This window comes from Macrotis lagotis, chromosome 8, assembly GCF_037893015.1.
Source record: "Macrotis lagotis isolate mMagLag1 chromosome 8, bilby.v1.9.chrom.fasta, whole genome shotgun sequence".
Lineage (NCBI taxonomy): Eukaryota > Metazoa > Chordata > Mammalia > Peramelemorphia > Peramelidae > Macrotis > Macrotis lagotis.
Window position 1 is genome coordinate 102,182,018 of NC_133665.1, and position 52,644 is coordinate 102,234,661.

Sequence of the window (52,644 nt, forward strand, 5' to 3'; positions counted from 1 at the left end):
CATCCTTCCTTTGTTTCTATCCTCTCCCCTCCCTTCTCCCATTCTTATCTCCCCTCCCTTCTTCCCAAACGTACGGCCCATCCTCTTCTCCTTTCTTCCCATGTTCCTCATCTTCCCCACTCTCTCCTTTTTTCCCTCCTCCCCCATCCCAGGCCTCCAGGAGACAATCCCTAGGATTGAAACAGCCCCAGGAGCTGCTGCCTTCCAGGGAACAATGGGACCTTTGAAGGGGGGCTGCCCCCTCCACCATTGTGCTTGGTGGTGAGAGGTGGCCCCGGGTCAGACCAGGCCCCTGCCTGTGTCTCTAGTACCAGCACCAGTACCAGCCCAGAAGGAGAAAAAACTGACAGGAGAGCCAGGCAAGCCAGGCACGCCGCTGAGTGGAAGGGCAGTCCTTCGTGACTCCGTGTTTTCTTTTCTAGAAAAGGTAGGACGTTGCAGGGGAGGGAATCTCTCCTAGCTCTGGGGAGATAGACTTTTTTAGCATTTTACTCCTCTCCAAATTATTTTCTATTTTACTTATCTACGTACCTGTTGTATCACCAAGAAAATGTAAGCTCCTTGAGGAAAGAAACTAGTTTTGTTGTCATTGTCATTCTGTATCTGAAGTGTCTTGACCTTTGTGGGTGATACAAATCTTTTTGTGGAGTTAAGGTCTTTTCCTGTTCTAACATTTGATGCTCCCTATTTTGGAGTTCTAAGTTTCCTCCCAGGTTTGCATTCTGTGTTCTTGTTCTGTTCTGGCCACTTCTAATATTCTCTGATTCTAAATGTGATTCCAAGTTCTTAGCATTTCTAACTCTTTCCTGGGGTTTGAAGAAAAGTCTACAGGGAGAGAGCAGCAGTGGACTAGCCCCCTCTGTGAGTCTTCTTGTTTGTATATAGAGAGGCTTCCATCCAGTTAGAGATAGCCCCAAAGTTTCTCCAAATCCCTCAAGCCTTTTCTCTTTCTCTTTTCTCTCTATCTCCCTCAAGGTAACTTGGACGGTGCCTCACTATTCCCAGCAGCTGGGGTCTCTCACATCTCTGCAGGCCTCCAGGACTTAGTATCATGTTAGCTCTAGGCAGAACCCATGATCAGTGTCACCCCAACCTGCTCAGCCAAACCCCAGCTGTTGTGTGTTGAATAAGGTCAGGATGATTCCACGCATCCAAGAACTGAGCGGGGGAAATCCCCTTCCTGATGACAGTTCAGAAGGGTTTGTGGAAAAGAGTGGGGTGAAGGAACTGGGAAGGGGCAGAGGGAAAGAGGATGAAAAAATGTTGTTGTGGGGTCTTGGGTCCCTCTGGTCTAATAATCTAGTCAGTCCCCACTCTTCTTCTGTCTATAGTCCACAATGGAAAGGACTGCTACCTCCTTATTCCCAGGTCCATTTTCTTGCCACTGGCAGGTCCCTCACTCACCCTGGGGAGTCCTTATTTCAAGACCTCTGAGAAGGGATGTCCGGTCCTTAAGTCTCTCCTGCTCCCATTTCAGTTTCATTAACTTTCTTGGTCACTTCAAAGAGTTCTCATTTCTCTAGCTCTTGGCAGTTTGCAGAACATTTTCCTCCCAGTAAGCCCTGTGAGGTAGGTATTATGATCACCATTTGCCAGTTGAGGGAATGAATGGAAGCTAAGATGAGGAAAGTGACTCTGAAGGCAGTAGTGGAGCTAGGAAGCCAGATCTGATACCTCCTCCTCTGACTGAGATGGGCAAGGGGAGAGTTAGCAGGTACCCTTGGAGTCCTTGGGAAATCAAAGGGTGTTTTGGAAGACTGGGTCAGCAGGGAGGAGAGTTTACAATGGAGGGGGTGGGGGCAGAGAGGAAATGGAGAGGGCGTCATCTGGGATGTTTCAGAGCCACAAAAGGAAAGTTGTGGGGACAAAAAGGACACCTTCTCCCCAGAGGGAAGCTGACAAACCCCTCCTAACTATCTTAGACGAGACTTGGGGATGATTCACACATCTCATCCTTGACCTTCCCAAAGTCACAGGGGGTGGGAGTGGAGCCTTCCGGCCCAGCCTGGGCCGCGGCACCAGTTCCATAGGAAGAGGCTATGGTCAGACCAGCAGCACAGAGGTCCAGCAGCCAACCCAGGCCCAGACCAGGCCACGGGGGAAACAGAACCACCTCATGGATTCTAAGTAGGTTCTTTTCATCTTTCTGAGGATCCCCCTTGGATGGGGGGGGCGCCAGCCAGTGAGGGTGGCTGCAGGAGGTGGGAGCTACTATAGGGAGGGGACTGAACTGAGAGAAAGTAGGATCTGGGAGCAAGGAGGGTCGCTTTGGGGGTGGGACTTCTGTCAGAGCAGGAAAGTATTTTATCCCGTGGAATGTTGGAGCCTGAAGGGGTCCTGGGACTTAGAACTCTGAATTATCAGCTCTGGAAGGAACCTTTGAACACAGGTCAAAGAATGTCAGAGTTGAAAAGGATGTTAGAATTGAAATCAATTCAACAAAGATGTATTGTGCACCTACTGTACATGCCTCTTCCCCTCATCTTAGCTTCCATTCCCTCAACTGGCAAATAGAGATCATAATACCTACCTCACAGGGCTTGCTGGGAGGAAAATATTCTGAAAACTGTCAAGAGCTAGAGAAATGAGAACTCTCTGAAGTGACTGAGAAAGTTAATGAAACTGAAATGGAATGTCGGAACTGGAAGGAACCTTAACACATCAGAGCTGAAAGGGCCTTTGGATATTATCTTGTACAGCACTCTACCCCCACTTAGTCTAAAATACCACATCAGACCAATATGAAAATATGTGTAACACAATTATGATACCTATATCAGATTACTTGCTATCTTAGGGTGAGGAGAGGGAAGAATGGTAGGCAGAGAACCTTACAAAAATGAATATTGAAAACTATCTTTAAATATATATTCAATAAATAAATATAATAAATATATATTTAAATATATCCTTTAAATATAATTGAAAAATAAATAAAAATTAAAACAAAAAACCAAATTTCCATATCAGAACACAGTATAACTGGGGGAAGCATAATACAAATACATATGGGATACACAGCATGCATGGGAATGTATAGCAGCAGCCTCTATAAGCAAGCTATTCATTTACCCATTCATTCATTCATTTCATTCAACAAGCATATTTTTTTTACATGTAATTTATTTTTTTTTAAGAAAAACTTTAGGGCCGGCTAGGTGGCACAGTGGATAAAGCACCAGCCCTGGAGTCAGGAGAGTACCTGGGTTCAAATCTGGTCTCAGACACTTAATAATTACCTAGCTGTGTGGCCTTGGGCAAGCCACTTAACCCCATTTGCCTTGCAAAAACCTAAAAAAAAAACTTTACAATTTTTCCCCCATTCTTGCTAAAAATATGGAACACTTCATGAATTTGCATGTCAACTTTGTGCAGGGGCCATGCTAATCTCTGTATCATTCCAATTTACTATATGTATCATTCCAATATACTATATGTGTTGCCAAAGCGAGCATGCGATTTTTTTAATGACTGATAGGCCCTATATCAGGTAACTGGCAAAGATAGAGACAAAGTGGTCTCACCACTCTAAACGGGTAAAGAGATAGACTGGGGGAGAATAATATACAGCTAAACAACTAAATTATAAAAAAAGCTACAAAATCACTTCAGGGCAGAAGAGAAATAGAAATCTGGGATGAGTATGATTAGAAAAGGCCTCATGAAGGAAGGAAATAAGCCTCTATTAAGCACTTTCTATGTTTACAAATATTACCTCATTTGATACAACAAACTTGTGTTCAGTTCTGCACTTCAAATTAAGGAACCAGAAGCAAACAGAGGTGAAATGACTTTTCCTGGGTTACACTGCTAGCAAATGTCTAAATCTAGCTGTTGAACTCAGGAATTGACCCTAAGAGCCTGATAGGAAGTTGGTTATACTGACCTGGAATTCAGAAAAGAGTTGAAGGCTGCATATGTAGGCTTAGAAGTCATCTGTGAAAGGAAGATGATTCAACCCCATGGAAGCCGATGAGATCAAGAAAGAACAAATATAGAGAGAAAAGAAGAGAGCTCAGGACAGTCTTTGGGGAAGCCCATGTTAGTGGGCATGACATGGATGATAAATCAGGAAAGAAGCCTGGGAAGTCAGCCAACAAAGCGAGCAGGTAGAAAGAGAACCGATAGAGAAAGGTGGATAAAAAACTCAGGAGGGAAAGGATCTCCATAAAGAAGGGAACAGTAAATGCACAGGATGAGAGTTGAGAAAAGAATGTTTTGATCTAATAGTTCAAAATCATTGGTGACTTTAAGAGATGGCTCTCAGTCAAGTGAATCCTTAGAAACTAGATTTAAAGGGGTAGAGAGGTGAGAGAAGAAAGAAAGCGTAAGCAAGGATATATAGATAACTTTTAATGGTAATTTATATTTCAAAATGAAAAAGAAATTGGAAGGATAGCTTGAGAGAATTACAAAGTTAAGTGAAAGTATCTTAAAAGATAAAAGAGAGCCAGGCATGTTTGTAGGCAATAGGATAGAAGGCAATAGATATAGAGAGATCGAATATTAGAGGAAAAGGGACTGATCAAAGGGGTGAAGTACCTGAGAAGGCAAAAAGGGGGTTGGATTCAGGGAAGGAGAAAGTTTGACCTTAGCAATATGAAAAGCCACCCCTTCCTGCAGGACTGACAATACTGAGGGAATAGAATTGAGATTTGGGAATGAGAAAAGGCCATTGGGGAAGGAAGTGATCCCATGGCCTCTGCTAAGGGAAAAGGTGATGTAGATAAAACAGGTGGACAGGGAGAAGAAATGGTCTACAACAGATGTTGGAAGGAATGTGATAGAGAGTTAACTAGGAAGGAGTGAAAGGATGGCCATAGACCAGTGAAGGCCCAGTTGAAGTTAGGTAACATAAAAAAATAGTGAACCTAGGTCTTATACTCTATGACTTCCTCCAAAAGCATTCAGAAGCTATCATGATTTGTTTTGTTTTGTTTTGGGGATATGTTTTTTAACACGTGACTGATATGGAAATGTGTTTTGCATGACTACACATGTATAATTTATATCAAATTGCTTAACTTCTTAATGAGGGGGGTAAGAAGGAGGAAGGAAAGAATTTTGCAACTAAAATTTTTAAAACAGAAGTTAAAAATTCTTTTTAATATGTAATTGGGAAAGATGATTTTTTTTTTTAAAAAAAAGTAGTTCTCAAGTAGGAATGGAAAAGGAAGATTGGGATTTGGATGGGTTTTTTTGTCCTTCATTTTCTTTTCTTTCTTTCTCTCTCTTTTTTTTTTTGCAAGGCAATGGGGTTAAGTGATTTGTCCAAGATCACACAGATAATTAGTAAATGTCTGAGGTTGTATTTGAACTGAGGTCCTCCTGACCCCAGAACTGGTGCTCTATTCACTGTACCACCTAGCTGCCCCGTCCTTCATTTTTGAAGAAGACCATGACATCAGGGAGGTGATGCCATGACAAGCACATGAACTGAATTTTAGTGAGGGGAGCTGTACTAAGTCACCAGTCTCACTTTCTCCTCCAAAGCCATCTGGGTCTAGTAGCCAGATACGAATCAGGAGGACTGGAGATAGTACTGGATACCAGGCAATCAGGGTTAAGTGACCTGCACCAGGTCATGCAGCTAGTTAAGAGTCAAGTGTCTGAGGCCAGATTCGAACTCCCATCCTCCTGACTCCAGGACCAGTGCTCTATATACTGTGCCACCAGGATTTTAGGATAGAAAACAGCATAAAGCTGAGAGTCAAGATTGAGAATGGAAAGTGAGGACAGATGATGTGATGGACTATATAAGCAGAGAAGGGCAGAAAAACTGGAGGTTGTCATGAACATGAAAATTAAGTTTAGGAGGGAGGGTGAAAGATGACTGTCGGAGTGATATTAGATTTCTGTATTGTGGATGTATACACAGAGCATATTATCAGAGGATTTAAGAACAGTGTAGGACCTTAGAAATCATCCAATCTCATGAGTAAACTGTGGTCTAAAGACATGGATATGCTCTAGATAACGACTATAAAGAATCTGTTAAGATTTGAACCCAGGTCTCCTGCCTCCAAATTCAGTGTTGGGACTTAATAACAAGACACAAACAATTGAAAACTAGGGCAGAGGGAAAATGCTATTCTCCAGACTTCCTGAGAGAGGAAAAAGGGATCCTTGGTCTGGACCTTTAGTTCTAATGTTTGGAAACAATTTGGGGAGCCAGATGGAAGGATTTAACTCTCCCTCCCACTCTATGTCCTTGTCTTCCCTCTTCTCACAGGCATCAGCTGCTCCCCTGGCTCTGACATCAGGTCTCTAAACATCAAATTAGAGACACAGACAGACAGACAGACAGAGGGAGAAGAGAGAGAGGAGAGAAAGGAGAGACAGAGACTGAGAAAGGAGAGAGGAGGAGAGATACAGAGAGAGAGAGAGAGAGAGAGAGAGAGAGAGAGAAATAGACAGACAGAGACAGAGAGAGACAGAGACAGAGAGACAGAGAGAGACAGAGACAGAGAGAGAGACAGAGAAATAGACAGAGACAGAGAGAGACAGAGAGACAGGGAGACAGACAAGGGGAGAGAGATAGAGAGAGAGATTTCTCTACTGATCACCACCTCACAGGGTTGTTAAGAAGATCAAAAGAGATAATTTTTGTAAAGCCAAATCTTATAGTGCTATATATAATCCTAACTGGTAGTAGTAAGCACTAAATAAATGCTTGTTGATTGATCAATTGTAAGTAAAATGCTTTATAAAGTTTCAGCTATATATGGTAAGGGAGAAGGGAAGGAGCGTTTATTAAGAGCCTATTATGTCCCAGACACCATGTTAAACATTTTCTATATGTCTTGTTTAATCTTCAAAAGAACTCTGGGAGGCAGATGCTGTTCTTATGTACTCATTTTTACAATTGAAGAATGAGGCAGGCAGAAGTTAAATGATTTGCCCAAGGCTAGTGTCTGTGACTGGATATGAACTCAGGTCCTCCTGAATCCAAATATTCTATCCACAGCACCAACCAGCTGCCTGAGCTGGGTACAAATCTGAGAGAAACAATGTGAGCATTCTTATTACCATTTTATGGACCATAGAGTCAAGAAAACTTGAGTTCACATCCGATCTCAGACATTTATGATCTTGAGCAAGGCACTTAACCCCACTGCCTTGCAAAAAACAAAAAAACAAAAAAAACCTAAAAGAAAAAAAGAACCAACAGAAGGCATGAATTGAATTACCAGGTTTGCCTTGGGAAGTCCACAGTCTATTAGGGAGCCAAGAAACAAGCAAAAAGAACCATACTATACAACATTATGTGGTAACTGTAAACCAGGAGCCACGTGAGGTCAGACACAATCAGGAATAGAACATTCAGATGTCAGCCACTTCCTTTCAAGCTTTTCCAGAGATTCAGGGGCCCTGGGTAGAGGAAAGAGGACTAAATGAGATTGGTGGGCTCCTGGGTAGAAGTGTCCCCAGAATGCAAGGTAGCCTGCCTATTCCCTTTCTGAATAGGAACATTAAGCCTTATTCCCAGGATCCTCTAATTCTCAATCTCCAGCATTCTGGTGGGTGATCAGTCTTCCTCAAATTGAGTTAAAGGCCTCACAGAACATAACTATTGGAAGGGAAACTAGAAACCTGTTAGTCCTGTTACAGAGACATCATGAAATAATGGAATCAAGAGAGATGGAAGTTTAAAACCTTGATTCTTATAAGTTGTGCAACCAAGAACAAATTCCTTAACTTCTCTGAACCTCAGATCCTCATCTGTAAAATGTCAACAATATCACCCATCATGTCTACCTCAAAGTCTTCTCTTCTCAAGGCTAGCCATCCTTATTTGATCTAACTCACCCGTATCTGGTACACTCTCTGGCCAATCCATCACCCTGGACCACTTTTTTTTTAATTATAAAGATTTTATTTATTTTGAGTTTTACAATTTTTCCCCTAATCTTACTTTCCTCCCCCCTGCCACCACAGAAGACAATTTGTCAGCCTTTACATTGTTTCCATAGTATACATTAATCCAAATTGAATGTGATGAAAGAGAAATCATTTCCTTAAGGAAAAAACATAAAGTATAAGAGATAGAAAGATCAGGCAATAAGATATCTTTTTTTCCAAATTAAAGGTAATATGGATTACTGTTCTTGGGATGGACCTACCAGTCACCTTCCTCATTCTCCCTTGATAAAGAGACATCACAATAGCTTCTGAGGTCCCCATGAAGGCACAACTGACTCAAACTGACCTTGAAATCTAAAATCCCCCAATTTTTTTTCCACAGGAACCACTGGCTAGCCACCCATGTTGAAAATATGAAATTCATTTTTTAAAAACTTGATTTCTCTAGCATTTTATGTTAGAGTTGAGTCATTGTTCTCATCTGCTGAGATCTTTTGAGATCTTGACTCTGCCATCCAGAGTGTTAGCTATCTCTCCCAGATTGATGTCATTGGCAATGAATGGTAACAATGCTATCTATAACTTCAGCCACATCACTGATAAAAATGTTAACCAGTCTAAGATCAAGGAAGGATCCCAAAGTCACTCTACTTGACTCCTTCCAAGTCAATATTTTAAAATTAATTTGTTGTTTTCAAATCAGCTGCATTTCCCAATATACTTCTCCCCAACAGACTTAAACTTAAACTTAAAAAAAATAATGGGACTGGTAGGGAAGCAAGTCAAAATTAATCAACACATTAATCACACAATACAGAAGGATGCCCCATTCATTCATTGTACCCTACTGTGGTAGAAAAGGAAGGGTGGTACCCTATCATCTCTTTGTTTTCCTGTTTTTTAATATTAATATATTTTATTTTTTCAATTACATATAAGATAATTTTCAATATTCATTTTTGTGGTTATTATTTTTTTTATTTTTTTAGGTTTTTTTGCAAGGCAATGGGGTTAAGTGGCTTGCCCAAGGCCACACAGCTAGGTAATTATTAAGTGTCTGAGGACAGATTTTAACTCAAATCCTCCTGACTCCAGGGCTGGTGCTCTATCCACTGCACCACCTAGCCACCACTCAATATTCATGTTTGTGAAATTTCTCCCTCCTTCTCTTCCCTCCCTCCTGTCCAAAACAGTAAGCAATCTGATATAGATTTACATATTTAATATGTTAAACATAATTCCAAATTTTGTTGTTGCTTGTCCTTCAAATTTGTTGGGTTTAAGAGTGATGGAAGGGAAATGATGATAGGTTGGGGCCAGGTTGTGAAAAGCTTTAAAAGTCAAGCAGGAAGTTCTATTTTATCCTTGAAGCCATAGGGAACCATTGGAATTTGCGGAGTGGTAAATAGCACCATCGATTTACATTAAAACGATCACTTTGGCAGCCGTATAGAGACTGGAGTGGGAAAAGACTTGAAACATGCAAAACAAGGAAGAGACAACTGCAATAGTCCAGACAGGGATGTTAAGGGTCTATGTGAGTGGGGAAAAGGTTGGATTCAAGAGATGTAGTGGAGAAAAACCTCATCAAATGCTTTACTGAAATTTAGGCAAACTGTTTACAGCATAGACAGCTAGGTGGTGCAATACATATGGCACCAGGCTTGGAGTCAGAAAGGTTCATCTTCATGAGTTCAAATCCCTGGGCAAGTCATTTAACCCTACCTCAGTTTCCTCAGCTGTAAAATGAGTTAAAGGAGGAAATGGCAAACCATTCCAGTATTTCTGCTTAAAAAACCCCCAAAACTCAAATGTAGTCACAGAGTCAAACTGAAACAAATAAGCATTAACAAAATACACAACAGACCCTAGAGTTACCAATATAGTGATCCTATGAAGAAAGAAAATGAAACTAATCCATCATACTGGGTCTTGATGAATCCCTAGGACTTAGGGATCACTACTTCCTGTTCTAGGAAGAATCAAAGTTAAACTCATTGGCCTAAATTTTAAAAACTACTTTCTTTTTCCTTTTTTAGAGCATTTAAAAAATTTTTTTGAATTTTACAATTTTCCTCCCAATCTTGCTTCCCTCCCCCCACCCCCCCACAGAAGGCAGTCTGATAGTCTTTGCATTGTTTCTATGCTATACATTGATCAAAATTGAATGTGTTGAGAGAGAAATCAAATCCTTAAGGAAAAAATAAAATATGAAATAGTAAAATTACATAATAGGATACCTTTTTTAAAAAAATTAAAGGTAATAGTATTTGGTTTTTGTTTAAACTCCACAATCCTTTCCTTGGATACAGATGGTATTCTCCATCACAGATACCCTAAAATTGTCCCTGATTGTTGTACTGATGAAGTGGGCAAGTCCATTAAGACTAATCATCAACCCCATGTTGTTGTTAGGATGTACAGTGTTCTTCTGGTTCTGCTCATCTTACTCAGCATCAGTTCATGAAAATCCTTGCAGGCTTCTCTGAATTCCCATCCCTCCTGGTTTCTAATAGAACAATAGTGTTCCATGACATACATATATCACAATTTGTTCAGCCATTCTCCAATTGATGAACATTCACTCAGTTTCCAATTCTTTGCCACCACAAACAGAGCTGCTATAAAAATTTTTGTATTAGTGATGTTTTTACACCTTTTCATGATCTTTTCAGGGTATAGACCCAGTAGTGGTATTGTTAGATCAAAGGGTATGCACATTTTTATTGCCCTTTGGGCATAATTCCAAATTGCTCTCCAGAAAGGTTGGATGAGTTCGCAGCTCCATCAATAATGCATTAGTGTCCCAGATTTCCCACATCCCTTCCAACATTGATCATTGTCCTTTCTGATCATATTGACCAATCTGAGAGGTGTGAAATGGTACCTCAGAGATACTTTAATTTGCATTTCTCTAATCAGTAAAGATTTAGAGCAATATTTCATATGACCATGGATCACTTTGATTTCCTCATCTGTAAATTGTCTCTGCATATCCTTTGTCCATTTGTCAATTGGGGAATGGCTTTTTTTTTTTTTATAAATTTGACTCAGTTCTCTAATATATTTTAGAAATGGTCCTTTGGCAGAAATATTAGTTGTAAAAATTGTTTCCCAATTTACTACATTTCTTTTGATCTTAGTTATAGTGGTTTTGTTTGTGCAAAAGTTTTTTAATTTAATGTAATCAAAATCATCTAGTTTGTTTTTAGTGATGTTCTCCATCTCTTCCTTGGTCATAAACTGCTCCCCTTTCCATAGATCTGACAGGTAAACTAGTCTCCTAATTTGCTTATAATATTGTAAGACTACTTTCTTTAAAAAAAAAGAAAAGGTTGGTAAAATTTCCTCCTCCCCAGTTCTGCAACACATCTTCCATTCCACATGTTCTTCAAAGATCCCACATCTGTGGTCATCATAATGACCAGGTCATTCAATACTTTGGGAAATAGTTGAATAACCACAATAAACATTTATCAAGTCCACCTTGTGCACTGGAGACTCAGAGACACAACAAAGTAGTCTTCTTGGGGGGGGGGGTGCAACATGAACAAAATTAGGCATGGAACAATGAAAATTGAGGAAAGGAAAACACTAACAATAGGACAGATCAAAGATGTCTTCAAAAAGGAACCGAGGGGTGGCTAGGTGGCTCAGTGGATAAAGCATCGGCCCTGGAGTCAGGAGTATCTGGGTTCAAATCCGGTCTCAGACACAATAATTACCTAGCTGTGTGACCTTGGGCAAGCCACTTAACCCTATTTGCCTTGCAAAAAAAACAAAAAGAAGGAACTGAGACAGCCTTGTAGGAAGATAAAGATTCTGAGAGTGAGAGAATAATCAATCAATCCAAAAAATTTAATTCCTACTCAGTCCCAAGCCCTTGTGTTAAGGGTTGGGGTTATAAATAGAAAAAATGAAATCTTTGCTAGAGAGGAACTTCCTCTATATCTTATAGGTGGAAACAATATGCATCTATTGATTTATATTTATGTATTCACAAATACATATATATGAAATATAAATGGAATATAGGAAACCTAATTGAAATATTAAATAGCACACACAAACATAGAAGAAATGTAGGTATTGACCTGTATCTTCGGAAGATTCTTTTGATAACTTATAAGCATAATGAATTGGAAAAGAGAAACAAACAGGAAGACAATAGTGTAGATAAAAGATGATAAGAGCCTACAAAGGCCTGGAGATTGTATGAATGGAGAAAAAGGTTCAAATGGGATGAATTTGTGAGGGTAGAAATGATTCTTGGCAAATAGTTGGCTATGAGAGGGGAGTGGAAAAGAGAGGATCAAACATGACTAATATGAGGTAAGGACTAAACTGGGTAACTGGGAGAATGGTGGTAGCCTTAACAAATACAGAGAAGTCAAGGAAGGGGTATGGCTAGAGAAGATAATGAGTTCCATTTTGGATGTGTTGAGTTGGAGATGCATAAGGGGGCATCCAGCTCCCTCTGAGTCCAATTCAGAATCCTATTCAATTTCAACATAACTAATTTCACTTCAGTTTGATTCATTCAAGTCTATTGACAGGATACTGGGACTTCATATTGAAAAGATATTAGAGATCACAGATTGACTCATTTCACATATGAGAAACTAAGGCCTTGGGAAGGACAATAACTAGCAAATTAGTAATAGAGAACTGGAATTATAAAATGCTAGGGGCTGAAAAGTCACTAGAAAATCTAAACCAATCTGAATGGTTTACAAAGGGAATCCAACTAGGGAAAATGTCTTGTAACTGGTGTCAGAGGAGAGACTAGGATTCAAAGTCAGGTCTTTTGACTACTGGTTCAGTACTCTTTCTACCACCTTGAGTTTCCAAACCAGCAACCCAACTATAGTCTGACAATATTACTGAATCAGAACTGGTAAAATGGTACATTTGGAGTTGGAACCACCAGCTCCCTCATGTATAGGTGAGAAACTCAAGGCAGAGACACTAAAGGGATGCCCACCATCACCAAGCCAGAAAGCTTCTGAGATATAACTTGAACATGGAACTTTTGGATTCCAGACCTAGAACTCTCTCCTCTACAAAGTGGAAGGGATACAAAGGAATAAATAAACAAATCCTAGGCCCTGCCTTTGAGACCTCACATTTTCTTTGGGAGGTTTGACACATGAAAGTGAAGAGTGAGAAGAACTTACAACCAGAAAAATCAAGAAAGGCTTCTGGACAGATGGCACATTTCAATTTCAATCCAATGAGCATTTATTACATGCTTCCTGCTTGCTGGAACCAAGATGAAAAACTAAATGAAAAACAAACAACCTGGAAAGGGAGGCAAGAGTCAGATCATTAAGGGCTTTAAATGTTAACGGGAAGATTGTATTTTCATCTGGAAGCAAAAGGAGACCACTGAATGTTCCAAATTATTGATCCCATTTTAAAGATGAAGAAACTGATGGTCAGAGAGATTAAAAGACATTTTCTAGACCACGCATCTTATACAGGCATCAAAATTAAGACAGGGTCCTTTCCTAACCTCTTCTTACTGTACCTCACTAAATTTTTTTTTTTGGTTTTTGCAAGGCAATGACTTACAAGTTAAGTGACTTGCCCAAGATCACACAGCTAGGTAATTAAGTGTCTGAGGTCAAATATGAACTCAGGTCACCCTGACTCCAGGGCAGTTGCTATTAAGGGCATCTTAGAAAAAAGGCGCAGATCAATCCATCAGCCAGTTGCAAGTGTGTGTGTGTGTGTGTGTGTGTGTTGACTCCAGCAAGTAATTGGGGGGATTGCAGAAGAGTGAAGACCCCAGGGGGAAGAGAAAATGGGGTTAGAATTTCAGAAGCTTAAAGGAGAGAGAGCCATCAATGTGGACCAGAATTGACTATGACTCAAATGATGAGTAGAATTCAGAAAAGCAGAGGACAAGAGCAAGGAAGGATCTGACAGTGCGAACTGGTGTGGTCTGAATTTTGAATGATGAGTACACTTTAGAAAGACAGAGAAGGCTGAAGAAGGAGCCATTAATGGGAATTGATTTGAGCTGAGCCTTGAATAAGTAGAATTTGGAAGGACAGAGAAGAGTGAAGAGGGACTTGCAATCAATCAAAGCCTAAAGATTTTGAGACTTTGCCACTTCTGGCTCTTTGACCTTGAGTATCTCAATTCTGCTTTTAGAGCAGAATTGGAGCCTCAATTTCCTCATATCTAAAATGAGTTTAACATTTGTCACTTGTACTCCCCACTCTGTGAGGATCAAATGAGGTAATTCATTTAGAACACTGAAAACATAAAGAAAAGCTGCCCCCAAGACATCATTAAACTTTGATCCAACAAAGCATGATTCATAATTGTACATTCAGATAGCCACTTACTTTGCCATTCTGCTGTGGATTGGGGACAGCTTGGTAAACATTTAAAAACCAGTTCTCTCTTTAAAAAAAAGAACATATGACTCATTTTTAATTTTAATCTATGTAATTAACATTGTTTTCTTTAGTCTGGACGTTCAACCAAATACTAAATCAAGGTCTGATTTGTAGCATTTGCAGATGTCAGGGGTGTAAATGCTCACATTGAAAATTTAACAATCAGTTGATGTGACTTAAGACTAATTGACTCCAGTATTCTCTGGCCATGGTGTAGCTAGGATCAAAATTCCACTGGTTTTCTGGGGAAAACCTGTTTTCTATAGTTCTGTGAAGCTACAAGTCTATACATCTAAAATGTCATCATGATGTAATGAGATAGGGAACTATAGGAAGATAAGGGTCTACACTCTCTTTATCTTCTTCAAGGGACATCCTAAAGTTCTGGGCTTAGAAAGCAATGTGGTAAAGGAAAACCCAGGAGTCCAAACAGGAAGAAAGGAAATATAAGAACACATTTCAATCAGTTGAGGGAAGGAAGCTGTGACCTTGATCACAGACTTGACCCTAACCCCAAGCAAAGATTAAATTTAACTCTTTCCCCAAGAGCCAAAGACATGTTCCCTAAGGTAGAGAAACCTAAGGGTGGGGCATCTATACCCTGAAGAACCCCCTGGGGAGGGTCAGGAAAAGAGAAAGAATCAGGATGGGAGTTGCTAAGAGCCTTGAAGCTCTGACTCTGTAAGAGGCTTCCTGGAGAGATAAAGCCTCTCAGGTCAAGGTTATCTAGCCAGATTTTACCTCTCCCCATCTTGATGGGTTGAAGGAAGGAGAAAAGTACATCTTTCCATTTTTCTAATGAAAGAGGATTCCTGATTTTTTTCCTTCCTTTCCTCCTACCTTTTCTCCTTTTCTTTTATTTCTTCTTTCCCTCTTTCCTTCCTTTTTTCCTTCTTTCTCTCCTTCCCTTTCGCCTTCTTTCCCTTCTTTTCTTCTTACATTTTTTTTTAGTTTTTACAAGGCAGTGGGGTTAAGTGACTTACCCAAGGTCACACATCTAGGTAATTATGAAGTGTCTGAGGCAGGATTTAAACCCAGGTACTCCTGACTCCAGGGCTGGTGCTCTATCCACTGCACCACCTAGCTATACCTTTTCCTTACCTATTTGTTAAGCATTTATTGTGTTCAGACCCTGTGATCTTTGGGAAGATGCAAGGCTTAGGGAAAATGCAGCTTTTGCTTTGTGGGAACTTATAGTTTGTGTGTGTGTGTGTGTGTGTGTGTGTGTGTGTGTGTGTGTGTGTGATAGCTAAACAGATGATTATTATGCTCAATATTACATGATGGAGTGGGGGTGCCAGGAAACCCAGAGAGATTGAGCTCCCTATCCAAAGGCCCCTCATGAAGTTCAGTACAAGGAACCAGGTGCCCCATCTGTCAGCCTCTTCCATAAAGGCTCCTTTCTTCTCATTGAATCAATCAAGGTCCATTGGTCTCAGGACCAGGCAAGATCTCTGAGCTGACATAGCAAATTATTCTTCTAGTGGCCAAGAGAGGGAGTTCCTCCCCCTATGGAAGAACTAGTAGGATTGTCCATCCCCTCTCACTGACTCCCAGAGTCAAAAGGAAGCATAGCTCCAAAGCTGAATAATCAAATATCATTGGAGATAGGTGTGTAGATAAATGATGGAGCTAGGAGAACCAAGAAAGATATTAGGACATGAAAAGGCAGAGAAGTATAAGGGGTCTCCTTTTGGCATAGTAGATAGAGGCTTGGACCTAGAGGAAGAAGACCTGAGTTCAAATTCTACCTCAGAGATCTTCAGCTATGTGACTGTGGGCAAGTTACTTGTCTTCAACCTATTTTAATTTCTTCATCTGTAAGATGTGGTTAATAATAGCAGGGTTGTTATGAGGATCAAATGAGATAACATGTAAAATGTTTTTGTAAATATTAAAATACTATAGAAATGCTAGCTATCATTTTAAAATATCTATAGAGGGAGGGTTAGGTAGCAGTCATTCACATTCAGGTCAGATTTTATCATCCCAGTCAATTATTGACTTACTATTTTTGGTCTTTTTATGTCCAGGGTTGTAGCAAATTAAGTCTTTAATACATATTGGTCGAATTTAATTGTCAGACCTTTCTCCATCTTTAACTGAGATAAGCCTAATAAGGATGAGAGTTTCCAATGGGGGAGTGCAGCAAGTCAGATTGAGAGCTCTTGGTGCTTTGATGGATGATCCAGAAGATGCAATAGCCAACTCTCTCCCTGCCCCCCATCCTCATATATTCTCCATACTTCCGGATCCTTCAGATGTAGTGCCTCACGGACAGAGGGAGTTGAGTTGACCATAAACTTCCTTCTCCTTACCTAGCAGAACTTGTACTACTTGTACAGACAACTTCAGATTTCTCTGAGGTCAGCGTACCTAACGCATGAGCTTCTGAACAAAGGTCGGAGAGCTGAATGGCTAGAGAGATTGAATGACTTGCCCCGTTATACAACAATAATAATGATAAGAAGTCCTTTGTCTTCAAGGAGACCATGACTTCAAGAAAGTGACATCATGACAGTCACATAGCTAGTATGGATCAGATCTCCCTAATTTCAGGCCAGTCTCTCTCTCCCTGTGTCAACAGCTGCCTCTCAACATACTAGGAAGCTCTGTTGTTAGCTTCCTGAGTGATCTTGGGCAAATCACTCCCTCTGAGACTTACTTTCTTTTTTTGTAAAATGGAAATCTCCATTTTTTTAGAGTAAAAAAGATACAACTTGCCACCTTTAGGGATTTACTGGCTCAATTGCAGAGATTGCAGGCTCTTGGAGGGACCCGAAAGCTCAGAGAAGGGATGGGGGGGGGAATCAGGGAGGGGATGGAGGTAGGGGATGAGGGCTCAGTAAGGGGATGGGCAGCCAATCCCCAAAGAGCTTCAATGCCAACACAGGCTGGTTGAACCTTCTCTGTGATTCAAATCCCTGCTTCACCCATCCTCCCCCATACATATCCTGTCCCTTCTTTTCATCAGAGTCTGTCTAGCAGGAGGAAGCTAACTCTCCTGGAATAGGGCGTGTGTCTATGTCTATGTCTGTGTATAGAAACTATTGGAAGGAAATGGTGCTATAAGGCTTGGCAGGGCCAGGAGGGGGTTAGGTAGGTGGGGGGAGGCAAGGAGGAAATACCTGGGCAGGGTCCCCAGCTCTGCTATTGTCCCCAACAGGAAGAGGGGAGCTCATAAAATGGGGGGTCACTGGACTCCCATTCCCCTGCCTGCAGCTGGGGTTTTCTGCCTCCCCCCCCAAAAAAAGCATTGGCTCACTCTCCCCTCTCCCTCCAAACTACAGCCCACACCCAGTTAGAAAGATGTTTGTTTTTTAGAATAAGAGACAAAGAGAGCCATAAAGGAAAGAATGTAGTGACAGGAAGGTGGAGTGGAGTTTGGGAGAAGGCATCATGATCCTCTAGGACCCAACTCAGAAAACGGTAGATATTCTGTGGGCACAGTGAATGAATAGCATATAATGATGTATGGAAGGGGTGAGATAGAGGATTTCTCTCTTCCCCAATTCAAGTACTAATTCTTCCTGACTCAACTTCTAACTTTCTTAAGAATAACTTCCATTTTCTATAGCTCTTTGAAGTTTATAAATAGTGGGTTGTGAATTTCAAATAAATAACCAATGTAAAACACTTTACAAATTTTAAAGCACTCTAAAACGACTATTACTATTAATTATCATTAACCTCCACTCATCAGGGCTCTAGTCTTGTGATAGATAATTAATTTAGACCTGCTTAACCCAAGTCTTGTTTATAGAGCAACTCTGGAGTGTGTTAGTAAATATTTAAGAAATGAACCAGTCTTTGGAGGGGAAGAGAAATTTCAATTTAATTGCCTTATTAATACTTTAAGTCTAGACAATCAACAAAACAATAAATTGATCCGGATTTGTAGCAACTACAATTGTCTGAAGTGTAAGTGCTTAAATGGAAAAATTAACAAGATATCTCTCAAGCTGGTTAGAGCTGGCCCCATCACATCCTGGTTAAGTATTTACTTCTCATAAGCACTTATACAAAGGAGATAGTACAGTTATCATCACTTCCATTTTATAGCCAGAGAAACTAAGTCCTGGAGAGGAAAAAGTTGACTAACATATTGCCCTGACTGGTAAGCATCAGAATCAATCTTCTTTCACTACTCTAGGTAGTCATAGTCCAGTTTTGTCTCTGAATGAGAGAGAACATGGACTGCCAGTCTACTGATCTTTCAATCAGAAAGGTCTGATTTCAGATCTTACCTTACTAACTGTGTGATCCTGATCAAGTCATTTGACTTCTCTAAGGCTGTTTTCTGCCTTGGGAAAAGAGGGGAGCCTCAAAACTTCCTTATAACTCTAAATCTGTGATTCTGAGACCCCCTGTAGGCAAGTGAGTTTTCAACTCTGGTTAGCCTGTTCTTGAGGTCCTTTTCACACTTTGCTATTATTGGAGGAATCTGGAGACCTGATGAGATCAGGGGAAAGAAGACAACTCCAGAACATTGTTAGACACTGAGCTAGTTAAGTTCCTTCCTCTCTTTTGGCCTCAGTTTCCCCATCTGTAAAATGGAGGGGATAAGAGCAGATGATTCCTAAATTTCATCCAGTGGAATAGACAATTCTCTATCACTTTGATGATAGAATGGAGAATGGATTGAAGTGGGGAGAGACTTGAAAAGGTCAACCCACCAGTAGGCCACTACAATAGTCTACATAACAGATGACAGTCTGCAAGAGAGTGATAATAGTATCAGAGGAGAGAAGGGGGCATATTCGAGTGATGTTGCACAGGTGAAATCAGAAGGTCTTATCAGCAGGATATGACGAGTGAGGAATAAAGGGAAATCCAGAATTATTCCTGTGTTTAATCCTGGAATAATCCAGGATTATTCCCCCCTCCCCAGCCTGGGGGGAATGGAAGAACAGTGGTATTCTTTACAGTAATAGGAAAGGTAGGAAAGGGAGAGGGTTTAGGGGAAAAGTTTAGTTTTGGACATACCGAGTTTCAGTTCAAGATGTCTGAAAGGCAATTGGAAATACAAGATTTGAGGTTATCAAGGAAGTTAGGAAAGGTTAAATAGATTTGAGAATCATTAGCATAGAGACCATCCTGTTTATCTTCCTTTGAAAGAAGTCTTGTTTGTCAATGCCCTTCCTAAAAGTAGACCACTCAGAACTCAGCAGCTTCTGATAAAGGACAGTGGGTCTGTCCCCATGCCCAATATGGATCTTATCTTTCCAATAGTATAGTCTAATAAAGCATTGATTATTTTTTGTCTGCCTTGTTGGCTCCCATGGAACTTACAGTCCACTCACCATGACCAAATCTTTTATATACAAACGCTTGCCTCATCACAGCTTCTTATTCCATTCTTAACCCTGATGCAGACCCTTTCTTTATCTCTACTACATTAAATTTGATAGGGTTTAACTTTCTCTTTGATCCCTTTTGCATTTAAAGATCTTTAGATGCGCAATTGGTAGTAATCAATTGAAGCATTATCATTATGAATGTTATAAGGTCCTGTCATATTAAACCAAACCCTTGGGAATGGTTTAAGCATAAACTGTAGGCAAAAAAGATTCGAAGTGGGGAAAATATGAAAAAGGGAGAAACTTTCAGAAGTCCTCAACTCCTCATTCACTCAACAATCACAGGTTTAGAGTTATAAGGGAGCTTTGAGACCCCCTCTTTTCCCAAGGCAGAAAACAGTCTTAGGGAAGTCAAATGACTTGATCAGGATCACAGAGCTAGTAAGGTAAGATCTGAAATCAGACCTTTCTGATTGAAAGGTCAGTAGACTGGCAGTCCATGTTCTCTCTCACTCAGAGACAAAACTGTACCATGACTGCCTAGTGTAGTGAAAGAAGATTGATTCTGATGCTTGCCAGTCAGTCAACTTTTTCCTCTCTAGGACTTAGTTTCCCCTGGCTATAAAATGGAAGTGATGATAACTGTACTATCTCCTTCGTATAGTGTTTATGAGAAGCAAGATATTGCAAAGGTTGTTGAAGGTCTATAGTTGGCATCTCATAACCCTCTTGAGGAGGCAGGATGGTGAAGTGAGGAGAATATTTGACTTGGAGTCTGAGGACCTAGGTTCCTAATGATGACTGCTAATTACTGGATGATCATGGGCAGATCACTTCCCTTCTCTTGAGTTTAAGCTTCCTCAGTAAAATGAGAGGTTTGAACTAAATGATCTCCAAGGCCTCTTCAAATTGTAAATTTATGGACCCATCCTCCTATAGGTCCTATATTCTCTGTTCATTTTTTGTTGGTCTATGACCATTCCCCCAAACTCAGATTTCATTATTAAGAAATATTAATAAATAAAAAACTATTAAAAATGCCTAGAACCAATTAAGAGGCATAGTCAGTCAACACTGTAGATCAGATGAGGAAACCAAGAGATAAGATAACTTTCTATAGAAGAAAGTGGCAAAATGTGGCTTCCAATCCAATTCTCCTAATATCAGGTCAGTTAATCAGTCAATAAATATGAAGACCTACTATGTACTAAGCACTGTGCTAAGTGCTGGAAATACAAAAAGAAGCAGAAAACAATCCTTGCTCTCAATGAATTCAAAGTCTGATGATAAATCTGGGGAGCTTTTCACTATGATATGCTGAGATAGCTGGAGAGGTTGTGCCAGGGCAAGAGGGTGGTGAACACTTTTGTGCAGAGATGGTAAGGACTTTACCTTTGCCCAATTATAGAGGACAAAGGATGAGGAAGAAAAGCTGGTTATGGTCATCTTTATCTCCTTTCTCTCATGCATTTATTCATCATTATTCATTGGGTAGGCACTTCCTGTGTGCAGATTGTTGAGGGAGATAAAAAGCTCTAGTCAAAACTCAGTCCCTGTTCTCATGGAGTTCATGGTCCATGTGAATAGTGAAAGGTCAGTAAGTCAGGGGAGGGATTAAAACTACAGGAAAGTCTAATTATAGGACATTGTAATTTATAATATTACATGATAAGAGAGGAAAGGCAAGTGCTTCTGAAGACAAAGAGGTAAGGTCCTTGAAGACAAGGGGGATAAAGCAGACTTGGGTGGGGGCAACTCTTGAGCTGGGATTTAAAGGAAGGGTTGGCATTCAACAGATAAAGGGAAGGGAGGGAATTCTAGACATAGGGAAGACTATGAGTAAAGGCATGGCGATAAGAAAATACAAAGTATATTGGAGAGGTAGAGGTGTTCAGTATGGCTGGAACATAGAGGTTCAGAGGGGAATAGGAAAAAAAAAAAATATGGTCCCAGATAAGTAACTAGATTAGGAGCCTCTGAAAGGAATTTGGAGGACAAGTGAGATGACCAGATATTTGTATACATAATATTATTATTATTATTATTATTATTATTGTGGCAGTTGTTGATGATGATGATTTGTCCATGAAGGGCAAATTGGAGAGAGTGGAGCATATGGAAGTGGCAAGAATAGATAGGAAGTATTGCAATAGTTCCTTTCCCTAACCTCTTCAGAGTCAGTTACTGAAATTCTTGCTTGGAATTATGTCTTCCTCTTCAAAGCCCCAATTCCTTTTAAGAACCACATCATTTCTCTAATTCACTGCAAAAAGGACTAATTCTAGTCCCTAGCATTTTAAACCCTCCTGCAAATGATGCCCAAATAATCATCATATTGTTCCCACTATGAGTATATCATTACTCTGCTCAGAAACTTTCAATGGCTCCCCATTGCTCACAGACTAAAATTTGCAATCCTCAGTCTGACTTTCAGAGTCCTTCACAGTCCAGTCTGAATAATCTTTCTAGCTCTACCTCTTCCTCATTATGTACTCTTCCCTAGCCAGGATGGTTCTGTCTCCAGGTTCTTAATCCTCTCCATCCTTGAGAGCCCGAGTCCCATCTCCTCCAGGAAGTCCCCACCCTGTTCACTCTAGCCCCCAACAATCCTTCCTCCTCAGAGGGTACTTACTCACTGTGCCACCCACACTTTGGCACCAGGCTTACACACTACTGGTATTGTTCTCCTGTTGTTTTTTCTTTTCTTGTGTATGAGTCTTGTTTCTCCTAGAAGAGAAAACATGGGAGGACAAGATCAGTCTCTTCAAGGGCTGTCACATGAAAGAGGGATAAGCTTTGTTTTGTTTAGCATTATAAAGGCAGAACTTAGATGGCAGATTCAAGCTTGTCAAAAAGAAGCATTTCCTAAGAATTCAGATTGTCCAAAGGAGGAAGGGGAGACTTGAATGTACAATAAACACATCTTCCCTGGTATGGGAGGGGTCTTCACACAGAGTTGTGTCATATTTGTATTATTCTAAATTTTTCTCTATAATTCCTTAGTTACATAATTCTATCCATATATTTCAGTACACTGTTTCAGTTATTGTCCCCTTCTTCCACATCACTTCATATAAATTTTTCCATGTTTCTGGGAAGCCTTCTCATCTTTAATTTCTTATGATGCCAATAATGTTTCTTTATACACACACACACACACACACACACACACACACACACAGAGCACCTTTTGTTCAGCCCTTGTCCTCCTGGCTATCCAATGAAGAAGACACTCCATCCCTAGATTACAGGTATTTTTCTCTGGCTGTCCCAATAGGCTTGAAATATTCTCCCTCCTTATCTCCCCCTAATGACCTACCTGGCTTCCTTTTAAGTCCCAGCTAAAATCCTTCCTTCTAGAGGAAGCCTTCCCCAACTCTTAATCTCAGGGATTTCCCTCTATTAAGTATTTCTATTCATCCTCTATCTAGTTTGCTTTGTATCTATTTGCTTGTATGTTATCTCCTCTGTTAGACTGTTAAACTCCTTGAAGGTAGGGACTATCATTTGCCTTTTTGTATTCTCAGTTCCTTGCATATATTAGGCACTTAATAAATGTTTATTAAGGAACAGCTAGGTGATACAATGGATAGGGCACTGGCCCTGGAGTCAGGAAGACCTCAGTTCAAATCCATCCTCAGACACTTGATTCTTACTAGCTGTGTGACCTGTGCATGTTTAACCCCATTGCCTAGCAAAAACCACAATAAAATAAAATAAATGTTTATTGATTGATTCTACAGTCAATGGACACAGAAGTAAAAGCAACATATCTTTATCAAAGATTTCCAACAAACATCTCAGCTTAGAATAGGAAACAAAAGCCCTTCTTTCTTCATTCCCTCCTCACTTCTCCTATCAGGATGTAAGCTCCTAAAGAGCTGAGACTTTTAAAATTTTTGCTTTATCTGCAGTGCCTGTAGTTCATGATTCACAGTAGGTGCTTAATAGATGCTTAGTGAATTGAATATTATAAATGTACAATAATGATGATGATGATAAATTAATAACTCACTTTTACATATCATTTGGAGATTTATAAAGTGCTTTACAGAACATATATTATCTTGATAGAGATTTATAACAAAACTGTGAGGCATTGTTATACCCGTTTTGCAGGTGAAGAAACTGAGGCTCAGAGGCATGAATCAGCTTGTTCCGGATTCAATAGCTAGTAACATATCACATATGAGAGTTGAACCAAGTCTCTCTCTGACTGTAAGGCCAGTGTGTTATTTGTTATGCCACATCATCAGTGTTAAAAAGGATCTGAAAACAGAGAATGTCCTTGAAACAAAGAACATCGAGTCAGGAAGGAGCCAAAGTAGGATCTAGTCTAATTCCTTTATTTTACAGAGTAAGAAACTGAGGTTCAGAGAAAATGAGAGGTTTAAACAGCAAATTAAATAGCAAGTGCTTGAACCTAAGTCTCCTTATTCCAAATTCAGCAGACACACTGTTTCTCCTCTCTACCTGGGCAATAGAAGGCTGGGTCCTTGAGCAAAGGGTTTCACACTTCAGGAAGGAAGCAGGAGAGATTTGAGGGCTAGAAGGAGCCTTCTCAGATTAAGGATCTCAGATCTGTAAAATCTGTAAGATCAAGGAGGGCAGTCCTATTCTGGAGCCTTCTATCTGGAGTTTGCCCTCTGGTCTCCTTGTCCATCAAATACCCATGTCCTTACACTTCAACCCCAGTCATCAATGTGATCCCAACATATAAAGCTTACAGTCTTAAGTTAGATGTTGAGTAGCAAGGATGGAGTGGAGCAATCTGGGGTCCTTGACTCTGCTTGGGCTACCTCTGAAGTATGATGTTCTCTTCCAGTTGTCACAATTCAGGAAAGGCAATTAGAAATGGGGCACATCCAGAATGGGAAGGGGACTAACTCACTCTACCAGGCCCAAATTCAGGAGCTGAACTGGTTAGCCTGGAGAAGAACCCAAAGAGAGGCAGTTACAGTCTTCCTAACTCAAAATCCAATGTTCCAGCTACTGCTACATGCTGAATTTCAGATATGGCTGGAAGAGATGCCCTCTGGAACACAGTGATTCCATGACCAACAACTTCCTGGGGATATAGTATCCTTCTCTCTTCCCTTGCAGTATACTGTCTACTGCAGGGTGAGCTCCCAGAACAAGATCAGTATAGGTCACATACTTGCAGAGTCCTGAAGTTGGAGGGGAAAATCTGATCCATCCCATAAGTAAATGAGAATTTCTTCAACAATATACCAAACAAGTGGTCTTGATGCTGTTCAATTGTGTAGTCATGTCCAACCTTTCATGACCCCATCTGAGATTTTCTTGGCAAAGATGTGGTTTGCCATTTCCTTCTCCTGTGGGTCAGGCAATCATAGGTGAGGTGACTCAATCAGGATCTCACATCTAGGAAGAGTCTGAGACTGAATTTGATTTCAGATTTTCCTGACTCCCAGGCCCAATGCTCTATTGTTGAGGCAGCTATATTCTGGGGCCAAATCAGAGGAATCTCCCCCTTCTTCCATGTAGTAAGCCAACAAATACTTGAAGGTAATGATCATATTCCCTTCCCCATGCTCTCATTCCTATTCTTCTCTTCACCAGGTTAAATATCCCTAGCCCTAGTTACTTCAATTGATATTCATATAGCACAACCTTGACCTCTTTCATCCAAGATTCTCTCTAATGAGATAATGTATGGGAAAAGATTTGTAAGCTATAAAATATAAACTATGAATGAATGAATAAAAAAAGCATTATTGAGCAAAAGTCTCAAGGACTGGAGGTACAACAGAAAAATAAGACATTCCCTGCCCTTCAGGAGCTTACTTCCTCAGGGATGACTCAATAATAGGTAATTTCAGCTGCAAGTCTGACAGAAAGGACATGATGGTTCTTGAAGTACAAAGAATGTGAACATCTAAAATTACTGTAGAGTGGGGAGCTATTATTATTGCTAGCTCTGTTATGTCCATGTTGTTCCCATGTCTAGAAGGACCAGGACGATTTTTTATTGAGCCTTTTCATCCCTACTTTTCTATCGCTCATGGCTTGTATTTCATAAATTTGCATGTCATCCTTGCACAGGGGCATGCTAATCTTCTCTGTATCATTCCAATTTTAGGATATGTGCTGCTGAATCAAGCACCATGGCTTGTATTTTGTCAATACAGTTGAATTGAATTAAATTAGATTGATAGGGGTCTGAGTATCTGCAGAGACTCAACTGTAGACTGAGTCTGGAACTCAAGTTATTGTTACTTTGGTCATCCCTTTAATGTGTTCCTTGACCTTATTAAGCTTTGTCTCTTGTAAAGAATTTGATTCCCACATGAAATAATGAGTTTTCAGGTCTAAATAGATAATATATATCCTGGATGGAAGAATTCTTCACTTGAGGTTCATGAACTTTATTTTTAAATGTATTTTAAGAATTGTATTTCAACAGATTGAATTCTTTTATAATCCTTTGTATTTTATTTTATGCCTTCAGGAACAATATTCTAAATAGACTTTACTATAGTTAGAGGGCATGAAATTACCAAAAAAAGGTTAAGAGCTCCTGTTCTGGAGGGACCTTACTATTTGTCTTCTGTGCAACTCAGTTTATCTGTTTGTAAAATGTGGAGACTCTTAACATTCATATTATCTGCTCCACAGGGGATCTTATGCAGAAAACACTTAACAAACCTCTGAGCTCTAGAAATTTAAGTTGTTATTATGATTATTCTCATTAACTTAAATTGAACACTTCCTATTACAAACCTCATCTCTAATCCCCTCTTCCCCTATTTACCCTCCCCGCCATCCCCAGTGGTCATTCTGTAATGGGAATGAGGAGGATAAGGAGGGGGTATTCATCAAAGATCTGGCTCTTACCCAGTGTTACATGGGAATAGGAGAGAGGGTTGGCAGGGGAGGGAAAAAGGGAGGGAGAGGCTAGATTTGGGTCCTATTCATTCATAAAATCTCTCCCAGCATTGTGTGTTCAGTGAGGGTGGGGGCCCCTACCCTGGGCCAGGGATGTTGGGGCAGGTCCCTTTCCGCTCCAGCCCAGCTAGAGGTGTTTACACAGCTTGGTTCTAGGGTCTTTAGGGGTGTGGAATAGAACTAGCTGCCTACAGGGAAGACCCAGGGATATGAATGGTCCAAGGGCCAAGCAGCAGCTGAAAGGGTGGAGGAAAGGGCCAGATTTCCCATCCCATTAAGGTCAGTGAGTTTGATAAACAGGGTTGACCTGACACTGTAGCCCAGGTGCTGAGTATAATGTGAGGGGAACCAGAAAGGCAAATATACACCCCTTCATGCACATACCCACACCCACACATACTCTTCAATGACTTGTCACAGTGCCTGAAATTATACCATTAGTGCTCTCTTCTTTTGGGTGAAGGCCAGTGTTTTTCCCAGTATCCTCTTTAAAAGTGTGCTTCATCCCTACTTTCTGATACCTGCTCCATGAATGAGCAAGGGTGGAGGTCATATTGAAAGAGATGGATTCAGTCCTAATCAAGATATTAATTTTTTTATTTTTTTAGGTTTTTTTTTTTGCAAGGCAATTAATTATTAAGTGTCTGAGACCAGATTTGAACCCAGGTACTCCTGACTCTAAGGCCGGTGCTCTATCCACTACGCCACCTAGCCGCCCCAAGATATTAATTAATCAAATGACACTATTGTGATATATGAAGGAAAATATCCATTTTGGAATCAGAAGATCCTACACCAAGTCTAGCCTTTTCTACTTAACGGCCAGTTATATCATTTTTCTGAGACTGTTTCCCCATCTATACAATGAAGATGAAGATGATTTGGGAGAGTCTCCCAAACTGATCCTTGAAGAACAGAAAGATTATCAATAAGCAAAGATGGGGGGGGGCTAGAGAAAAGAATGAGTAGTATGCCAATGAATTTCATTGTGCCATTGCTGAGACAGGACAAAGTAGAATGAGGAAGAGTCCAGTTTGGCTGGTATATAAGTGCCTAAAGGGGAAGAGTATGTGTTAAGATTAGAAGACTCCTAGGGAGCCAGCTAAGACAAAGTCCCTGAGTACCTGGATAAGGAATTTGAACTTAATTTATGCAATAGATAGCAGCTGCCTGAAAGTTTTTGATTAGGCAAATGTCATGATCCCAGAGATCCATTAAGATGACTTAGGTAGGAGTGGCTAGGTGGCGCAGTGGATAGAGCACTGGCCTTGGAGTCAGGAGTACCTGAGTTCAAATCCGACCTCAGACACTTAATAATTACCTAGCTGTGTGGCCTTGGGCAAGCCACTTAACTCCATTGCCTTGGAAAGAAAAAACTAAAAAAAAAAGATGATTTAGGTGTGAACCTATTGGATTGGAAAAACATAGTCCAGCTAAAAGGTGAGGAGATGATGTTTGTCCTTCTTTCCTGAAGACCATGACATCAGGGAGGTGATGCCATGATGAACAAGTCAGTTGATTGGATTTGAGTGAGGGGATGTTGTGCTAAGTCACCAGACTCACTTTCTCCTCCAGAGCCATCTGAGACCAGTGGTCAGATATGAATCAGGATGACTGGAGATGGCTCTGGATGTGAGGGAATTAGAGTTAATTGACTTGCCCAGGGTTATACAGCTAGTTAGTGTCAGTTGTCTGAGATTAGATTTGAACTCTGGTCCTCCTGACTCTAAGGCCAGGGCTCTAACCACCAGGCTGTCCCTTGTAGGTTATTAAGTATGCAATAGTATCATGTCTAAAAAATATTTTATTACTGTCATCTGAGCTTTCAGCTAGTGGTAATTTTTTATTGGTAGAAAGTCTTGCCTCAATATTATGACTGATGGCTGTTCAGGATGGTGGTTGCTGAAAGTTGGGTTGACTGTGACAATTTCTTAAAATGAAACATCAATGAAGTTTATCACATTGATTGACCCTTCCCTTCATTTGAACACTTAGAAGTCATTGTAGCGTTGTTAATTGGCCTAATTCCAATATTGTTTTGTCACATAGAATAGTGAAACCCTAGGAAAGAGGTAGGGAACAATAGCCTACAGAGCAATCTTGAACACATTCATTTATCAATTAAGTATAAAGGCATGGTTTTTGGCCCCCCCAAAAAATAACAATAATTATATCAAGGATCACTAATCACAGATCATCCATAACATATTAATGTATAATATTAATATTAATGAATGTATAATATTAATGAAAAAGTTTGAAATTTTTCCAGAATTACCAAATGTAACATAGAGACACTATATGAGCATATGCTGTTGGAAAAATGAAGCTGACAGACCTGCTTGATTAAGGATTGCCACAACCTACACGTGGAAAAAAAAAGGCAATAAAGCAAAACCTGATAAAATGAGATGCTTATTGACTTGACTCAAGCTGTAGATTCCCAAGAATGGGAACTGCTGCTCTCTCCCCCCCACCTGTACCTTGGAAGAGAAGGTAGCAAAGAGGGTGTAGGGAAGAAGACTCAATTCAGGAGAATGAGAAACTAGCTAGTGTTAGTGATCCTGAAAAGCAATTTGATATAAGGGGAAAGTTGTTCTAGGAATCAGAAGGCCTGGGTTTTAGTCTCAATTAATATGTGCTATGTGACTTTTTGCTTATTACTTCTGAGCCTTAGTTTCTATAGAAATTAAAATTATTGACTTTCTCCTTTCTTCCTCAATCCCCGATAGCATTGGTGGATCCTGGGTAGGAGAAGGGAGGCAAATACTGCCCTTTGGATCTTTTGCTTATGTTTTGGGAGTGTACAGTCAGAGCCTGGGCCCCATGGTCTTTTCTTCTGCAGTTGGCTCTAGTATACTTGAAGAATGAGGTGAATTAATGCTTTGTTTCCCACTTTTGGAGGCAGACATACTTCTGAGCCTGGAATTTAGAGTTGAGAAACCTGAGATAAAGGAAAGAAAGATCAAAGAAGGATGGCCCAGAAGACTTGTTGATTTAAAAGTGTTAAAAAATAAAAAAGCCTTGGGTTCCATGTCTGATTCTGAGTCTTAGGGAAATCACTTTGCCAGCTCTGTATCTTTGCTTCCTCTTTAGAATCTTTGTTTGGGGTTCTGCCCATCTCTGACATTCCCTATTCTTCTGACTTCTCATTTATCCATCCTGAGATACTGGAGTAATTTTGGTCAGTGCAGTGTGATGAACTTGTAGTCATGGCACCTCACTTTGAATCCTGGCTTTGTGGCCTTGGGGAAGTTCCTTAACTTACTGATCTGCAGAAGGAAGAGGCTGGATCCTTCCAGCTTTTGGGAAGGCAGTCCTTTCCAGTTCTAGATCACTAAGGCTTGATCCCTTTTAGTTCTCAGAACTTGATTGTTTGGGGTTGGGGAGAAAACTATTCTTTTTACAGCCTGTGATCAGCTGGCTTTTATAGACTGGACATTGGGGCCAGAAGAAACTGATCTTTAAATGTAACTGGATAGATGGAGGTTAGAAGAGAGAAAGAACTTTCTGATTGAGAAGGGTGTTGATAAGCAGAAAGAATTAGCTCTCTAGAAAGAGCTAAGTGTTCTAATGCATGGAGGTGGAGAGTCATGCTCTGAGGCAGATGACTGGAGAAATAATATTTCTGGATCTCCACAAGCCCTGCTATATGGCCTTTGACATCCATTAGGATTTGATGGGGCTTCAAGGGAAACAGGTGCTGTCTCCCTCTCTATCTGACACCAAGGAACAACATAGTACAGTGAGTGAAAAAAGCATTTGATTTGGATTTGGAAATCCTGGATTCTATTCCTGGCTCTATTACTTATTATCTATTTCTCTTAAGGCTATTCTCTCAGCCTCAGTTTCTCCATTCACAAAAATGAGGAATTTCCAGACAGATGTCCTTTCCACCTCCCCAGGATTCGGGAGGAGTGATGTCAGGGTCCCATTTCCCCAGGAACTACATTTATCCCTCCCTCTTCCCCAGGACCTCAAGCAGGGGAGCCGAGGGAGGTGGGGCAGGGATATGGGCCCATAAATAGGGTCAGGAAACGTGTCCATCCCTTACCCATCTCAGCCATCCATCTGAGGGAAAACAAGAACAGAGTCTCAGCACCATCTCTCCAACCAGTCCTGGATTCTTCTCTTCTATCTAATTTCTCCTCTCCTTGACTTAGCCATCCTGGATCAGGTATCTGGAAAGGGAGGTGATGGAGGGAGCTTTCAGGACCCTCTGGAACCATTGAATCTTTGGGTCTGTATCTGGGTGTGATTTTTCCTTTAGAAACCTCTAAGTTTCCAAGAGTAATGATAGGCATGTTATAGGAAACACTGTGTGTACCTATGAATGTCTTTCTGTGACTTGTATTGTAATCCATATGTGTCAGACAGGGTGTGGAAAGAACAGGGTACTTTGGAGTCATATGTGTGTTTGAATGCATCAAGTATGTGCTTGAGATTTTTGTGTGTGTGTGTGTGTGTGTGTGTGTGTGTGTGTGTGAAAAGGTGCTTTGGGTGACTGTGTATATTCCCCTCAGCATTCTTCTGACGAGGGTCTAGGAGGGGGTGGTCCCCAGTCCAGTCCTAATTTCTTCTATAACAGATCTCCACCTCCATTTCATTTCTGGGTTCCTAATCCTTTCTGAGGGAAGGGCTCTCTGGCTCTACGCTCAGGGAGTCCCCAATCTGGAGGGAGTGCTGAATATACAATCCCTTCCCTCAGGGAAGTCCCTATTCTGAGGAGGAAGACACAGTCTCTGCCCTCTAGGAGCCTCTACTTAGACAAGGAAGCTACATCCCTTAGACCCCCATCCTTAAGAAAGCAATGTTTATTATTGTCTCCCTCACTTCCCCTGAATTCTATATTGTTCTACTCCCAGATATCTCCAAACTTCAATCACTTGGACCTTCACCCAGCACAAAAAATAGGGAAAACTTTTTTGTTATCCAATGGGGAGGAAAAGCTCAGGAAATCTGGACACAGCCAAGACTCAGGACTGATCCACCCACCACAACACACTCAAATATACAAACATATACACACACATCATAATTTATTACTGTCAGAAAGGAAAGCATGGGTTTTAGAAATGCTACAGAGCTGATTAGGGTGTGAAGGAAGGAAAGGCAAGGAGTTGAAACTTTGAGCCTGAATCACTGGGATGAGTAGAAATAATAATAGTCAACAGCATTTTAAAGTTTACAAAGCATTTTATGTAGATTATCACACTTGATCACCTATAAAGTAGGTGTCCTTATGATCCCCATTTACAGATGAGGAAACTGAAACTAAATGACACGTCCCAGGTCACACAACTAGTTTCTGAGACAGGATTTGAACTCAGATCCTTTTGAATTCAAGTCCCAAATTTTATCCCCATCTACCCCTATACCCCACCTTCCATCACTATCCAGATGCCCTGCTTTGAGCAGAGGAGAAGTTCAGTTTTAGTCAATGTTGAGTTTAACATGCCCCTTAGGTGGAGGTGTCCTGTAGGCATCCATAGATATGGGCCTAAATTATAGGAAAGAGGTAGGATATTTGCCATGGCACTGAATCAATGTGGTATTGATTTTGATTGATATGGTATTGGTATTTTTCAAGGTATTTTGATCAACATAGAATTGCTATATGTGGTATTGGTATTCATTAATGTGATATTGATCAATGCAGTATTGTAATATTGAGAGAGAACTGGGCTGAGAGTCAAAGAACCTGGGTTTAAATGCTAGTTTTGCTGCCTGTGTGGCCTTGGGCAAATCACATAACTTTTTGGACATTTGACTCATGATCTGTAAAAATGGTTTCTAAATTTCCTTACGAACAAAATACCATGAACATACTTTCCAGAAACCTAACAAGCAATTTTTGCACCCAGGGCCAAGGGGAGAGAGCAGGTCAAGATGAGGAATGAGAGAGAGAGAGCTTACCTGAGGAATGGCTTCTTAGATTGAAAGAGGTGAGGAGGGAGGACATTCCAGAAATGGAGGCCAATTGTACAAAGGTATGGACATCAGAGATGAAAAGTTGCTATGTGAGGAACAACAAAAAGGCCACAGCAATGTATGATCCTGGAAAGATTGGGTGGAGTCAAGTGGTAAAGAGCTTTGAATGACAGAGTTGTTTGTAATTGATTCTAGAAAGATTTAGGAAGCCACTGGAGTTTGTTGAGCCAGGGAGTTATAGATTTGCTCAGATTATGTGCTTTAGGAATGTTATTTTTTAAAGAATATTTTTATTTTTTCCAATTACATGCAAAGACAGTTTTAACATTCATTTTTTTAATAAAATTTTGAGTTCCAAATTTTCTCCTACCCCCCTCTCCCTAAAACATCAAGCAATTTGATAAGGTTACATGTACAATCATATTAAAACATATCTCCATATTTGTCATGTTATAAAAGAAGGAACAGTTTGCAAAAGAAAAAAAAGCAAATGTTTTGATCTGCAATCAGACTCTGGATGTAGATAGTATTTTCCATCATGAGTCTTTTGGAGCAATATATTGCTTAGAAGAGCTAAAGAATGTCATTTAGTTATCTGTGGGATGGATGGATTAGGGAGGGGAGGTTTAAGGCAGAGTAACCAAATAAGAGACTATTGCAATAATCAAGAGATGAAGAAGACCTAAAAAATGTGAGTGGATACAATTGGGGGGAAATAAACTGCTAAATAAAAAAAAGTGTAAATGGAGAAAAAGGCACAAATATTAGAATCATTGCAGAGGTAGAAGTAAGCTGTGTGACCTTGGGCAAGTCACTTAACCCTGATTTCCTCACATCCAAGGTCATCTCCAATCATCCTGATTCATATTTGACCACTAAACCCAGATGGCTTTGGAGGAGAAATTGAGGCTGGTGACTTAGCACAGCCCCGCCCCTCACTCAAACCAATTCATGTGCTTGTCATGATATCACCTCCCTGATGTCATGGTCTTCTTTGATATTAAAGGACAAGCATCATCAGAACCAACAATTGGATCTATGGGTACTAAAAGGCTGATGCAGAATCAGACTGTGGGGAAAACAGGTGAGTTTTTGCTTTCCTACAGCATATAAGTGATTTTTCAATAGGCCATTAGTCAAATGGAACTGGAGCTCAAGGAGAATGAAGAGGGCTGTAGGGAGAGAAATCTGGAAGTTATTTGCCTAGAGATGATCATTAATCTGGTGATGAGGTCACCAGATGAGAGGGTGAGGAGAGAGAAGAGGGACCAGGTCAAAGCCTTGAGGCATAGTCATAGCTAGGAGGCAACAAATGGATAATGATCTAGCAAAAAATAAAAAAAAAGACTGAAGAGGAACATTCACACAGGAATGAGGAAAACCCAGAGAAGTCAGGATTATTGGGAAAGAACACTTCGGGACTGTTTGCTCCATAGTGTCTGGGTGGGATGAGGTTTGATTTTCCTACAGTTCCACTCTTCCAGAGCTACCTGGCTTGGAGATAATTGGACCTTTTCCAGGATTCAGAAGAATAAATTTTAGAGGAACTTCAAGGACCATCAAGTCCAGTTGTCTCCTTTTACAGTTGGTGAAACTGAGGCCCAGAGAGAAAGTGTGCCCAACTTAACTGCTGTGAGTTTGTAGCAGAGTCTGTATTAGAAATCAGGTCCTACTGATCCCTCCAAGATATGATTCTTTCCTCTCTCTGACCACATCCCTGAGGTTTACCCCCGCAGCGGTCACGGTGACCAGCCCTGGAGCTAACGGAATGGTGTAGAGCCTTGGCTAGCTGTGCCTGGGGCTGGGCAGGGCTGGGCTGGCTGGGTGGGGCGGGGCCGAGCTAGGAGCCTTCCGAGCCCAGGCAGAGCAGGGCTCGGGAGCGGGATCCGGGAGGACCATGGCTCTGTGAGTAAGCTCTCCCTCCCTTCCCTGCCCCTCTCTTCTGGGATGCTCAGCGCCCTCCCCCATCCCCTTCCGCCAGCTAGCATGAGAAACATGTGTGTGTGTGTGTGTGTGTGTGTGTGTGTGTGTGTGTGTGTGTGTGATTGTGTGGGTAGAACTGAGTTGGTCTGTTTGAGTCTCTGTGAGTTAGATCCATGTAAGCTTGGATCTCATGTGTCACTTGGCACCGTTGTCTCCGTATATGTAGATTCCGGTTAAGTCTCTGATCTTTGATTTTTCTGATGAAGAAGGCAAAGACGTTGGTTGGCTGGAGGGACCCGGGTGAGAAGGGCAGCCCCGCACTTCTGTCTGCTCACCCACACACATGCATGCACATTGAGGGCAAAGGGCTCTGCTGTTCCTGGCCTCTTCACCAGGAACCCTTTTCTCTAAAGGGGGAGCCGGGGATCAGGGCCAGGGAGGAGGTAGGAAACCTTCCAAGAACAGTGAGTGGGTGTACTGTTGGGAGACACCTTCGTGGAGCTGGACCAACTCTAAGGTTGGGGGAAGGGCAGGAAAGCCAACACAGGGTTTAGAATTAGAAAGGATTTTCTTACAGATCGTCTCACCCAATTCTCTTTATTTTTTAAAATGTTTCAATTATTTTTAAAACCATACTCCCTCATTCCCACCTTCAACCTCCACTAAAGAACAGCAAAAATTCAGTACATCAGCTGTGTCTGAAAATAATGGTGCTATTTGTATGGAAAAGTGGGAAGTGAACTTCACCCTGGGATCATAAAGATTTAGAAGCCCTCTGGTCCAATCTTCACATTTAAAACAAGGAAACTGAGGTTGAGGTTGAGAGAAATGGAAATGACTTACAGAAAGTAAGAGGTAATATGTGACAAAAACAAGATTTTGACTCATATCTTCTTGGCTCCAAGCCTGAAACTCTAGCTAGTGTATCCCCTAACTGCCTCAGTCCTCTGAATACCATCAATCCTCTGAATCCACAACAGGTCACTGAATGGATCAGAGATCTAAAGTCTTTCAGAATTGTTTTCCTTTACATTATTATGGTCATTGCAAAAAATCTTTCTCTTGATTCTACTTGCTCCTCTCTGCATCAGTTGAAATTATTCTTCCTATTTGTCATTTGTTAAGATGTGTTAATACTTCATACCACAACCAGTTTAGCCACTCCCCAGTCAGTGAATACTCAGGTGACTCAGTAGATAGAGTACTGGGCCTGAAGTTGGGAGGACCCAAGTACAAAAACAGCCTTAGGTCCCCTTACTATTTCTGTGACCTTGGGTAAGTCAGTTAGCTTCTGTCTCAGTTTCTTCAACTGGGGATAATAGTAGTAGTATTGGTGCAAGGATCAAATAAGATGATATTTATAATGCCCTTAGCATAGAGGCATGAGTATTAATTAATGCTTATTTCTTTCCTACATATATATATGTATGCTATAATGTTTTGTTATATATGACATTTTCCTTCCCCCCCCCCTTTTTTAAGGTTTTTGCAAGGCAAATGGGGTTAAGTGGCTTGGCCAAGGCCACATAGCTAGACAATTATTAAGTGTCTGAGACCGGATTTGAACCCAGGTACTCCTGACTCAGGGGCTGGTGCTTTATCCACTACACCACCTAGCTGCCCTTTTCCCTTTGTTTGTGCCCTTAGAGTTTGCACCTAGTAGTGGTATGCCTGAGTCAGAGTATATACATTGAATTATATGTAAAAATAATTAATATATTTATTGTATAACATTATATATGTCATATATAATATATTTTAATGCTTAATTAATATTTAATAAGTTTTTTCTTTTCTATCTTTTGTCATTTTTGCCAATCAGATCCAACTCCATTTGAGTAAGGAGGAAACTGAGGGCCAGTTTGAGGAAACTCCTTGACCACTGTTTATGGACTGGCAGAGTCAGTATTTGAACCCAGATTTTCTAGTTTTAAATCTAGCTCCCAGTCATGCAGGGTCTGTTCTCCCTTATCTCTTTCTTCTCCCTACCTTCAGAGGCAGGAAGAAAGAGAATTCTGCTGTGACTTGGAGGTAAATGAGGTCCAGGATGAAGAATATCTAAGTTCTTTCAGTGGTGAGGCCTTTGAGGAGTCTCAGGAGTCTTGTCCTCAGCCTCCCAACTAGACAGTTCATGACCCCAACTCTCCCAGTAGTAGATTTGATGTTTCTATCTGCTGAGGATCATAACTCACAAGTCAAGGCTCCTTAGCCTCTTGCCACTAAGCCTCTACCCTGATTCTTTCTTTCTTTTTTGTTTTTAAGGTTTTTGCAAGGCAGTGAGGTCAAGTGGCCTGCCCAAGGCCACACTGCTAGGTAATTATTGTCTGAGGCCAGATTTGAACTCAGGTACATTGACTCCAGGGTCGGTGCTCTAGCTGCCCAATCCTGATTCTTTCTAACCCTTGTAACTCTTAATTCCCTACCTGGGCCCTCAAAAAGACAGGAAGGTCTACAATACCCTCCTTAGCCCCAGTTTCCAGTATTCCCAAAGAGAGAAGGTGGCTGGTGGATAGGCATCCAGGAGAAACTTATGACTCTCTAAGGGTTCAGAAGGGGTGTAGAGAGAGTTCTGATGCTTTTGGACCTCCCAAGTTTGGAAGGGGAGTTAGAGTAAAGCAAGGATGGGGGAAGAAGGGGAGCCTGGAGCCACCTTGAGGGTGGGGTGGAGTTGGAGTCCAGGGAAAGGAGAGATGGACAAGGGGAGGAAGCAGGAGTTAAAGTTGGAGTTTAGGAAGGATGGAAGGCAAAGGGTGCCTTCCCTGAGAGACAGAGAGGACTCCAGGGAGCCTGGTGTTCTGGGATGGAGGAAGGACAGAGTCAACTGAAAAAAAAAGTGTGAATGGGGGTGGCTAGGTGGCACCCTGGAGTCAAGAGGACCTGACTTCAACTCTGGATTCAGGCACTTGATAATTAGCTAGTTGTGTGGACCCCACTGCCTTGCAAAAAAGAAAAAGAAAAAAGAGGGCAACTAGGTGGCACAGTGGATAGAGCACCAGCCCTGGAGTCAGGAGTACCTGGGTTCAAATCTGGCCTCAGACACTTAATATTAGCTAGCTGTGTGGCCTTGGGCAAGCCACTCAACCCCAAAACCTTGCAAAAATCTAAAAAAAAGCGTGAAGGGATGTCAAAACAAGTCGGGGAGTATTTAGAAAGTATTTCAGCAGATTATATAAATAATGCTATTCATAAGAAATGCTATAATAAAATCCCACTGATGGTTTGTAAGGTGCTTCACTCATGATGACCTTGTCAAGTAGACTGGGCAGATTTTATCACCCCCATTTTACAGAAGAGAGGAGTGAGGCCCATTTTACAGATGAATGAGTCCCATTTTGCAGAAGAGTGATCCCCGTTTTACAGAGGAGTGAGCCCCATTTTGCAGAAGGATGAGCCCCAATTTACAGAGGAGTGTGCCCCATTTTGCAGAGGAGTGCACCCCATTTTGCAGAGGAGTGCACCCCGTTTTAGAGGAGTGAGCCCCATTTTGCAGAAGGGTGAGCCCAATTTTACAGAAGAGTGAGCCCCGTTTTACAGAGGAGTGCGCCCCGTTTTGCAGAGGAGTGCGCCTCAGGGCCATGGGGGGGCTCGGCCCCTTGGCGCAGCCTGCACTGCCGGGGTGCCCGCGGTGCGGTGCGTGCGGGGGGGGCCGGGGCCGGGGCCGGGGCCGGGGCCGGGGCCGGGGCCGGGGCCGGGGCCGGGCCGGGGCCGGCTCGCTCTCACACCCCTCTGCCGCCTCCCGCCCGCAGGTCCTGATCTGATCCGCCCTTATGCCCAACATGAGCTGGAGCTTCCTGACCCGGCTGCTGGAGGAGATCCACAACCACTCGACCTTCGTGGGCAAGGTGTGGCTGACGGTGCTGATCGTGTTCCGCATCGTGCTGACGGCGGTGGGCGGCGAGGCCATCTACTCGGACGAGCAGAGCAAGTTCGCCTGCAACACGCGCCAGCCGGGCTGCGACAACGTCTGCTACGACGCCTTCGCGCCGCTGTCGCACGTGCGCTTCTGGGTCTTCCAGATCGTCGTCATCTCCACGCCCTCCGTCCTCTACCTGGGCTACGCCATCCACCGGCTGGCCCGGGCCTCCGAGGCCGAGCGGCGCCGCGCGCGACGCTGGCGGCCGGGCCGGGGGCGCCCGGCCGCCACGAGGAGGCCGCCGCCGCCGCCGCCGCCGCCGCCGCCGCCCCGGCCCGGCTGGCCTGAAGAGGAGGAGCCCATGATGGGCCTGGCGGGCGCCGAGGACGAGGAGGAGGACGAGGAGCCGGAGGAGGAGGAGGAGGAGGAGGAGAAGCGCGCGGAGAAGGCGCGGCCCGGCCGCAAGCACGACGGGCGGCGCCGGATCCGGCAGGAGGGGCTGATGAGGCTGTACGTGCTGCAGCTGCTGGCCCGAGCCTCCCTGGAGCTGGGCTTCCTCGTGGGCCAGTACCTGCTCTACGGCTTCGAGGTGCGGCCCTTCTTCCGCTGCAGCCGGGAGCCCTGCCCGCACACGGTGGACTGCTTCGTGTCGCGGCCCACCGAGAAGACCGTCTTCCTCCTGGTCATGTACGTGGTCAGCTGCCTCTGCCTGCTGCTCAACCTCTGCGAGATGGCCCACCTGGGCCTGGGCGGCCTGCGGGACGCCGTGCGCAGCCGGGCCGTTCGGGGCGCCCCGCCGCGCCCCCACCCGCCGCCGCCGCCGCCGCCGCAGCTGCCCCGCGCCTACCCGGACCCGGGCGGCGCCGCCTGCCCTCCCGAGTACAACCTGGTGGTCCGGGCCCAGAGGCCGCCGGGGGCGCTCCCGCTGCAGGGGGCCCTGCCGCTGGAGGGGCGCCCGCCTGCCTTCCGAGGGAGCCTGGGCGCCGGCCCCCGGGACCCGGTCCCCGGGCTGGTCCCGGCCTACGCCGCCCAGGCCGCCGCGGCCCCGCCGTCCAGGCCCGACAGCCCGGCCTCGGGGGGCACGGTGGTGGAGCAGAACCACGCGGCCCAGGGCCAGCTCATGGCCAAGGCCAAAGGCAACTCGGAGAAAGGCAGCAGCGTGAGCAGCAAGGAGGGCAAGACGTCCGTGTGGATATGAAAGACCCCGGGGGGCCGAGAGCCGACCCCGGCCCTCCCCCCAGACCGGCCCCAGAGGCACCTGAAACTCGACCCCAAGCTGGGACCTGGTTTTAGAAGCCAGAAGACCATCAAGGAGAAGGGAGGAAATGCGGTGCTGCCGAGAGAGCATTGGTCTTGGGGGCACATTTGAGTTTGAAGATTGGTTATCACTCTCACCAGCCGGGTGGTCCCTCTTCTGAGCCTCAATCTCCTCTATACAATGAGAGAGATGGACTCGCTTCGGTGACTCTGTGATTTAAACCATGTTGGGTGGCCATTCCCTTCTTTAGGCGTTGGGGTCGGAGAAGGTGAGGAATACCAAGAGCCTCCGAGGGGAGGCAATGGAGTTTAATTAGAAGGCTTATTATTATTTCATTTTCTTTCAGAAGATGTACCTTTTCTAAACATAACAACGGAAGCCCTTTGAGATGCGATATGATCTAGCACTTCTATCCAGTGAGTGGAAAGAAGAGCTGGTCTCTGAGGTCTCTTTGGGGTCTTGTCTTCTTTAATTCTATATGTCATCTGTCCTGTGGGGGAAAGGAAGTGGAAGAGATTCTGGGGCTAAGAACCTACCAGGAAGACCTTTAGGCCAGATCTCAAAGGCTATTAATGAGGGAGCCTAAGTTTGGAAATGGGAATGATGCCTCTAAGACACTGTGGTATAGTGAAAAGCACAGTACTTTTGGAGGCAGGAGATTTGGTTTTAAAATCTCTAAAATCCCTTCTGGTTCAACATCATGGAATTCTATGGTGGGGGTGGGGGGTGGGGAAAGAACCATTTGGATCCTGGGATTCAGCAATAACACCATCATCTTCCGATTTTCCTTGTGGCAAGAGATGAAGTAGAAGATCATCCCCAGTACCAGCAATATATCCCAGGTTATTATCTCTCTGTCCCTGGTTTTGTCTCTTCCTGGCTATTAAGTTGACTGTGATCAGGAGAGGCAGACATGTTTTCTTCTTTACCTGAGCCAGACAACTAAAAAGATAAAGAATCCTTTCATTTCCCCTCTCCTCCTGAAAAGAACCATAGAATGTACCCCAAAATCAAATATAAATGATTGATTTATGTGGTAGCGATGAATTGCTTTAGGACTTTTGGTGCCATCCTTCCATTGGGCAGCTAATTGATCATTGACCTTATCTATTCACCATTTCACCATGTGTTTGTACGTCTCATTGCCTATCCCTAGTTCCATTAATTGTGCAAGGTAATTCCTGCCTTGACTAGCATATATTAGAGGATTGTCTAAGCATGAGAAGCCCTGGGGAAGAAATTACAAGGGTCCTGTATCTGGGAAGGAGTCATCCTTTCCCTGTCCTCTTCCCCATTCCCTTTCAAAGCACCAAGATACCTCAAGTGCCATCACTTTTTGGGGAGACTAAAATTCACTATGGTCTTCCAACTCCCATTCCTATTGTGGTCCAGTGGACAAGAATTGGAGAGTATGGATAAGACCTTCCTTGTTCTCTTTCCTGCTTCCTCTGGGATCCCAGCAGGAGTTAAGGTCCAGGCAGGGGAAGAGAGCAAGGGAACATGTGTCAAAGAGTAGGAAATTAAAATGGTTATGAGAAGATGACTTTTTTTTTTAGGTTTTTATAAGGCAAATGGGGTTAAGTGGCTTGCCCAAGGCCACATAGCTAGGTAATTATTAAGTGTCTGAGACTGGATTTGAACCCAGGTACTCCTGACTCCAAGGTCGGTGCTTTATCTACTGTACCACCTAGCTGCCCCTGAGAAGATGACTTCTAAAGATCCTGAGGAGTTCAGCAGCAACTGCAACAACTCTTGTTTTTAGAGTCCATGTAGCTGAGACATAAAGCCAAAGCAATGATCACAGTGCCTCTTTCCAGGGCCAGCCCTATAAACAGACAGGAGAGAGAGGTGCCTGCACAATTTAATTTGAAGGGAATTCCCTCTATCTGCCACAGTACCTGAAATTCCACTATTATCACTTTATTCCCTTGAAGGCTCCCTAGTTTTCTGGAAGCTACTGTTGTGGGGGTCTAACCCTTTCCATCACTCCTACATATGAGGTAGCCTGAAATATCCCCAGCTGACCCATTTACACTTTGCCCAATCTTGTAGGATTCCTGCTTCAAGGGCAAATTACCTGGTTTATAGGTGGGAGGAGATGGCAGAGTAGCCAAGATGGAAGAAGGGGGGAAAGGACTTTAGATTTATTAGGACTAACCTGTTTTGACCTTTGCCTACTCCCTGTTCTAGCCTCTGCTGACTTGTTTTGGTATTAACTGAGGCAAGACAAGTCACTAGAGAAAGGGAAGTCAGTTGCTAATCTACTTGTTTGTATTATTTGTATGGTAGAATGGAGAAAACAGAGGACCAGAAGTAAGACCATATAGGACTCCCCTCTAGTTTTCTCTTATGCTGGGGTACATCAGCCATCCCACACTTAACAATATCCAGTCTGGTTGAGGGTGCCAAACCCCAGAAGCACAATGTAACTAGCATGGCACAACTGGAAGGAATGTAAGAGCAAATAACAATGTCAGAGCTGGAGGGGACCTTAGAGAGATCCTTTTACCAAGGAAGAAACTGAGACCCAGTGAGGGCAGTGACTTACCCTAAAATCCAGGGTCCTGTCCTGGCACCACAATCTGATTTCTCAGTTGCCAGGCCAATATCTTTGAGTTCCAAGTATTTTTCCAGGTCATTCATACTCTTAGACAAGACCCACAAAATTGGGTTTGTGGAATGGAGGGATGAGGTGGAGTTACAGAGTAGTATCCCCTCGTTTAAGACCCTGCTGTGTTCATTGTGGACACCTTTGATTTTTCTTTTCCCTGAGACCATTGACTTTCCATCCCCCTGAGAAATACTTGAAATCTTGGTAAGCATTAGGGCCAGCCGATGGGCTAGCCACCAAGTTCTGTTTCTGCTCCTGAACTAACTCACCTTTTCATCTGGGACTGTCAGCAAAGGGCTGAGAAACCTGCTTCTAAGGGTAGGAGAAGCAGGGGCAGGGAGCCATGGGGCTCCTCCCTTTTTTCCTTTCTCCCCATGCCATCACCCAGCAAGCCCTGCTTCACCATGGAGATGCAGGTTCCAATACTAATAGAATGAAATAAATAAAATAAAACTTGACTTTTGTTTACATCTTCTGTGTGTGACTATCAAGTGTTTCATTTTTTTTTTCAATCAGTAAAACTTTGCTTACCTCCAATTTGCCCAGGTCCAAACTAGACTTTATGTTCAAGACTTGACAGGGAAAGAAGACACAATAACTGTCCTTTTATGTTCACAGTCTAGTGGAGGAATCAACATATCCATGAATCAAAAGATGGAATAAAGCCAAGTAATACTAAATTGTGTGGTTCACTAGCTCACTCATTTATTCATTCATTCCCTCCTTCACTGTCCTTCAGTTATACATCCATTCAGCATTACTGAGCCCCATGTTTAGAGCTCAATGTCTTTATAATTGAAAAGATATGAAGATATCTAATCTTCATTAAAGAACACATGGCCTCTTGCCCATGGAAGTCATTAACTAAGGGAATGTGATAAAAAAGTAACCTATATGAAAAAAATTCTAGACAAAAACATTTGTAAAAATTTTATTAAGAATATTGAAATACAAACTGGGAACAAACTTGGGGGATGGCTTAATCAATTTTGGCATATAGCAAGGCAATGGAATATTTTTATGTTACAAAAAAATCCAACGTCAACTATATGGCTTTTAAGATCCCATCTAATTCTGAAATTCCCTGACTCTGAAACATTAAACCATGTGAAAACATTTTATAAAGTGATGCATAGAAAGAAAGTATTTGAACAAAATATACTTTGACCATAACCATACTAAAAATAACAATAAAACGTCCTCAATCCCTTTGTGGTGGGCAGAGTATTGATGGGGGAAATGAGAGTGGAGGTTCATCTCTCCCAAAACTTCCTTAATAATTTTATTCCCCTGAAATTAAAAAGTTACCCAGGAAACTCTGGTTCTTCAGTCATCTCACTCACTGAACAATGTTCCAGATTAATTTTCCTTAGAGACTGTGTGAGATCTTAATTATAAAGATCCTTCCTACTTCAACAAAGATTGGTCAAAAGAAACAATTGGTGGAATGTATTTAGCCTGGAAAAGAAAAGACATCATCATTGCCTTCAAATACTTGAAGGGATGTGATATAGAAGAGGCATTACACTTGTTTCCTTATTGGACTCTAAGCTCTAAGGTAGGTACAGTCTTTTACTTTTTTTTTTGTATCCCTAGCATGTTTATTACAAGGATCTTGGTTTTCCTTTTTTTTATTCTTTCTCAATGAATTAGGAGTAATGGGAGGAAGAAAAATGTTTGTTAATTGAAAAAGAATAAGTAGATCAATAAAAAGGAAAAAAAAAGCAATCAAGAATGAACTCAAAGCAAGAAAGTTCTTTTGGTTATCTGTCCTTTATAATCAAACTGTGATCTCCACTAAAGTCTTCCTCTAGTGCCTCCTTGTGGTGCAGAGGTGACCCTGGATTCTTAAAGGCTATACTTACTAAGTGCCAGCAAGCTCTGACTGGTTCAGTCAAGTTGGGTAGCTTCTAATAGAATCCTTACAGTATTTTGGCGGGTAGTAATAGGGCTGTGATCTATGGTCCTGTGATCAGTCTGACTAAATTCAAACAGGTTTGGCCTGCTGGAGATTTATATTAAACACAAGAAGTATCAAAACATAGATCATTATAATTGGATTTTATTGGGGATTTTAATTCTTATTGTTCATTATAGGAACATTTGTGCTTGTTCAGAGAATTATTAAGTTTCCAGATTTTTAAAAAAGAAAAAAAAAGAAGAAACATTCCAGGCATAAATGTACTCCCCATCTTCCTCCTAACCCCCACTTCTTATCCTCTGACTTTGTTTAGTTATGTCCTCCAGTGGTACAATGGGTCATTAAGGTGTCAGAGCTCAATAGAGGTCAGGAAAGTTTATCCTCTCTAGGGGAATACTGACACAGCCTGGCAGACCTGAACTGGCTCCCTTCTTCCTCCCTTTTGGACAAAGGATAGAGGAAGAAAAGATCAAAACAGGAGAAGAATCATTTCCTTCTAAAGCTTTATACCCTTCTATGGCCATGGACTGCATTCTTACCCTGGTCATAAACTGATCCCTAAATCCTGCTTACTGAGGTATTCGAGATCACTCATACCAGTACCTTCAAGACTGAGTGTGAGGGTGGATAGGTGGTGCAGTGGATAAAGCACCGGCCCTGGAGTCAGGAGTACCTGGGTTCAAATCTGGTCTCAGACACTTAATAATTACCTAGCTGTGTGGCCTTGGGCAAGCCACTTAACCCCATTTGCCTTACAAAAAACCTAAAAACAAAATAAAAATAAAAACACTAGAGAGTGGGGCGACTAGATGGTACAGTGAATAGCGCACTGGCCTTGCAGTCAGGAGTACCTGAGTTCAAATCGGACCTCAGACACTTAATAATTACCTAGCCATGTGGCCTTGGGCAAGCCATTTAACCCCATTGCCTAGCAAAAAAAAAAAAAAAAAAAGATTGTGCATGGGTCTGCAGGACAGCCCCGTCAAGAGCTTCTTTCCAAGTGATCTCTACATCTCTACTCTTTTACCAATTAGGGCCAGGATTCACCTGTCCAAGCCCAGACTCCTCTTAGGTAGTACTAACTATTGGCCTCCTCATACCTAGAAGGTTCCTAGTAGGAAAAAAAGAATTTGTCTTATCCTGGCCCTGACCATGCCTCAGCATAAACCTATCTCCAACCAAACCAGAATTCTTAGTTCTCACCCAAACCTTATCTTAAATCCAACTTTAGCCCTAACCCAAATTTGGGGACTATCTTTAATCCTAAATGAACACAGGGTCTTGTGCAATGTTTACCAGTGTTTTATGTTTACTAATATATTTATGTCTCAACTTTGCTACTAAGTGCTAGACTTGGAGTCAGGAGAAACCTGAATTCAAATCCCACTTCTAACACCTGTTATTTGCCTGACCATGTACACACAAATCCATGCAGGGAAGACCACTTTTCCATGTGTCCTTCTCTTTGGCTACTTTCTCTTAGGTTGGTCCACTGACAGCATGGAAGTGATCTTCAGGAAAGACTTCCAGTACTTTGATGAATTTGGTGAATTTTAGGGAAGACATTAACAAGAGCCACATAAGATAGTTAGGCATGGTTGGGAATCAGTGAGAACATGAATCCACTTGAGTATATGAGGTTATAGGCAAGTTACTTCACCACTCTAGGGCTCGGCTCTATAAAATTGGGATAATAATATCTGTGGCACCAACCTGATAGGGTTATGGTGGTTAAATGAGATAATGAATACAGAGAACTTTGCCAACCTGACAGTTCCATCCAAACATGGGTTGTCATTAGTATTATCTAGGCAATTTGGCTAAAAGAAGTAATTTGATTAGAAGATTTCTTTAGTCCCTTTGAACTCTAAATCCTATGTCCTGGAAGCATATAAAAAATATAGGCAACTAAGAAGAAATAGTCATCCAGATTCAGTCATCAACATAGGGAAAAATGAATCAAGTTTGAGTTCAGTAAACTTCATAACCCAAGAAAATGGGCAGATCCTCAAGATCCTAGGAAGTCCAGGGCCTACAGTAGGAAGGTGTAGTCATTGGGGAAAGCTTTGGGTGAATCTCTGGCACTCTCCTGAAAAATACCTAGATAGTTTCCAGCAGAAGAGCTAGGGATATTACATAATTTGGCTCTTAACTAATTGAAATCCCCTAATAATCCAGGAGAATGTGGACCTGGGGAAGGTATGATGCTTTCAAATTTCCCTTCCGATTTAGGAATCTAGAGGTAGGTGAAAGGTGGGGAGTTGAATATTAGAGCACAATCAGAAGGGAGTGAACCATTCATTGTAATTCATTTCCATCCACTGAGCCAATTTTCCCTGTGCTCATGGGAGAAATATTTCATAGACTACTGCCATGGTATGTGCATGTTGGGGGGGTTGGTAATTGAGGCACCCCCAGAGTGGAGGGAGCTTTCCTCTCCTTTGGACTCTAGGATTGGGCTGAGGGGTGGGACTGGTGACTAAGAGGAGAATAACAGGAAAAAAGGCCCCATGGTAGCAGCTCCAGGAAAACCCTAGTCAGCCTTACAGAGACCTGTGTCCTCTCCAACGGCTGGGTTTCCATCCCTCCTCCTCAGTTGTCCCAAAGCCCAGTTTTCAAATGCAAACAGAGGAAGAGGAGAAGGAGAAGGCAATAGGGGGTGAAAATAAGTCATCTGGGTGGCCAGTTTCATCCTTCAACTTTGGGCTCCAAACCAAAAGCTCAATGAGCAGTGAATTGCAAGATGGCAAAAAGCTGGAAACCATTTGATTTGAAAATTCAAACCCCATAGACAAAATGGACATGTAGGGGTTAGATACTATTACAGTTAGGTGGATTGAGGAATGACTAAATTGACAGGACCCAGAGAGTAGGAATGAGTGGACTGAAATAAATCTGGAGTCTGTCTCTAGTAGAGGGCCCCTTGGTTGTGTTTGTATTCACCAGCATCTTTATCACTAACCTGAAAGCATAAATGGCAAAGGACTAGATGCCCCTCCCAGGTTAAATTAATCTGTTCTAAGTTCATCACCACACTGGTGACTCCAGCCTTGACTGATGATGTTACCTTCTTCATTTTCTCTCCTCTGATTGGAGGACTGGAGGATGGAACACCAAGTTCCTTCCAGTGTCTTCCTTTATGGAGGGCATAAACTAAACTCTCAGCTCACTACCTACTGCTCTGCCTGGTTTCAGCTCCACAAACCAGATACCACTGGTGTCACATCCTCAGCTTTGTATGTTGTCTCCCTCTTTATTATTTTTTAAAGATTTTATTTTGAGTTTTACAATTTCCCCCCTAATCTTACTTCCCTCCCCCCACCCCCCACAGAAGGCAATTTGCCAGTCTCTACATTGTTTCCATGGTGTGCATTGATCCAAATTGAATGCTATGAGAGAGAAATCATATCCTTAAGGAAGAAACATAGAGTAAAAGAGATAGCAAGATCAGACAATAAGATATCAATAAGATATCTAAATTAAAGGTAATAGCCCTTGGTCTTTGTTCAAATTTCACAGTTGTTTCTCTGGATACAGATGGTATTCTCCATCACAGACAGCTCCAAATTGCTCCCGATTGTTGCACTGATGGAATGAGCAAGTCCATCAAGGTTGATCATCACCCCCATGTTGCTGTTAGGTGTACAGTGTTTTTCTGGTTCTGCTCATCTCACTCAGCATCAATTCATGCAAATCCCTCCCAGCTTCCCTGAATTCCATCCCTCCTGGTTTCTAATAGAACAATAGTGTTTCATGACATACACATACCACACTTTGTTAAGCCATTCTCCAATTGAAGGACATTTACTTGATTTTCAATTCTTTTCCACCACATACAGGGATGCTATGAATATTTTTGTACAAGTGATGTTTTTACCCTTTTTCATCATCTATCTCTTCAGGGTATAGACCCAGTAGTGGTATTTCTGGATCAAAGGGTATCCACATTTTGTTGCCCTTTGGGCTTAGTTCCAGACTGCTCTCCAGAAAGGTTGGATGAGTTCACAGCTCCACCAACAATGTATTAGTGTCCCAGATTTCCCACAATCCTCCCAACAATGATCATTGTCTTTTCTGATTATATTGGCCAGTCAGAGAGGTGTGAGGTGGTACCTCAGAGATGCTTTAATTTGCATTTCTCTAGTAAGTAATGATTTAGAGCAATTTTTTCACATGACTGTGGATCACTTTGATCTCCTCATCTGTAAATTGCCTCTGCATATCCTTTGGCCATTTGTCAATTGGGGAATGACTTTTTTTTTTTAAATTTGACTCAGTTCTCTGTATATTTTAGAAATGAGTCCTTTGTCAGAAATACTAATTGTAAAGATTTATTTCCCAGTTTACTACATTTCTTTTGATCTTGGTTGCAGTGGTTTTGTCTTTTTAATTTAATGTAATCAAAATCATCTAAAAATATGGAATGCTTCACAAATTTGCATGTCATCCTTGTGCAGGGGACATGCTAATCTTCTCTGTATCGTTCCAATTTTAGTATATGTGCTTCCGAAGTGAGCACTGTCTCCCTCTTTAAACTGTAAGCTTCTTGAGGCTAGGTACTATTTTTTATTAATTGTTTCCCCAGGGCTTAGCACAATGCTATCACATTGTAGGCTCTTAATAAATGTTTATTGGATTAGACTGGCTAGATGGCATGCAAACTGAATTTAAGAAATATACAGAATCACAGAAGGAACTTCAGAGACCATCTAGTCAAAATTATGCCCAAATAGGAATTCCTTCTATACTAATTTTTGCTTGAAAAACCTTCAAAGAGGTTGTTTATCATCATCATCATCATCCCTATCATCATTATGAATACAAACCCATTACCTCCTGAGGTAACTAATTCAAATTTTTGATCAATCTAATTATGAAGTTAGGAAGGATTTTTTTCCCCTTTTTTCAAGCCTACAAATGTAGGCCTTAAAAAAAAATTCTACCAATTGCCCTAATTCTTTCCTCTGGAGTCAAGGAGAATTGACCTAATGTCTCCATATGACATCTCATGGAGAGCTAGAAAGGATAGCTTTGGGTGATGGAATAATGATGCAAAAATATTTTATTGTCGTTCAGTCATATGTTGAGTCTGACACTTTGAGACCCCACTTAGGATTTTCTTAACAAAGATACTAGAGTATTTTGCTATTTCCTTCTCCAGTTCATTGTAGAGATGAGGAAACTGAAGCAAATAGGGTTAAGGGACTTACCCCGGGTCACACAACTAATGAGTGTCTAAGACACAATTTGAATTCAGGAAAATGAGTCTTCTTGATTCCCAGACTACTGCATCACCTAACTGATCCTTAACATAAAATATATCCAAAAATATATTAACCAGTTAAAATGATTTGTTCAGTTCAATGAAATGAAATTTAATAAAGAAAAATGGAAATTTCTACACTTAAGCTAAAAGCATCAATTTATATTTTTTTGTTTGTTTTTCTTTTTTATGGTTTTTTTTTTTTGCTAGGCAAATGGGGTTAAGTGGCTTGCCCAAGGCCACACAGCTAGGTAATTATTAAGTGCCTGAGGTGGGATTTGAACTCAGGTACTCCTGACTCCAGGGCCAGTACTCTATCCACTGTGCTACCTAGCTGCCCCTTCAATTTATAATTTATCAAGTTATAGAATGAGGGAGAGGTGAGTTCATGTGATAAAGAAACAGGGTTTAGGGGGGTCAATGTGGCCAAAAAAAGCCAGTATAGTTTTAGATTACACTAATAGAGGTATGTCATGCCAAGAAAGAGAGACAAATGTCTCACTGTCTTCTACCCTGTTTGGATCACATCTGGAGCATCTTCAGTATAGGGTGCTGGGAAGGATGTTTGCAGGATGGAGTAGATCCAGAAGAGGGTGACCAGGATGTTTAGTGGTCTGGAGGTCTTGTTATATTGTTGTTATTCATCCTTCACTCTTGAAGAGAACCAATGACAACTCAAGGATGATATCTTGACTTGTCCATGAATTGGATTGAATAGGATTATTTGAAGGAACTAGGGATGTTTATCCTGGAGATGAGAAGACTTGCTCGTCATCATTGTTGTCTTCAAGTAATGAAGGGCGATTCTGTAGAAGAGAGAGAGTAGACATGTTTTCCTGGATCCCAAGCAGTATAATTCTGAGTAACAAGGATAAATTTCATAGAATCATAGATTACAAATGGAAGAGAACTTCTCATTCATAATAAAAATAAGAAAAATGAGGCATCAAAGGTTAATTAGCAATTTGCTGGTTTCATGTCAATATAAATAAAGCTATCTCACCAGTCAGATGATCAGAGGAGCAATGAGCTTCCCCACTTACTAGCTAGGGAGCTTCCTATCATGAGAGATCCTCTGAAAAGATTGGAATCAATGACTTATACAGGGGGAATATTCCACACTCAGCACTGCCAAGACCTCACTATGAATTCACTTCTTGACCCCACTGCCATCAGGTTTCCAATCCCAATACTCCACTGAAACAGCTTTCTTAAAAGTTACCTCTTAAGTTTCTAAATTTGAGAGTTTTTTATGCACATCTATAACAGTTTCCTAAATGATCTCCCCTCTTCTAGATTAGCCTGTCTCCAATTCATCCTCTATTCTATGAATCTGATTCAGTAACTCTCCTCATAAACCTTCACCACCTATATGTTAAAACCAATCCCCTATATGTTAAAATAGAGGAAGTTTCTCCCTTCTTTCAGTAAAGGGGTGGGGGACTATGAGAGTTACAATAGTGCGTATACTATCACTTAATTGGTTGGTTTTGTATAATTTATTGTCATTTCAAGGGCTCATTTGGGTTGTTGGTGGAGGAATATATCTGAAAATGACTGATGTGAAAACAAAACAAAACATACAAAAATTACAGAATTCCTTAGCCTAGAATGTATAAAGCCTTCTACAATCTCTTTCCCTCAACACTTTTCCAAGCTGTTTTCCAAACTTGACATTCTTCCTCTACCTCCATCCATTTCCATAAGTAACCTCCACATCTGCAATATATTCACTTTTCTACTTTGCAAGAGTATTCTTATCTTCTTCAAAAACCAGCCCCCAGTGTCACCTTTTTGAAGTTTTTCCTGATCTTCTCTTCAGGCTGCTTGGTATTTTTTAATCTCCTGGAGATAAGGAGCTGCTTCAGTTTTATCTTTAGTTATATAGCAGAATGCAGTAAAAGGAAGGAATGTTTGTCGAATTTAATCAGATCAATGTTGGGAGAAGGCATGCTTTTTTTAGATGTCCCTTGGCTTGAATGACCTCTAAGTTACTTTCCTGGATCTGACATTTTAGAGTTGTATGATTCTAATTCATATGATTTTCATTCAAATTTCATGGGTCCTTAGTGATTCTTTTACCCAGAGCTATATGTGATACAAGAGAAGAAAACAGGTCCAACCTCTGGGCATTTACAACCAAGTTCTGGAAGCAGAAAGTGCTTCTGTTTTTTTGTTTTTGTTTGTTTTTTAGTTTTTGCAAGGCAAATGGGGTTAAGTGGCTTGCCCAAGGCCACACAGCTAGGTAATTATTAAGTGTCTGAGGCAGGATTTGAACTCAGGTCCTCCTGACTCCAGGCCGGTGCTCTATCCACTGTGCCACCTAGTAACCCCCAGAAAGTGTTTCTGAAACAAAATATTCTGAAAAAGTGAGTCTCTCTCTCTCTCTCTCTCTCTCTCTCTCTCTCTCTCTCTCTGTCTCTCTCTCTCTCTCTCTGTCTCTCTCTCTCTCTCTCTCTCTCTCTCTCTCTCTCTCTCTCTCTCCTGCCCCCTTTAGATATCTCTCTCCCCATAACATACAATTTTCATCTGATATTCCATTTTATGTTATTTGCATGTTATTCCATAAATAGACTGGGCCTGTTCCCATGCAGTGTATTCAGGACTTATGGAGCAGTTGTTGGTAGAAAAGCATCAGATCTGGAAGGTGAGGACCTGCAGATCAATCTTGCCACCTAAGAGAACCTGGGCAAATTATTTCTCCTTTATGAGCTTCAGTTGATTCTTCTGCAGGTTTCTTCCAACTCCAAATTTTCTGATCTACCCAGTCCTAGAGTAGTCTAAACCTCATTTCAAGGGCCCAAGGCCCCAAAGCTATAAAGTTTTTCAGAGATATTTCACTTAACTTCAATCACAATGACTTCTACAGAATTTTCCTGAATTGCAGCTGATCACCCCTTTCAAACTGATTGACCACAACCAATTAGACATTTATTAATTTCTTACTCTGAAACTGGAACAGTTTTATGCCCTGAAAAGAATAAAAAAAATGAAAATTATACTAGTCTTCTGAGGGCTTATATTCTAATGAGGAATATACATATCAGAGGAAGGTTTTATGAAAATAATCTTTTTTAAAAAATTTTATATTCTGCAACAAATAACTTACCTAAATTCTCAAAGACCTTAGGAACTTAGTCTTAAAACTGGAAAAGACCTTCTGAGAGACCACCAGGTCCCAAACCTCTCATTTACATATGGGAAAACTGAGACAAAAGAGGGGTCAAACTTCATGCCTAGGCTCACACAGCTAGTAAAGGTCAGGAGGGGGTTGAACTTCCCTACAAATCCAGTTTTCCATTCTCTCCATTATACTCTGTTGAACATTTCTCAATGTTTGACTCAATGCAAAAAGTCTCAGGCTTTAGAACTGGAAGAAATCTTAGAAATCATTAGTTCACT

At 41.7% G+C, this 52,644-nt stretch overlaps 1 protein-coding gene, 2 non-coding genes and 1 pseudogene across 6 annotated transcripts; 1 reads left to right on the forward strand and 3 right to left on the reverse strand.

The window, feature by feature from the left end:
* Window positions 1–344: 344 nt before the first annotated feature.
* GJC2 (gap junction protein gamma 2) lies at window positions 345–40,166 on the forward strand. Of its 4 annotated transcripts, none has more exons than XM_074197789.1 (2): window positions 345–427; window positions 38,083–40,166. In XM_074197789.1, exon 2 carries the CDS (start codon window positions 38,104–38,106, stop codon window positions 39,385–39,387), a length of 1,284 nt encoding a protein of 427 aa, XP_074053890.1. In that variant the 5' UTR covers window positions 345–427; window positions 38,083–38,103; the 3' UTR covers window positions 39,388–40,166. The 4 variants fall into 4 exon arrangements, with proteins under 4 accessions (XP_074053890.1, XP_074053887.1, XP_074053888.1 ...); XM_074197786.1 differs by lacking the exon at window positions 345–427 and adding an exon at window positions 1,857–2,127; XM_074197787.1 differs by lacking the exon at window positions 345–427 and adding an exon at window positions 30,512–30,722.
* LOC141496765 (U6 spliceosomal RNA) lies at window positions 3,331–3,431 on the reverse strand (annotated as a pseudogene).
* Window positions 25,595–25,700, reverse strand: LOC141496761 (U6 spliceosomal RNA). The gene has a single exon (XR_012471157.1). It is a non-coding gene; the product is annotated as a U6 spliceosomal RNA (small nuclear RNA).
* An 8,225-nt stretch (window positions 40,167–48,391) lies between the features above and the next one.
* Window positions 48,392–48,498, reverse strand: LOC141496739 (U6 spliceosomal RNA). The gene has a single exon (XR_012471137.1). It is a non-coding gene; the product is annotated as a U6 spliceosomal RNA (small nuclear RNA).
* Window positions 48,499–52,644: the final 4,146 nt, after the last annotated feature.

Bases quoted from the DNA above. Each gene is read 5' to 3' on its own strand.
- GJC2 (XM_074197789.1), top strand. From the start codon at position 38,104: ATGCCCAACATGAGCTGGAGCTTCCTGACCCGGCTGCTGGAGGAGATC.